This window comes from Rutidosis leptorrhynchoides, chromosome 7, assembly GCF_046630445.1.
Source record: "Rutidosis leptorrhynchoides isolate AG116_Rl617_1_P2 chromosome 7, CSIRO_AGI_Rlap_v1, whole genome shotgun sequence".
Lineage (NCBI taxonomy): Eukaryota > Viridiplantae > Streptophyta > Magnoliopsida > Asterales > Asteraceae > Rutidosis > Rutidosis leptorrhynchoides.
The window spans coordinates 102,789,436-102,861,524 of NC_092339.1; the positions used below are offsets into that span (position 1 = coordinate 102,789,436).

General features: G+C 35.5%; 1 protein-coding gene and 1 long non-coding RNA gene across 2 annotated transcripts; one reads left to right on the forward strand and one right to left on the reverse strand.

Moving 5' to 3' along the window:
* Positions 1-26,219: 26,219 nt before the first annotated feature.
* On the forward strand, positions 26,220-27,458 carry LOC139859482 (uncharacterized mitochondrial protein AtMg00810-like). Its single transcript, XM_071848269.1, has one exon. It carries the CDS (start codon positions 26,220-26,222, stop codon positions 27,456-27,458), a length of 1,239 nt encoding a protein of 412 aa, XP_071704370.1.
* A 6,513-nt stretch (positions 27,459-33,971) lies between these two features.
* LOC139860582 (uncharacterized) lies at positions 33,972-35,790 on the reverse strand. The gene is made up of 4 exons (XR_011763220.1): positions 35,377-35,790; positions 34,848-34,934; positions 34,374-34,448; positions 33,972-34,306 (listed from the first exon to the last, which is right to left on the reverse strand). It is a non-coding gene; the product is annotated as an uncharacterized lncRNA (long non-coding RNA).
* Positions 35,791-72,089: the final 36,299 nt, after the last annotated feature.

Below are 72,089 nucleotides of genomic sequence, written 5' to 3' on the forward strand. Positions count from 1 at the left end.
CCCCGGCAGCGGCGCCAAAAATAACTTGATGTTATGCGATGTGTATATAAAATAGCTTTATATTTTAGCAGGAAATACTATTAAATACGATACAATTTTACACAAGATATTTATTTATTTAGAGAATGGATATACTTAAACCTTGCTACAACACTTATAGGCAGTGCACCTAATCGTACAGTAGTGTAGTTTTTAGTAAGTCCGGTTCGTTCCACGGGGAAAATCTTTAAACAAAGTTTAACGCTATATTAGTTTGCTTTTATAAAAATACAAATATATATATATATATAAGTAATATTATTATTATAAAGGGGGGGTTTTACCGTTTAATGACCGGTTTGTCGATTTTAAAACTTTAGTCGCAGTTAAAACCAAATGTAAAATAATAAATAAATACAAGACTTAATTTAAAGTGTAAAGTAAATAACGATAATGAAATTGCGAATAATAAAAGTGCGATAAAATAAACTTGCGATAATTAAAAAGTACGATAATTAAAAGTGCAATTAAATACAATAACAATAAAAATGCGATAATTAGAAGTGCAATTAAATATAAAATAAAGAAAATTAAATATGAAATAAAAGAATTATGCTTATTTAAACTTCCGTAACCATGATGTTTGACGTGTTGATTTTAGTTTTATGCCCATGGGTTAATTGTCCTTTGTCCTGGATTATTTAATATGTCCGTCTGGTTTTTGTCCATAACAGTCCATCAGTCATAAATATAAAGTGCGAGTGTCCTCGTCAAATTATCCTTATACCCGAAGTTAAATATTCCAACTAATTGGGGACTTAAACTGTAACAAGATTTTAATACTTTGTTTAATAATTACACCAGGATGTCGACTGAGTGTAACCCAAGGTTTTAATATTTTGTTATCAATTATACCAAGTGTCCTTGTACATAATTTCACCCCTGTTTTAATTATTCTAGTGGCTATTAATCCATTCCCATGTCCGGTTAAATGAACGATTATTTGTACATATAAATACCCCGCCCATCGTGTCCGATCGAGTGTATATGGTAATTTATAGGGACGCCCAATTGTAAATCTTTATATTAACATTAACAAACTATCATTTAGTTAAACAAATATAAAGCACATTAATAGCCCATAGTCTAATTTCCACAAGTGTCGTTCTTTTGTCCAAACCCCAATTATGGTACAAAGCCCAATTACCCAATTTTAGTAATTAGCCCAACATCATGATTACTTCGGATTTAAATAAGCATAATAATAACTTAGCTACGAGACATTAAATTAAAAAGGTTGAACATAACTTACAATGATTAAAAAATAGCGTAGCGTTACACGGACAGAATTTCGACTTACACCCTTACAACTTTCGCTAACATACCCTTATTATTAGGATTAAAATTAAAATTAAAATATAAATTATAAATATAAATATTACGTATATAGATAGAGAGATTGATATTTTTTAGATGATAAATTGATCAGAATTCGTTGGGCTTTATAGGGAGTTTCAGTTTTTGGGGCTCCGCGACTCGCGGCCCATTCCTTCTTCAAACTCCGCGAGTCGCGGAGTTTGTAATTACAGCTCACTCCATTTTGGCTCTTTGTTTACCGACGGTTTATTATATAAATATAATATATATATAATTTATATAATTAATTATATATTATATTATATTTATATACATAGTTAACTTGTAATTTTTAGTCCGTTGCGTCGAGCGTTGAGAGTTGACTCTGGTCCCGGTTCCGGATTTTCGAACGTCCTTGCGTACAATTTAATATCTTGTACTTTGCGTTTTGAATCTTGTACTCTTGTAATTTCGAGACGTTTCTTATCAATAATTGGAACCTCTTTGATTGTCTTTTGTACTTTTGAGCTTTTTGGTCGTTTGCGTCTTCAATTCGTCGAATCTGTCTTTTGTCTTCACCTTTTATTATTTAAACGAATATCACTTTTAAATAGAACAATTGCAACTAAAAGCTTGTCTTTCTTGAGGAATAATGCTATGAAATATATGTTCGTTTTTGGCATTATCAACCCGCCCGATAACCCCACCGATAGTTTAAAGATATATTCAAAAATTTTATTACCCTATAACAACCAATCATAAAATCAGTAACACGTTTTCTTTTGGATTCTTGAATTGCAAAAATGTCCAGATTATGAAAACGAATTAATTTTTTAATCCAATTAAATTTTTCTTTTTCAAGTTTCCCGAGCCCACGTACGTTTAACGATATTATCTTCATTTTAAACACATAAATAAAGAGAAAACGAAAGAAGGGTAAAGTTACTTCCCTGACGGAGCCCCGATCCACTCAAGTCCAATGTCGTGGCCAAAATCTTTTAAGCCCAAGCTACAATTCGATAGCGATTGTTCGTTACTAGAAGCAGGATTGTTTGGAGCTCTGATCCTTGAAACCTTACATTCCTTCTCAGAATTAATTGAACCGGTCCTATTGGAACCCCCATTACAGTCGTTTGCTAGATTTTGATCAACATGACCCATGACAGAAACTTTCGGCTCAGCCTGGGCTGGAACACAATTAGTATCAGTTGGAGTTGACATCTTTATTATTCATGGTGTCATTGATCTCGTTGTCACTTTCTTTATCTCGTTTATGTAATTCGTGCGTATATCATGGGGTTGGTTGAAAACCCGGAGGGCAGTCAACATCCACATGTCCCACAGCATTACCTTGAATGTTATCGTTATCACCTGTAGGATTAGGGATAGAAGTGTCCTTTTTTTCAACGTACGACACATATGGTGAGTCAGGTGTGAACTTAGGAATGGGAGGAGGCCCGTCTTGAAGTTCAGGCCCGTGAGAATTGTTGGGCTGGACAGTTGCGATGTTCTCGCCACCTTTGGAACATTATCGAATATTATTTGTTCCAACACAAAATTATCGTTGACAGTAACATTTCCCGAACCTGTAATATTACCGCAAGCCCTCTGGGCCAGCCCTTCAGCAGACATTTGGGCTAATCCAATATCATTCATTTTTTGGTCCACCTCATTTGAATGTTCATTAACAGAATGATTATCGATATTGTTAACAGAGGATGTACCATTCACATGTTCTTTAATAGGACCAACAAATGAGCTTTCAGCCACCCAACATTTTGAATTATTATCACCTGGTTCAACATCATTAGTCTTTAAATTCGGTTTATGACAAAATAAGTCATAAGAGAAGTCTGATTTTGATTCATCATCAAAATTTGCATATTCGACATTACCCGGTAACTCAGACTCCGATATCCCATCACTTCCATCACTTTCCACGTGATTTGGGTTAACATTAACTTCGAAAATCCCATTGGTTTCTTCCATTACATAAGCAAAAAAGATGGAACTATCGGATGTGACACGCACAATGTCATGTACCAAGTGTGCATCTCGTAACTTAACTAATACTTTTGCTACAACAAGATTTTGGTTACCTTTTAAAGAACAATTCGAGAAGTCAATAGGTTCGTCCCACCATTTTGCGATGGCAGTAAATGTATTTTCGTTCCAAAACTGGACAGGAATACCCGTGATTTTTAACCATGTAATTCGACCTTGGTATGAGTGGTTTTCATCCCATTTACGAATGTTGGTCATCCATTTGTGGATACAATGGTGTTTCGCATTAAGAATAGATGAAGCTTGCTCCTCGGACTCAAAGATGAACATAACTTCCATCCCACCAAGATACTTTACCTGAACATTATCCAGATTCTCCATTTCGCATAAAAATAAGATATGTTCAAGATATTCAAGTTTGAGGATGGTACCGATAATAGCTTTATTCAGGATTTCGGTGTCATTATGTTTATCCACAACAGAGATTTCTCTAAATTTACCATTGCAGTCCCAACGATTGAACCACCCGATGCTAGTTAATTCTTTCGTGATATCACTAGAGTATCCGTCCATATTCCCAACCACCTTGTTAAACGGACGCCCATCAGTGAACCCCTTATTCAGAATGGTATGATGATTAGGTAAAGACAATGAAACGGGTTTTGTAGAAGGGGGTTGTATAGGTTTATCATTCGAGGCACAAGCTTTTCGATCAAGGGCCTTATAAGCCTTTAGCCACCCATTACCAAGATTTATGGAGTTTAGTCGTTTAAGCAAGAAGTTAAGGTCGGTAACGTCAATAAATTTACCAAAAGCGAATTTATTACTGTTTCTTAATCTTTTCGTGAAGGGTATGAAGATGTCGTGTACATTCCCATACCCGCTAATGAAGCAACGGAGATCAATCTTGCTCCATGAATATGGGAATTCGAAAACCATAACCGATGTGATAGGCGCTGATGCCGGGACATGTTTTGGGGAGAAAGGTTCGTGAACACGAGAGTTAGATTGTTGGTTCAGTGCAATGTTTTTAGGAAAAGTGGCTGCACTTTTAGGGTTTGTAGGTTTGGTTGCTTGTTTAGGGTTTGTGGTATTAGGGTTTGTAGTATTCTCTGTATGGTTAGGTTTAGGGTTAGCCGATGAGATGGCACCCATTTCTGTTTGTATACCGGATGATGTGTGTTTGGATTACCAAAACGGTGGATCAGGTTTCTTGCAAACGAGTGATTAGTAGAGAGTTTTTTGTTGGCTTTTCGCCTTCTTTCAACCAACACCCACACCTCATCAGCCGAGGGATTAGGAAAAGTCGATGATGGATTGTGATTATTCTGATGGTTATATTGACGGGATGATTGCGCAGGTAGTGGATGAAGACGACGACGGCGGCCAACAGTGGCCGGAGTAAAAGGCGAGGTTGGAATATTAAACGCCATCCGAGCGGCCATGAATTGCTATTTTTTGTTGATTAGAATAAAACACAGATCGATTTTTTTTATTAGATTCCTTAATTCATTGTAGCTTTCGTGGATCTGATCTTGGAAATGCAGTCGTAATCTAAGCCCGTAACTCCTACCTGTTCGTTCCTGTTCTTCAAGCCCTCCCTAAATGTTCTTCGTGATTTTTTTTATTTTTATTTTTTTTATTTTATTTATTTTTTTTTTTTTGATCACTAGAGCAGTTCTATTTTAATAATCCGAATGCAAATTCTACATCTACATCTAAACAAATTGATCATATTCGAATATGTAATACTCCGTAATACATTATGATCAGTATGATAATCAATAATTAACAAATATCCTAGCAGATCTATATGTTATAAGCGAGAATACGACTTCAAATACTAAAAATCAATGAAACGGAAAGTAAAGCCCGAATCAATTGCGTAGAACATAATTCAAGCAGATAAAAAAGAAATAATAGCATTTTAATGTAGTAAGAAGAATACCTCGAGTAATTTGGATGGTATATCAGAGAGAATTGAAAATAGGTTTAACTGGATCGATTACCTAGAGAACGTAAGGAATGAAATCGGTGAAGAGAAGTACAGATCTGGCTACGATGAAACGGATCGAGAGTTGCGATGACGGAATAAGAGCATCATCATTTCTGTATTATGTTTTTGGGTGTGCATTCTTTACTTAGAGGAAGTATATGGGTGGTGTCCAAACTGAAATATGTTTGGTGCTCATCAATGAAGTGCTTTATTTTGTGTGTTTAAAAACTTAAATTAGGCAATAGCAAATGTCCTTGCATTCTGCACTTGCCAATACGTTTTCAAACCCAATTTTATAAAAGTCTTAGATTGATTGTCATCATTTCTTCTCCAAGGTCAAAACAAAAGTGATAACTAGAATAATTATTTATTTATTTCCAACTACCCGTAGTGTTTTTAATTCATGAAAATTTAATTTACAAACACAACTCTGTATTAAGAAAAGGTTTTATCCTGACCTATGCAGTGTTAAGAAAAGCGACACCGAATTATAGCAAACCGCTAGTAATAATTGAAATAACGACAATAATAGGACACCGAGATTTAACGTGGAAAACCCCAAAAGGGTAAAAACCACGGACAAGGAAAGAAACGTTTCACTAATAAGAATAATAGGAATTACACTTCTCTCTAAGTACAAGGATAAACACCAATATTTATATCTCTTGTAATTAGGAGATTAATCTCACAAACTCTCTATTTAATCTTTTAGTACATGGAAGAAAGAAGTATGTAATTTGGGATGCTTGAAATGAAGCTCCCATGCTCTCCTTTTATAGTTGAAGTAAACTGCCATCTACCCATTCATTCATACGTATGAATGTAAATAGCCTACAACAAGAAAAGGTCAAAGTAAATGGTAGGTGATGGTTGGTGACTTATTGCAAAGTCTAATTTTTCTACCACAAATTGTAGGCACCAACCATACTTGAGTTCCCATGTGTTTATTGACTTATTACACATTTCATTATTCAACAATCTCCCACTTGAAGATTTGATTAAAGTGTAATCAATCTTCACACGATAATCCTTCCTTGTCAATGCTGTTGCTTACGTCTCTGCTAGGCCGCATGAGGAACGGCACCAAATAAACTTGTCACGATTGATTGACTTTGTTAGAAAATCAGCCACATTTTTATCAGTATGAATTTTCTGCATATCCACGGTTCCTTCTTCTACTTTCTCACGAACGAAGTGATATTGAACTCGTATATGCTTTGTCTTTGAATGAAATGCCGGATTCCTTGCAAGATGCATGGCACTCTGGTTGTCACAAAATAGAGTGATATTCTTTTGTTTGTGTCCGAGTTCCTCCAACAACATCTTCAACCATGCTGCCTCTTTAGTAGCTTGAGTAGCTGCTACATATTCTGCCTCTGTTGTTGACGTCGCCACAACTGACTGCAGTTTTGAAACCCAGCTTACTATTCCACCACAAAGTGTGAAAACATATGCAGTGGTAGATTTACATTTATCGATATCACCTGCATAATCTGAATCAATGTACCCTTTGACAATAAATTTCGGTTCCCCATAACATAATGCAACATCTAAGGTTCCCTTGATGTATTAAGGATCCTCTTTTACCGCGTTCCAATGCTCTTTACCAGGATTCGCCATGTACCGACTAACTACTCCCACTGCATGTGCAATGTCTGGTCTTGTACATATCATTGCGAACATTAAACTTCCCACTGCTGATGCATACGGTACTCGAGACATCTCCTTCCTCTCGTATTCACTGCTAGGACACATAACGGAGGATAACTTGAGATTAGTAGGAAGTGGGGTTGAAATTGGCTTACTATCTTGCATATTGAAACGCTCCAAGATTTTCCTCAAATAATTCTTTTGAGAAAGCCAAATCTTCTTATTATCTCTGTCTCGGTGAATTTGCATTCCTATAATCTTGTTTGCGGCACCCAAGTCTTTCATTTCAAACTCCTTAGCCAATTGAGCCTTCAACTTATTAATACGATCTTTGTTAGGGCCTGCAACCAACATGCCGTCTACATATAACAGCAAAATGACAAAATCATTGTCCCCAAACCTCTTGAAACATGCACAAGGGTCTGTATAAAGTCTGTTATATTCAAGGCTCATTATGAAAGAATCAAATCTCTTATACCAACATCTCGGCGCCTGTTTGAGACCATACAGAGATTTCTTTAACCTGCAAACCAAGTTCTTTTTTTCTTGTAGTTCAAAACCTTCTGGTTGAAGCATATAAATTTCTTCTTCAAGATTTCCATGAAGAAATGCAGTTTTCACATCTAGCTGCTCTAGATGCAAATCAAATGTAGCACACATCGCTAGAACTACTAGAATTGTTGCAAGTCGAACCACAGGAGAAAATATTTCATTAAAGTCTGTACCTTCTTTCTGAGCATATCCTTTAACCACCAGTCTTGCACGATACCGCTCCATTTGATCATCGCCATTTCGCTTGATCTTATACACCCATTTATTTCCAATAGGTTTTCTACCTTTCGGCAATGGCACAAGTTCCCATGTTTTATTTTTATGAAGAGCTTCAATTTCTTTCTGCATAGCTGTCATCCACTGAGATACATTTGAATGATTTAGTGCCTCGCGAAGAGTTGTTGGCTCTCCTTCTTCTGTTAGAAGACAATATGCAACATTGCTTTCCATAATATAATCTGAGTGCCACCCTGGATGTTTCCTTTCCCGATTAGAAATACGAGTCGCTGGAGCTTCATCAACGACTACTTGATTTTCATCATGCTCTAGTACTGCTTCAGAAGAATCTTTATGAAATTCATTACCCACCTGTATCGGTATAGTTTCTTTTGAAGTGCTAACATTTTCAAGATCTTTGTCTTCTGTAAAGACAACATCTCTGCTGATGACTACTTTGTGGGCAGTGGGGTCCCACAAGCGATACCCCTTAACTCCATCAGCATACCCCAAGAACAAACACTTTCTGGACTTTGGATCCAACTTTGTCATTTCTTGAGAATTGTACATTGCGTACACAGGACTTCCAAATATATGAAGGTTTGAATAATCAACTGGTTTTTCAATCCACATCTCCGTCGGCGATTTCAACTCAATTGCAGTTGACGGTGACTGATTTATCACGTAACAGGCAGTACTGACCGCTTCTGCCCAGAATGATTTCCCCAAGCTTGCAGTTGCCAACATCGCCCTCGTTCTATCTAACAAGGTTCTGTTCATCCGCTTTGCCACTCCGTTTTGTTGAGGAGTGTATGTCGTCGTGAACTGCCTTTTGATACCTTCTTGTTTGCAGAACTTATCAAATTCATCACCAGTGTATTCTCCTCCATTATCAGTCCTTAAACACTTGATCTTTTTACCAGATTCAAGTTCAACCCGTGCTTTGTAAACTTTAAAAACTTCAAACACGTCCGCCTTCCTCTTGATTGGGTACACCCAACATCTCCTAGTGTAATCATCAATAAATGATACAAAATACTTTGCTCCTCCTAGGGATTGAACTGGTGCTTTCCACACATCAGAGTGAACCAATTCTAGAATCAATTTACTTCTAGAATTTGATGTGTTAAACTTCAGGCGATGCTGCTTGCTGATTACACAATGCTCACAGAAAGGTAGCGATACCTTTGTAAGACCAGGAATAAGATTTCTTTCAACAAGAATCTTCATACCTTGCTCAGACATGTGTCCAAGCTTTTGATGCCATGTCATAACAACTTTATCACTTGAACTATTCGAAGCAACAGATGCTTTCGATTCCTGTACCGTTTCGCCTTTCAGAATGTATAAATTAGCACCCACCTTTTCTCCTTTCATAAGTACAACCGCGCCTTTCTTGATTATCATGATCTTCTCATGTATCACCATCTTACAACCAATATCATCCAATTGTAAGTTCTTCTTCAAACCCTCCACGTGTCGCACACCTTGAATAGTACGAACTGTACCATCATGCATCTTCAAAATGATATCTCCAATTCCAATGATCTTTAGTTCATGATCATTGCAACTGTATACAGATCCTCCTGAGATACATTCATATTGTTTGAACCATTCTCTCCTAGGGGTCATGTGAAAAATAGCTCCCGAGTCAAATAACCAGACATCAACAAATGTCTTTCTGACTTCATTTGCTACCACTGCCTCACTAACCAAAGCAGTCCCATCATCTGAAGTGCTTGCAATATTTTCTTGAGGATTAGAGTTGTTTAAACTCCAATAATCCTTCTTCAGATGACCTTTCTTGCCACAATTGTAGCATGTATAGGTCTTCTTCTTTTTAGACTTCGGTTTACCATGATTGTGACTACCACTTGGGCCACGTTCCGTTGATCTCCCTCCTGACACTACCAAGGCCTCCACTTGTCGTGAACCTGCCTATTTGTCCTCCTTATTATTGCGCCGATTTTCTTTTTCTAGAATAGCAGCCGCAAGTTCATCATAGACTAGATACTCCGAGAGAACATTATTGGTTAAGTTAATAATGAGTTGATCATACGAGTCAGGTAGACTCTGAAGTAAAAGTTCAGAACGTTCTTTTGGCTCTATATTGCAACTTAATGAAGCGAGTTGAAAATAGAGTATTCAAAGAATTAATGTGCTCATTAACTGAAGTAGATTCATTCATGCGTAGCGCATAAAGTTTCCTCTTAAGGAATATCTTGTTGTGGAGTGATTTGGTCTCGTACAATTTTACGAGGTGATCCCAAATCTCTTTCGCCGTATTCTTTTCTTCAATGCTAGACAAAACGTCATCTGCTAGTGCCATATGAAGATTTGCGATAGCCTGGCCGTCCATCTCTTCCCATTTTTCATCAGTGACTTCGGCTGAACGTCCACTGATGGCCGCCAAACACTTATCCTTTCTCAGGATAGCTTTCATCTTTAGTTTCCAAAACGAGAAGTTACTCCCGTTGAACTTTTCAATTTCGAATTTCGTAGACATTGCTATAATCACAATCTTCTTTTCGACAATACTATTTTTCTGAGAAATTGTACCCGGGAACTTTTATCGAGTGAAATTAATCTTACTTATTTTCTGATGTGGACGATCCACTCCAGTGGCAACCACAGAGCATACGATAAGTAGATTAATACACACTAGATATTAGAACCTTAGCTCTTGATACCACTTGTTAAGAAAAGAGACACTGAATTATAGCAAACCGCTAGTAATAATTGAAATAACGACAATAATAGGACACCGAGATTTAACGTGGAAAACCCCAAAAGGATAAAAACCACGGGCAAGGAAAGAAACGTTTCACTAATAAGAATAATAGGAATTACACTTCTCTCTAAATACAAGGATAAACACCAATATTTATATCTCTTGTAATTAGGAGATTAATCTCACAAACTCTCTATTTAATCTTTTAGTACATGGAAGAAAGAAGTATGTAATTTGGGATGCTTGAAATGAAGCTCCCATGCTCTCCTTTTACTGTTAAAGTAAAATGCCATCTACCCATTCATTCATACGTATGAATGTAAATAGCCCACAACAAGAAAAGGTCAAAGTAAATGGTAGGTGATGGTTAGTGACTTATTGCAAAGTCTAATTTTTCTACCACAAATTGTAGGCACCAACCATACTTGAGTTCCCATGTGTTTATTGACTTATTACACATTTCATTATTCAACATGCAGCCTGCAGTTATACATTATTGTCCCATTGCATTTTTAAAATTAGGGTTAGAAACGATCCATGTAGAATCATATGACTTATCAAAATCACACAAGCGTTTACAACTTTACATGTTACAGGCTTACAGCTGACACATTCAGGTGGACTTCCATTAGTCAAATCCAAGAAGGTACATTATGCGGATTTTTAATTCTATCTCGTAAGAACGTTACCTAAAACAAATCCAAGTTTTTCTGGCATGTACCTTCGGACATCCTTAACAGTCAACATGTTCAGTGTGTATTCAAAAAATAAATATTCCAAGTATAGCCAGAATTCATTCCTGTAAATCAAAGATGTTCTACTTAGACATAACATACTATACCAAGGATCCAGCATCGATACACGCACAGGAAATTCGAATTCACCAAAATTTCTTCTTCATATAATATATATGCTTGGGTGAAAAACTCGTATGCTACAGATTCGAGATCACAGTCATTGGCAGCTTGTATAAAAAGATTACAATATATTGGTTCAAAAAAAAAATTCTCATACTCTGGTAAGTATCCCACGTAAGACGATGCAAGATCCAGTATGGTTCCTCTTCTTAGATATTCAAGTTAATAAAGATGATATAGGCTACAAACAAATTAACAAAAACCAGAAGAGTGCAATTATTGTTAAACTCAAGCAAGGTTATTGTTAGACTAGATATTTATATGGACCCTCCTTTTTGTATTGGGCTCAGCCCTTTTATCAATTGTAGGGTTATAGTCTTTATATTGCTTTGTGTACTTACATTGGGTGATTATCAAATAATAATACTCTCTACGGTTTAACATGTATCAAGAGCCTACTTCAAAAAAAAAAAAAAAAAAATATTAATCGATACCTGCATCGCATCTTCTTGTTCTGTTCCTTTTCGTTTCAAAATCAGAGTCCAATTGATCCCTGTTTCTATTTCTGATCGATCTCTGTCTCTCCTGATCCCTGCAAATTCAATCAATCGGTTTCATCGAAAAAAAAAGAAAAAGAAATCTTCATCATCAATCGTTGCTACCGTTCTTCAATTCATAATATCAAAAAAAAAAAAAAAAAAAGAGAGAGAGAGAGAAGCCACAAAAACAATCGCAGCTTCTTTCTCAATCATCCTGCAAAATCAAATCGATCTCGACTCCCTGCTGCTCTGATCGATTCGTTTAAAAAACAAAAGAGGAGAAATTAATTGTTGCTGCTGTTTAATCTTGTTTCCCGATTCACGAATCAAAAAAAAAAAAGAGAGAGAATAAAAGAATTCCATCGCCACTTCCTGCTGCGCATCCAAGAAAATCTCGTGTCATCGCTCTACACAAAACAAATTATTGGTATTGGTATCATTTTTCACTTTACATATAATAATAATAATTGTGTTGGTGGTAATCAAATTAAAGGAAACAGATAAGCCGTTCTTTTCATTTTCTTATTTTTGATTTGCGTGCTAAGTGAAATAGGTTTTGTGCACGTGACATCAATTTCTTTTTGAGCAATTTTTATTTTGTCTAAGCAATGAGAAATTATAGAGCAAACAATTATTGGGATTCACAGTTTCAAGCCCAGTTATTGAATATTATTCAGGCCCAACAACAGGCACATGTTTGGCCACAACAGCAACAAGCTTTTCAGGCTTCCATTTCTACTCAACCCAGTTTATTTGGGCCTTATCCTCATGGTACTAATGATCCTGGTTGGAATATGGATACTGGTGCGTCCACGCATCTTACCTCTAGTATTAATACTCTGAGTACTGTTTTTAATAATTGCAAATATCCGTCAGTCGCTGTCGGTGACGGGAACACCATTCCCGTCACCAATACTGGCCATAGCTTGTTACCTAGTCCCCACCGACCTCTTCACTTACATAACGTCCTTGTTACACCTAACATTGTTAAAAATCTAATTTTCATTCGTCAATTTACACGTGATAATCTTGTTTCTGTTGAATTCGATCCCTTTAGCTTTTCTGTTAAAGATTATCTGGCACGCCAGCTTCTTCTCCGATGTGATAGCACCAGAGATTTGTACCCCGTCACACCTCACTCTCAGCATGCTCTTCTCACTAACCCCGTCACATGGCATCAACGTCTCGGTCATCCCGGACATGATGTTCTTCGTAAACTTATTTCTAATAAAGATAATTCGTGTAATAAAACTATGTCTCCTTTGTTTTGTCACGCATGTCAGCTTGGCAAACATGTGCGCCTCCCCTTTTCTGTTTCTAGTTCTAATGCAGCTTTTGATATCATTCATTCTGATTTATGGACTTCACCTGTTGCTAGTATTAGTGGTTTGAAATATTATATTATTTTTCTCGATCATTTTACTCATTATGTTTGTATAACACCCCGCCAAATTACCATCTGAAGGCGTGTTAATCCAGGTCCCACAGTTAACAGTTACGCCCTCTATATGAGACGTTTAAAGCAATTGCATTTAATTTTATTAAAAATTAACTTTCAAAAGCATAAGTCAATAATCCCAAAATAGAAACACTGTTGTGATCGTAACCACAAGCCAACAGTATTTAAACAGTATAAAAGTTTTAAATGCGAAAGTAAATAATGTTCTTTAAAATCAAATGCTGACTCCACGGCCAGTCATGCAGCAAACACAGCGAAAGCATACCTCTTAAGGACCTGAGAATAATAACACGTAAAAACAGGTCAACAAATAATGTTGGTGAATCTACAGGTTTAAAAGTATAACAGTATCTGAAAAACAGTTTTCAGAAAAATAGTTTAATTTCCTTGACCACGAGATTTTACAAGTACAACACAAAGTCGTAAAACGTTTGCATAATATGAGCACCTGAATACTAGCAATCACCCGAGTATAGAAGCCACTATACCCGCCTTACCTCGTAAAATGTTATACACTTGTTCGAATGTATTTAATGTTCAAAGTAAATGCACCACAGTTTTTATAGTGGGTGAGGTTGTCAACCTAACGGATCCGTCCATCTAAATTGTGCTTACACCGATGGTAATAAAAGTATTCAAGCTAGAGGCTTTTTGAACAAACTCAATATGCATATATAGTACTCATGTCAATACAAAAGCATTTGAAAATGTAAATATAACAGCGTGTATTCTCATCCCTGAAAACATGTAAAAAGCGGGACTGTAGACTCACCTTTGAATAAAGCTCGGATTTAAAAGTGGACAATTAACTTGTACGGTTTATAGCCGAGTAATGCAAGCTAAGTATACGTATTAGGTTGGTCAATATATGTATCTTAAATAAGTGTGGTTTCATAGTACACGTTGTCTTATTGCTCGACTCGACGCTGTTCAAAGTAAAAGTCAACTATATCATGTAAGTCAAACAAAGTCAACCGAAGTCAAACCGAAAGTCAAACTTGGTCAATGTGATCAACTAAAGTTAACATCAGTAGGTTCATGTCAAATATTGGTCAACATGTCAAACCTAAGTCAAACAATACGTTTTAGGTCATGAATGATCATTTTCATAAATTCAGTTTATCGTTATGCACAAAGTTCATGAACACGTAGCATACTTAGCACATTATCTCATAGTACAAAATTCAAGTAAACATGACAAACTCCAGATCATAACTATACTTAAAATCGATTCCAAAAAGTCCGGTCAGGGTCTCATACGACAATTAAAAGTCAGGAATCAGAAGGCGTACATTTGGGGTTTGCCAAGTCAGTTTCTGACCGCGCACTGATTTCATTTTGGCTATAACCGGAGTTAAGAACATGCAATTGATACAAAACCAGTGGCCATAGTTCAAGGACAAGTAAAAGAAACACATATCAAAAATCTAGCAAATTTTGTTTAGTCAATTTGTACAATTTATTCGTGCAAATTTAACATTCAGTTTTCAGCTCAAATCAGAATTCACATAAAGTATAGCTCTATTGTGCTTAATGCATAAGGTTTCAGAGATTGACATAAACTAACAATAAGTCACATATCATGTTAAGTTTCATTTTCCAGAAGCATACATGCTCAATCAATAAACACAATCCACATAGTATAAAACAGTGAGCAATTTGCAGATTCGATTCTCATTTAGCTAGTCACATTCGCATGCGATTATCCGAAGATCTAGATACAATTAACATATGATATCTACATGAAAAGTGAAGTACTTTTTGTGTACATTTCAAATATGCAAAGCTTTAATCACAGAAGTTAACACATTTTATCATACAAAGCTATTTTCATGCAAGTGCTGTATAAAATTACTTTTACACTAATTCAAGCATATCTCGGGTTATACATAAGCAAACGACATGATATCCTAGTCTAAAAGTGTTTTTAAATTATCTTTCCAGTGGCATAAGTTTCACATGCCAATTCGTTGTCTAACAATTCCAGATTTCTGATCAAGCAACAAAAACACAACGATAATTCAAATTGACATAACTTAATCATACGGAAACGAAATCAAGCGAATCCAAAGCCTAAACTCAATAGTTTTTCGCAAGGAATCTGATTATAACATAATAATTAACATTTGAAAAACTTAATTTTTCTGATCAAGCAATAACAAATTCGTTTTTAAACCCTAGCGCATCAAACAATCAAAATAACGATAACGATTAACACGTACGCGTATAGACTTGAACAATTGACAACACAACTATGAAACTTTATTAAAAATCAGATTTTAAGAATTAGGGTTCATGTAAATATACCTTTAAATCACAATCAATTGTTTATACCAATGGATAGAGAACGAGGAGATGAACGCGATTCGTGTAGAACACTTTTGCTAATTTTGAAAGATGAAGGTATGGTGGTGATGGTGATGGTCGACGTGAAAGAGAGAGCAGGAGGAGGTGACTGCGTGATTTTTTTGATTAGGGTATTATGCAGTGTTTATCCCTCACAAATTAATTTATATTATTAAACCCTAGTTTTACTAATTAGCACATAAGCCCCTCAAGTAGTAAAAATTAAACATAAAAGGGGTGGGGAGGGGGGTTTCGGCCGAATGGGCACCATGGGGTATTCCTGGGCTCGTGTTTTGCAATTCCGTGTAATCATGGTCCGTTTTAAGTGTCGTTTAGTCGTACCGAAAGCCCGGAACGCTAACCCGATCGTTAAACGCAACCAATCGCTTAATTTGTTAAAAACCCAATAAATTAAATATTTTAAAAAGTTAATAATTAATAAAATTAATTATTAAAATAAACCCGAGCGTTTTGTTGCTCAAAAAGCGGTTATCAAAATCGTATCGTTTTTATCGTATTTCCTTATCCGAAATATTTATTTGAATTAATATCAACCCATATTAATTATTGTAACCCTCCAAAGATCAAGTATGCATTTATTACACATAAACACATAAAAGTTAAATAATCGCCGTAAAATAAACTAACGGAAGGTTAACGGAAGTAACGGAAAAATCAGGGTTGTTGCATTACCCACCTGTTATTGAAAATTTCGTCGCGAAATTTTATTGATCGTCTGCCGAAGTAGTTTCCTCGGGAACAATTGCGGATACTTCAGCCTCATCTGGTCTTCACGCTCCCACATGAACTCTGGTCCTCTTCTCGCGATCCACCGAACTTTAACGATAGGAATTCTACTTTGCTTCAACTGTTTGACCTCACGGCCCAAGATTTCAACAGGTTCCTCAATGAAATGAAGTTTGTCGTCGATTCGTAGTTCCTCTAAAGGAATAATCAAATTATCATCAGCTAGGCACTTCTTTAGATTGGATACATGGAAAACGTCATGAATACCGCTGAGCGCTTGCGGACCAATCTGTAAGCTACCGGTCCAACTTTTTCAGTTATCTCAAACGGTCCAACATACCTAGGACTCAGTTTACCTTGTTTCCCAAATCGTACAACACCCTTCCAAGGTGATACCTTAAGCATAACCTTGTCACCAACTTGAAACTCTATGTCCTTTCGTCTAACATCGACGTAACTCTTTTGAAGACTCCGAGCTGTTCTCAATCGTTCCTGAATCTGTAGGACTTTCTCAGTTGTCTCCTGAATAATCTCAGGACCTGTCAACTGACTATCTCCCAATTCGCTCCAACAAACGGGAGATCTACACTTCCTTACAACGCTTCGAAAGGTGCAGCTTTAATACTCGCATGGTAACTGTTATTGTATGAGAATTCAGCTAGTGGTAAATACTTATCCCATCCATTTCCGAAATCGATGACACACGCTCTCAACATGTCCTCAAAAGTTTGAATAGTTCGTTCACTCTGACCATCTGTCTGGGGGTGGTATGTTGTACTCGTATCTAAACGGGTCCCCATTGCTTTCTGTAATGATTGCCAAAACCTGGAAGTAAATCTGCTGTCGCGGTCGGATATAATATATATAGGCACTCCATGCCTAGAGACGACTTCCTTAATGTAGATCTGAGCCAACTTCTCCATTTTATCAGTTTCTCTTATCGGTAAGAAATGTGCGAACTTAGTGAGACGATCCACGATAACCCAAATAGTATCGTGACCTCCCGCCATGGAAATACCTTCCCACTTCCACTGGGGAATCTCTGGTTGAGTTAATAATCCTGATGGCTTCTGATGTTCAACCTTGACTTTAGCGCAAGTCAAGCACTTCCCGACATAGGTAGCAATGTCAGCTTTCAAATTTGGCCACCAATAGAACGCCTTCAAATCTTGGTACATTTTATCTGATCCCGAATGAATTGAGTATCTTGACTTGTGTGCTTCCTCCAACACTAGTTCTCTCAATCCACCAAACTTTGGTACCCAGATTCGATTAGCAAAGTACCGTGTTCCGTCCTCCTTGATGTCAAACTTCTTATCCATTCATCTGAGAAATTCAACATCGACATTTTCTTGTTTCATGGCTTCTTGTTGTGCTTCTCGGATTTGTGATGTGAGATTCGTACGGACAACTATGTTAAGCGCTTTAACCCTAAGAGGTTTCTCTCGCTCTTTTCTGCTTAAGGCATCCGCCACAACATTCGCCTTGCCGGGATGGTATTGAAGTTCGCAATTATAATCGTTAAGTAGTTCCATCCAACGTCGTTGTCTCATGTTGAGCTGTTTCTGATCGAATATGTGCTGTAAACTCTTATGGTCAGTGAAGATAGTGAACTTGGTTCCAAACAGGTAGTGTCTCCACATTTTAAGTGCAAAGACAACAGCTCCTAACTCAAGGTCGTGCGTAGTGTAGTTCTGCTCGTGAATCTTTAACTGACGCGATCCATAAGCAATAACCTTGTTTCGATGCATAAGCACGCAACCCATTCCTTGACGTGAGGCATCACAATAAACGACAAAATCATCACTTCCCTCGGGTAGAGACAATACTGGTGCAGTTATTAACTTCTCCTTCAACATCTGAAATGCAGTCTCTTGCGGTTCTGACCACTCAAACTTCTTGCCCTTATGAGTCAACGCGGTTAATGGTCGGGCAATCTTAGAGAATCCTTTAATGAATCTCCTGTAGTAACAAGCTAGACCCAAAAATTGCCTAATCTGCGTTGGCGTCTTTGGAGTTTCCCAATTCTTAACTGACTCAATCTTTTCTGGATCGACCTGTATTCCATTGGCCCCTACAGCATGGCCAAGAAATTGTACTTCTGGTAACCAAAAGTCACACTTAGAGAACTTCGCATACAACTGCTCATCTCTAAGCATAGTCAATATCGAACGTAGATGCTGCTCGTGCTCTTCTCTGTTCTTGGAGTACACCAATATATCATCAATAAACACAATGACGAATTTATCTAGGTATGGCTTACACACACGGTTCATGAGGTCCATGAACACTGCTGGTGCGTTCGTCAAACCAAACGACATCACTGTAAGCTCATAATGCCCATAACGTGTTCTAAACGTTGTCTTCGGGACATCAGCTTCTTTGACTCTCAATTGGTGATACCCGGATCTCAAATCAATCTTCGAATAACAACTGAATCCCTGCAGCTGATCAAATAAGTCATCAATCCTCGGTAACGGATACCGATTCTTGATTGTCAACTTGTTCAATTCCCTGTAGTCGATACACAATCTCATCGACCCATCCTTCTTCCTAACAAACAAGACCGGAGCTCCCCAAGGAGAAGAACTCGGTCGGATAAATCCCTTGTCTAACAATTCTTGCAATTGGCTAGACAACTCTTGAAGCTCTGGGGGTGCGAGTCTGTACGGTGCGCGAGCCACCGGTGCCGCTCCTGGCACTAAGTCTATCTGAAACTCAATTTCTCGATGCGGTGGGAGACCAGGTAATTCCTCCGGAAAAACTTCAAGAAATTCCTTAACTATAGGAACGTCTTCGGGTCTCCTTTCTTCTGGTACAATTTGGCTTACATGAGCCATGAACGCAATACATCCCTTTCTCACATACTTCTGAACTTTCAAGCAGTTAATGAGATGTAATTGTGAACCATTCTTCTCACCATAAATCATCATAGATTCACCGTCAGCAATAGGAATACGAATAGCCTTTAGGTCACAAACCACCTTGGCTTTGTTATCAGCTAACCAGTCCATTCCAACCACAAGGTCAAAACTTCCCAGTTTAATAGGTATCACATCAATGCTAAAAGGCTTACCCTCTAACATCAAGGTACAATCACGATAAATCTTATCAGCTCTCATCAAGTTACCATTTTCTAGTTCTATGGAATACACGTTATCTAAGGAAGAAACAGGGTTCTTAACATGGTGACAAATATCCTTAGATATAAAACTTCTATCGGCGCCAGTATCAAACAAAACATAAACATTAAGATGGCTGGGCGAGAACGTACCTTTAACTGAGTTAAGGCCATGGCATATACCACTGGTGTGATGGATGGTTGCAGTACCCTGAGTTGATCCATCCTTCCTCTCTCCCGGGCAGTCCCTCGCGTAATGGCCAGCTTCACCACACTTAAAACACTTATTCTTCTCGGTGTTGACCTTACAATCTAGGGCCATGTGACCTTTCTTTTGACACTTGGTGCAAACCAGCATTTTGCATCCCCCACGATGGTGCCTTCCGCATTTTCCACACAATGGTAGTTTTCCTTTGTAATTCGTATTGGATGAAGATCCTTTCTCGAAGTTACGGGGCATCCCTTGTTTCTCACCTCGGTTCTGTGCGAGACTTCCAATAATATCCTCACACCTTTTTCTTTTCCCATTAATTTCATTTCCTGTAACAGGCATCTCTTTTCCCCCCATTCGGCTAATTTGTTTCATCCTGTTAATCGCCATATTGATGACTCCGAGTATTGTCTTTGGTTGATGGGAAAGGCCAAAACCGAACACCTCCATCGGCAATCCCGACATGTACCTCTCAATTGCTCTATCCGCTGATGGGACTAAATGTGAGCAAAGCAACGATAGCTCCCGGAAACGGTTAGTGTAACTAGCAATGTCAGTTCCAATGACCCTTAAGTTCAGAAGTTCATTTTTCCACCTTATTCGCTCTCGTCTGGGGCAGTATTTCTCAATCGTGCAATCAAAACCTGCGGCTACAAGTGCTTCTGTCACTCGTTGGTTAACGAGTTCTTCAACTTGAGCCTCGAACATTTCTGAAGTAAACATGATCTCCTTCTACACAAACGATACATCGAAGTAAGATCAACGAAAAACAGGGTTATTAAAAATATACTAGCAACGAGAGTTGAAGACTAGTAAATAATAATAGTACGAAAAGATTCGTTAGTAGTGAGAAGTAGTGTAAGTAGTGATAGTAGTGATAGTAGTGTTAGTAGTGTCACTAGTGGTAGTAGTAGTGGTACTAGTGTTATGTAGTGTTAGCAGTGTAGTAGCACTAAGTAGTAACATTAAGGGCAATAGTAGTAGTGTAACGTAACACAAGTATTACTATCATACAAAGTCACTAAATATAGAATAATACCGCATGCAATAGAAGATAATAGTTATTAATAGCATAATCCATCATTAATATAAATAAAATTCGAAAGTGATAAACCAAATCCAACAGTAGTAACCCAAACAATAAACATAATGTGCTAGTAGTCCGGTTTATAACACCCGGTAAGTTTTATATAATCGATTAAAGAAAGTATGGCGGATGAAAAAGGAAAAGAAGCTCATGGTCAACGACCCTTCACTTCCTCTTCTGTCGGGTACGGGAGGCAGGTCCATCATTCCTCGGCCTATTACGTTCCGCCTCCAACGCAGCAACCCTAGCAGTCAAGGCTGATATCAAACTCGCCATCTCAACGAACCTCGCTTCAGCCTCGTACGTATAAGTATTTATACCTGTGACCCTTTCGTCCAACCTATCAAGATCATCGGGGTGCGGATATGTCCTAGCAATATCGCTCAAAGCGTTAACACGATCAACAATATCCCTGTTACGGTTAGTATGAACCAAATCCAATGCATAAAGGTTCACGGGATGGTTAGGTATCTGATGCGGTCAACGACCCTTCACTTCCTCTTCTGTCGGGTACGGGAGGCAGGTCCATCATTCCTCGGCCTATTACGTTCCGCCTCCAACGCAGCAACCCTAGCAGTCAAGGCTGATATCAAACTCGCCATCTCAACGAACCTCGCTTCAGCCTCGTACGTATAAGTATTTATACCTGTGACACTTTCGTCCAACCTATCAAGATCATCGGGGTGCGGATATGTCCTAGCAATATCGCTCAAAGCGTTAACACGATCAACAATATCCCTGTTACGGTTAGTATGAACCAAATCCAATGCATAAAGGTTCACGGGATGGTTAGGTATATGATGCGGAGCAGGTGCTGGTGCTGGAGCATTCACCTCAGCCACACTTGAGTCGCTGCTACTGTTTCCTGAATCCTGTGACATCTAACTCATAGTACAAGAACACATACGAAACAGATTAGTCAAGTAAATAACGTAAGTCACAAAGTACTCATGTAATGACTAAATCCCGGTCGTAGTCTAGACTCATCAAAGTGTCCTAATGACCAAATCAGACACACTAATGCAAGTCCTAGTTTCCCTACGAACCGTTAGCTCTGATACCAACTATAACACCCCGCCAAATTACCATCTGACGGCGTGTTAATCCAGGTCTCACAGTTAACAGTTACGCCCTCTATATGAGACGTTTAAAGCAATCGCATTTAATTTTATTAAAAATTAACTTTCAAAAGCATAAGTCAATAATCACAAAATAGAAACACTTTTGTGATCGTAACCACAAGCCAACAGTATTTAAACAGTATAAAAGTTTTAAATGCGAAAGTAAATAATGTTCTTTAAAATCAAATGCTGACTCCACGGCCAGTCATGCAGCAAACACAGCGGAATCATACCTCTTAAGGACCTGAGAATAACAACACGCAAAACAGGTCAACAAATAATGTTGGTGAATCTACAGGTTTAAAAGTATAACACTATCTGAAAAGCAGTTTTCAGAAAAATAGTTTAATTTCCTTGACCACGAGATTTTACAAGTACAACACAAAGTCGTAAAACGTTTGCATAATATGAGCACCTGAATACTAGCAATGACCCGAGTATAGAAGCCACTATACCCGCCTTCCCTCGTAAAATGTTATACACTTGTTCGAATGTATTTAATGTTCAAAGTAAATGCACCCCAGTTTTTATAGTGGGTGAGGTTGTCAACCTAACGGATCCGTCCATCTAAATTGTGCTTACACCGATGGTATTAAAAGTATTCAAGCTAGAGGCTTTTTGAACAAACTCAATATGCATATATAGTACTCATGTCAATACAAAAGCATTTGAAAATGTAAATATAACAGCGTGTATTCTCATCCCTGAAAACATGTAAAAAGCGGGACTGTAGACTCACCTTTGAATAAAGCTCGGATTGAAAAATGGACAATTAACTTGTACGGTTTATAGCCGAGTAATGCAACCTAAGTATACGTATTAGGTTGGTCAATATATGTATCTTAAATAAGTGTGGTTTCATAGTACACGTTGTCTTATTGCTCGACTCGACGCGGTTCAAAGTGAAAGTCAACTATATGATGTAAGTCAAACAAAGTCAACCGAAGTCAAACCGAAAGTCAAACTTGGTCAATGTGGTCAACTAAAGTTAAAATCAGTAGATTCATGTCAAATATTGGTCAACATGTCAAACCTAAGTCAAACAATACGTTTTAGGTCATGAATGATCATTTTCATAAATTCAGTTTATCGTTATGCACAATGTTCATGAACACGTAGCATACTTAGCACATTATCTCATAGTACAAAATTCAAGTAAACATGAAAAACTCCAGATCATAACTATACTTAAAATCGATTCCAAAAAGTCCGACCAGGGTCTCATACGACAATTAAAAGTCATGAATCAGAAGGCGTACATTTGGGGTTTGCCAAGTCAGTTTCTGACCGCGCACTGATTTCATTTTGGCTATAACCGGAGTTAGAAACATGCAATTGATACAAGACCAGTGGCCATAGTTCAAGGACAAGTAAAAGAAACACATATCAAAAATCTAGCAAATTTTGTTTAGCCAACTTGTACAGTTTATTCGTGCAAGTTGAACATTCAGTTTTCAGCTCAAATCATAATTCACATAAAGTATAGCTTTATTGTGCTTAATGCATAAGGTTTCAGAGATTGACATAAACTAACAATAAGTCACATATCATGTTAAGTTTCATTTTCCAGAAGCATACATGCTCAATCAATAAACACAATACACAGAGAATAAAACAGTGAGCAATTTGCAGATTCGATTCTCATTTAGCTAGTCACATTCGCACGCGATTATCCGAAGATCTAGATACAATTAACCTATGATATCTACATGAAAAGTGAAGTACTTTTTGTGTACATTTCAAATATGCAAAGCTTTAATCACAGAAGTTAACACATTTTATCATACAAGGCTATTTTCATGCAAGTGCTGTATAAAACTACTTTTACACTAATTCAAGCATATCTCGGGTTATACATAAGCAAACGACATGATATCCTAGTCTAAATTAAGTGTTTTTAAATTATCTTTCCATTGGCATAAGTTTCACATGCCAATTCGTTGTCTAACAATTCCAGATTTCTGATCAAGCAACAAAAACACAACGATAATTCAAATTGACATAACTTAATCATACGGAAACGAAATCAAGCGAATCCAAAGCCTAAACTCAATAGTTTTTCGCAAGGAATCTGATTATAACATAATAATTAACATTTGAAAAACTTAATTTTTCTGATCAAGCAAAAATAAATTCGTTTTTAAACCCTAGCGCATCAAACAATCAAAATAACGATAACGATTAACACGTACACGTATAGACTTGAGCAATTGACAACATAACTATGAAACTTTATTAAAAATCAGATTTTAATAATTAGGATTCATGTAAATATACCTTTAAATCACAATCAATTGTTTATACCAATGGATAGAGAACGAGGAGATGAACGTGATTCGTGTAGAACACTTTTGCTAATTTTGAAAGATGAAGGTATGGTGGTGATGGTGATAGTCGACGTGAAAGAGAGAGCAGGAGGAGGTGACTGCGTGATTTTTTTGATTAGGGTATTATGCAGTGTTTATCCCTCACAAATTAATTTATATTAAACCCTAGTTTTACTAATTAGCACATAAGCCCCTCAAGTAGTAAAAGTTAAACATAAAAGGGGTGGGGAGGGGGGTTTCGGCCGAATGGGCCCCATGGGGTATTCCCGGGCTCGTGTTTTGCAATTCCGTGTAATCGTGGTCCGTTTTAAGTGTCGTTTAATCGTACCGAAAGCCCGGAACGCTAACCCGATCGTTAAACGCAACCAATCGCTTAATTTATTAAAAACCCAATAAATTAAATATTTTAAAAAGTTAATAATTAATAAAATTAATTATTAAAATAAACCCGAGCGTTTCGTTGCTCAAAAAGCGGTTATCAAAATCGTATCGTTTTTATCGTATTTCCTTATCCGAAATATTTATTTGAATTAATATCAACCCATATTAATTATTGTAACCCTCCAAAGATCAAGTATGCATTTATTACACATAAACACATAAAAGTTAAATAATCGCCGTTAAATAAACTAACGGAAGTAACGGAAAAATCAGGGTTGTTACAGTTTGGGTATTTTCATTACGTTATAAATCAGATGCGCTTAATACATTTGTTCAATTTCGTTCCTATGTAAAAACTCAATTCAAACAAGAAATCAAAGCTTTTCAATGCGACAATGGTGGTGAATTTGATAATAAAGCGTTTCATCATCTCTTACAATCTAACGGAATGCTATTCCGATTCTCATGCCCTCACACTTCTCAGCAAAACGGGAAATCTGAACGAATGATTCGCACCATTAACAACCTCATTCGCACCCTTCTATTCCAAGCTCATCTTCCGCCTATCTACTGGGTTGAAGCCCTTCATATGGCTGCCTATCTCCTCAATATTCTCCCCTCTTCCGCCATAAATCATGATATACCACATACTCGCCTCTACAAACAAAAACTAAACTACTCCACTCTCCGCGTCTTTGGTTGTCTCTGCTACCTGCACCTCCACACCACAAATAAACTTGAACCTCGCTCTACCCCCTGCATCTTTCTTGGCTACCCATCGAACCACCGAGGCTACCGCTGTCTCGATCTTACTACCAACAAAATCATCCTATCCCGCCATGTTACGTTTGATGAAACCTCATTTCCTTTCGGCTCCATGACTCCTACTCAACCACCTTCTTACGATTTCTTGGACCCTCCACCTAATATTTTCTCTCGTACTCTTCACCTCTCTGAACCCATTATCACTACTCCCTCTCACTCGCTTCCGGAGACACAGTCTCCTCCTTCTGAGGCTACTACCGCTACTTCGGAGACTCAGCCTCCTCCTGTTGAGGCTACCGCCACTAACCCCAAGCCCACTAATACACTTTCGGAGACACAGCCTCCTCCCATTGAGGCTACCACCACTACCACATCTCAGTCTACTGACCCTATGATCACCCGCACTCGCGTTGGTACCACTAAGCCCGTTCAACGACTTAATCTTCATACCTCTGCCATCTCTTCCATTCCTCGCACTTACTCAGACACACTTCGTGACCCTAATTGGAAACAAGCTATGACTGACGAATTTAATGCTTTAATTAAAAATAGTACTTGGACACTTGTGCCTCGCCCATCGGACACGAACGTAGTTCGCTCCATGTGGCTCTTCAAGCACAAGTTTAATGCAGATGGTAATTTGAGCAGGTATAAGGCTTGACTCGTAGCTAACGGTCGCAGCCAGCAGATTGGCATTGATTGTGATGAGACTTTCAGTCCGGTTGTTAAACCGGCTACGATACGGACTGTTCTCAGCCTGGCAGTTTCTCGACAATGGCATGTTCATCAGCTGAATGTCAAGAACGCCTTTCTTTACGGCCGTTATCTGAGACTGTCTATATGCACCAGCCTCCAGGTTTTCGGGATCCTAGATACCCTGATCATGTATGTCTTTTGCAGAAATCTTTGTATGGCCTCAAACAAGCACCTCAAGCTTGGTTTCAGCGATTTGCAGGGTATGCTCAGCGGATTGGCTTTCATCATAGCCGTTGTGACACATCTTTATTTATCTATCGCCATGGCTCCGACACCGCTTACTTGCTCCTCTATGTTGATGACATTATCTTGACTGCATCTTCCACAAGTTTGCTTCAGCAGATTATCGCCTCTCTGCACAGAGAATTTGACATGACTGATTTAGGGCCACTGAACTATTTTTTGGGTATCTCCGCCACTCGCACCACCACTGGATTATTTTTGTCTCAAAAACAGTACGCCACAGAGATTCTTGAGCGTGCTGATATGACCATATGTCACCCATGTAGGACCCCGGTCGAACCAGGGGCTAAACTCACTACTCACGGTCCTCCCGTGAAGGACCCGACTTTATACCACAGCCTTGCAGGTGCATTACAGTATCTGACCTTCACTCGGCCTGACATCACTTATGCTGTTCAACAGATTTGTCTCTTCATGCACGATCCACGAGAGCAACACCTTCACACTCTCAAGCGGATCTTACGATATATTCAGGGTACTACAGATCTTGATTTACAGTTGTACGCATCATCACCCACCACTTTGGTTGCCTACTCTGATGCTGATTGGGCTGGCTGCCCCACCACCAGACGCTCTACATATGGTTATTGTGTGTTCCTTGGAAACAACTTGCTATCATGGTCGTCTAAACGACAACTCACACCTTCTCGATCTAGTGTTGAGGCCGAGTACCGTGGTGTGGCCAACACCGTTGCAGAGACATGCTGGATACGTAACCTTCTTCGTGAGCTGCATTGTCCTCTTACTTCAGCTACACTCGTCTACTGTGACAACGTCAGCTCCGTCTATCTCTCATCCAATCCAGTTCAACATCAGCGAACCAAACACATCGAGATTGACATTCACTTCGTTAGAGATTTGGTTGCTCAGGGACATGTCCGTGTTCTACATGTGCCTTCGAGATATCAGTTTGCGGGCATCTTCACTAAAGGTCTCCCGTATGCATTGTTTGATGACTTCCGATCCAGTTTGAGCGTCCGCAGCACTCCCGCTCCAACTGCGGGGGGATGTTAGACTAGATATTTATATGGACCCTTGTTAGCCCATGTCCCTTTTGTATTGGGCTCAGCCCTCTTATCAATTGTAGGGTTATAGTCTTTATATTGCTTTGTGTACTTACATTGGGTGATTATCAAATAATAATACTCTCTACCGTTTAACAGTTATGATAAGAACATAATGCTTCCTTCTTTATTTCTTCATCAATTACATAAGGGTGAAGGGCAATTTTGACCCAATTACTTTTGCACATGTTCGTCCAGGATATGTTGGATCATTGATGGGCTGGGTAAATGGAGAAAATTTCCCATGTTCAGGTTAAACCAGAAAGGGAGAGTATTTTTCATGTTCAGACTAACCAGGTCATTCCGTGACCATTTCTATGACCACCCCAAGATGTAGTGCTAGTTAGATGTGAACCCGAATCATGTGATGGTTTCATCTCTGATAGGCCAAATTGAGATTGTAGTGTATTTATTAATTTATTTTAAGAGACACTACTATGTATGTCGGTATTTTTACCAACTAATTATTAGATGGGCTAGAATTTTCATTTACACTAGAACAAGGCGAGACAATAAAGTCAACTTTTGACCGACTTTTCCCAACTTTGACCTGACTATTAGTGTTGACCGACTAATTACACGTTTTTGGGCGAAACATGACGACATAGTCACCCTTGACATTGTCATGGATGATGCGACTAAATCCCGATATATTGGTTAATCCAGAAACTGTGACATTGTCCAGATTCAAGTTATTTTGACAAATTCATATATTACGTAAATAGAATTAATCCATGTACTATTCCTCTACAATTAAGAGAAAAAAAAGATTTAACAATTTCTAAATAACTACAATAATTAAAATTAAATATTACTACGTATTTACTATGCATAATCATACCTAATACTAGCAAATCAGAGAATACTATTGACTTGTCTATTTTCGAGTATTTTTGCACATATTGTCGTAAAGTTTGACCGTAATCTTCGAATGCAAATAACCAATTATTTTGGTCTCTAACATATTCGGCTCCAAAATATTTCATGTTGGAACGGTTTTTCTATATAATATGTTTTGGAATAACACTTTGTATCCTCCCTTTCTATGAGTATTACGGGTGTTTCATCATATTTTTCCCTAAACACCTTTTTTATCCAAGATACTCAAATTTGTTATTATTTCTCCATTCACCGTAATCTTCTTTTGAAAATCAGTGTAAACACATGTTTCTCCATCATAATATATAATATTCAAATTACTCATAATCGTAAACATCTCCTCCATAGACCAAACTTGAAGTACGTTCTATCGGAGAGATTTGTTACGTTGTGAACTTGTAAAACTAGCTTCGTATATCTTGAATTCAATATTAAACTTTTCTTCATCAATCCTGTAACCCTCCATCGTTATTCTCAAAAGGTTATGTTGGTCTATGGTTGATACATTATTAGATACATCAATATTCCTTGTTTTAAAATTTATGTACCAAACCCTTAAGTTTATGTTTGAGGTTATCGGGATTGATTGCAAGCTGAAAGAGTAAGTTGTCAACATTACAAAGTTAAATAAGAGTAAAAAAGGCAATGAAATGTATGATTTTATTAATAATGTGAAAAACTTTAACAATTAACATGCGCTTGATTATATCTTTAAAACACGAGAGGCAACGTAACCAAAACATTTATTCAAATATAAGAAGTTAAACAACCAACCTCTAAAGCCTAAAACAAGCAAAACAGAGCAAATGTAATGGGACTCAATGAGTAGTACAATACCATTCGAACAAAAATTTTATGTATCAATCTCATTCGTATTATAAGGGTTGCAATTCCATTTTGCTAGTCAAGATGAAGACAGAGAAACATATGTTTATCTTTCGAAACAGAGAAACGTGTATTTCTTCCATATCTTTGAAAGGCTGATGTTTCACTGTTAATGCTTCTTGATGCACATATGTTTCTCTGTTGTTCGTCTTAACTAGCAAGATGTAAGGCACCTTTACAGTAGGGATGTAAATGGTATTTAAAATTTATGTTCGAATGGTATTGTACTACTCATCGAGTCCCATTAAAATTTGCTCTATTTTGCTTGTTTTAGGATTTGGAGGTTGGTTGTTTAGGTTCTTGTGTTTGAATGAATGTTTTGATCAAGTAAGTTCTCGTGTTTTAAAGTTGTAATTAAGTGCATAAAATACTTAAAGTTTTTATATTACTAATAAAATCATACATTTCATTGCATTTTTTACTCTTATTTAACTTTGTATTGTTGACAACTTCTTTCAGCTTGTAATTCAATCTCACTTACCTCAAATAGAAATTTAAGAGTGTGGCGTACGTAAAATTTAAAACAAGGAACATTGAGGTACCTAATAATGCATCAACCATAGACCCACCTAACCTTTTAAAAATAACGACGGATGATTACATGATTGATGGAGAAAAAGTTTAATATTGAATTCAAGATATACAAACTAGTTTTATCAGTTCACAAAGTAATGAATTTCTCCGATGCAATGTATTTCAAGCTTGGTCTATGGAGGAGGTGTTTACGATTATGAGTGATTTGATTGTTATAAAATATGATGGAGTAACATGTGTCGACACTAATTTTCAAAGGAAGATTACAGTGAATAGAGAAAGAATAACAAATTTGAGTATCTTTGACAAGGAAAAAAGGTGTTAAGGAAAAGTTTGATGAAACACCCGCAATAATCATAGAAAGGAAGAATACAAAATGTTATTCCAAAGCGTATCATATAGTATGAAAAAATTCTTCCAACAGATACATCATGAAATATTTGGGAACCGAATATGTTCTAAGCCGAAATAATTGGTTATTTACATTAGAATATTGTGGTCAAACTTTACGACAATATGTGCAAAAATACTCAAAATTAGATAAGTCAATAGTATTCCCTGGTTTGCTAATATTATTCTGGTATGATTATGCATAGTAAGTCATTAAATATTTAATATTTATTAATTATTATAGTTATTTAAAAACTGTTAAAAAAAATTCTTTTAATTGCAACCTAATTGTAGATCGATTAATCTATTTGCATAAGATAGGAATTTATCACAATAAACTGAATTCGAACAATGTCATGGTCTGGACTACCCAAAATATCGGGATTCAGTCGCATCATCCATGTCAATGTCAAGGTCGTGCAACATCCAATGTAAGGCAAGTAGATTCTTTCTAATGTTCAATACCTCCTTTAACCGATTTGTCGAATATGTTAACATTTTGTTTGTTTATTTTATTAGGGAACAACAAGAGAAATTTAGCAAGGTTATTAGAGTGCTCCAAACCGTCCGCCCTCATCCTCCTCCCACCCTGGGCGCCGTTGGCACCAGGACCGCCCAGGAACCGCCCAGGTTGTTTCGTCCAGCTGGTTTTCTTTTTTTAGCATAATTGAGGGCGGTAGGAAACGGGTATTTTGACCCGTTGAGAGCCACCAACGGCTATATCTCCACTCCCAACGGCTCTAACGGCTATTTTCCCCTTTTTATTTATGTTTTTTTTTTCTTTCTTTTTTTTACTCTATTTATACTCCACATTTCAACCCCATTTTTCACACAACTATCTCATATTACTTCTCCATTTCTAATATTTTTTCTCACATCTATCACCAAAAAAAATGAGTTCCAAAAAAACACCAAACAAAGGAAAATCGAAACAACGTCCGGTAGTTCAAGATACAAATTCGGTTAGTCGAGATATGATGCAAATGCTACTCGATAATTCGCAACAAACTACCGGGTTTTCTCGTTTTGCAAATACTAATGCATTTGCAGGTATGTTCGGAAACGTCCATCAACAACAATCTCAAAATGTTCCACTCTACCATAACCAACAATCTCAAAATGTTCCACTCTTCCCGAACCAACTATCTCAAAATGTTCCAATTTACCCGAACCAACTCTCTCAAAACGTTCAAATCTACTCGAACCAACAACAAACGAAACAAACACTTTATTATCCTAGTCTCCGTGACGAATCGTCCGACGAAGAAGTTCCCGAAACACCACTCCAAAATGAACCCGAATCCGAACCCGAGCTCGAACCCGAACCCGAACCCGAAAGTGATCCGAAAGGAAAAGGAAAAGGAAAAGTGGTAGAAAAGAAAGTGAGGTGTCCGAAGACCGCGTGGACCGACTTGGAGACAAAAATTTTAGCCGAGCGTTTTGTATATGTTTCCGAACACCCGAGTGTCGGAAACGACCAAAGTCATACTTCATTTTGGAGAGAAGTTCGAAGACAATACAATTCGATTGTCCCGGTGAAAAGACGTCCGGATCAAATAAGTGGAAAATGGTCGAAAATGCAAAGGGATGTCAAGATATGGATCGGAATTTACAACAAATACGAGAGAATGTGGGAAAGTGGTTGTAATAATGACGACATTATGTCCGCGGCACGAATGGCTTTCAAAGCGCAAACAAAGGGACGACACTTTGCGTTTGAGGATGCGTGGCGAGTGTTAAGGAATTGCCCGAAGTTTTTAGAAGGCGAAAGTATTTCGAGTAGCAACAAACGAAAAGAACCCGATCATATACCCATTAATGATCAAACCGAGGGAAGTTCCAACCCGAACAAAAGCATGCACCCCGACCCAACTCAAATGGAAAATTTGTTAAAGGATACCGACCCAATCCGACGTCCACCAAGTCGAGCAAAAAGTCAAAGGGACTCGTACTCATCCGATGCCGCGAGCCGTATGTCCTCCGAAGAAGCTCGCTTTAAAATTGCTCAATCGGTCCAAGCTTCACAAGATGTGGCGAATCAAACCATGAAAAAGCTACAAGATGATAGCAACATGCGGACTATGTTTAAAGGGTTGAAGCTTCTTTCCAAACCGGTGTCACGAGATTTGCCTCCCGATGAATACGAAATGCTAATGCTTGCTCGAGACAAAATTAAGAAAAAATATGCGAAGAAATTGCAAAACATGAACGACGACGACGAGTAGTAGTTTGATTATTTAGCTTTCTAGTATTTTTTTTTAATTGTCGTAATCTTTTAATTTTAAATTGTCATAATGTTTTAAATTTTAATTATTGTGTTTTTTTTAATTTTAATGAAATGGTAGTTTTATGTTTTTTATTTTTAATTTATCATATAAATATTAATAATTATTTGATAATATAAAATAATTCAAAAATAAAATAAAAAAATGGAAGGAGGAGTGTCTTTGTTAGGAGTGTTTAGTCCTGAGTTTAGTCCTGGGAAGGAAGTGAGATGGAGGTGCTGATGTGGCGCTGAATGATTGGTTAGTCCTGGAAGACATTGTGTCATGGTTAGGAACACTCTTACTATTTTGTTTTACTACTACTACTGGTCACGAATTTCGAGATGAGGACAACTGTGGATTATGACTTAAAAAATATCATTGATATATTACCTAAGAGGCTATAAGCAGTGAAATCCTTAATAGGATAATTGCTACTCCCAAAGACGTACACACACATCTACGGTGTATACTTTTATTATGAAATGTTTCTTACAACATAATTCTTATTATTTTTATATACTTATATATCCATATAATATAATATATTCTTTGTTTTGGAAGATGTGTACTCAATAATATAATTTCATTGAGAAAGACTCTCAATTAGGTTGTTGAACATGTTGGCAATGAGATAGCACACGTACTCTCAACTTCAATACAACATTGAGTGAAAGTTTAATTAGTAATATAGATTACCAAAATGCGATAGAACAATGTTACCGGATATCTGATGTATAACTAACGATTGGACTGGCAGTTTTCTGCAATAAGTTCTTGACCACATGGAATCACACAGAGGTTTCGATAAACAGTCGGCTTGTCATCTTCTACGATTATTAAGAAATTTTATTAATCATAACAATGGTCACTATGAATCAACTAAAGAGGGAAATACCTACCAATATTTGATTCACATAGTCCAGCCTGTCCGGATGGACATGAAGCGTAAATGTCAGAAGAGATGAACACAACCTTACAGCTCCAAAAACAAGCATATCGGGTTCCGCTTCTCTCACATGCATTAAAAAATTAGTTCAAAACTGTTGAACAGAATTCCAAAACCACCACCATGTATACAAGACATAAGTTCCTATATTACTGGTGACCTGCCTAGCATTGAAATTCAATAAGCAATTAACAGGGCCGGATATTGACCAGTGCAACCCGTGCGGCCGCACATGGCCCAACATCTATAAGGGGCCCTAAAAAATATCCTAACATTACATATATAGGCTCATTTTTATATATTTTGGTCCATTTGTTAATTAAAAATAGAAAAATCGGAAAATAAGATACATAACAATATCGAATACTTCGTAGTTCAATATTATGCTCCAATACTCCACGTTCATGCTCCAATACTTAGATGTCGAAGCTTAGTATTATGTTATATAAGAAAAAATTTTGTATACAAAAGGCCCACTTTTATTTTTCGTACAGGGCCCATAAAATTAATGAGACGGCACTGGCAATTAACATGATCTGATGGACATATGAGGTTAACATATGAGGTTAACATGATCTCTAAGATTGTAAAAATCAAATTATAGTGAAAAGAACAAGTCAAGTTGCATTGACCCCCTGAAAGGATTGTACTAAACAACATGGGAGAGACTGTAACTCATATAATTCTTATTATACACGGAAATATATCTACGTCTCAAAAATCTATGAACGACAAGGCAACGAGAGAGCGTAATTTTATTAAAAACAAACAATAAACTATCCAAAGAACACAAATAATGGTGACCCTTCAACAAGTTTCATTAAATGGGTTCTTTACCTGAACGATGGCATTGTTCAGTTATGCAAAAACTTCTACTTTGACAAAATCTAGTAAGACCTGCAGCAAAACTACTATCAGGGCTAATGAAATTGAACTTCTTCATATGTAGCAAAAGTTCACGCACCTCAATGCTTAGTGCATCATAATTAGATAATCTTTCCATTAAACCAGAAAGGAGTGTCTTAATGTCAACTGAGGGCTGAAAAAGGTAAAAATAGAAACTTAATAACAAAATGCTACATATAACAAAAGCCACAATAATCTTGGCAATTAACCAAGACATAAAAGAATTCTCTAGAAAGGGATATTTAAATGGTAAAGATTTCGGAATCATTTAAGTCTAACAAAGAAAGCGCAACCAGGATAATATTTATAATGAACTTTTATGAAGGATAGATTTCCACTTTGCCAATCACTTTAATGACATGTCAAATGACTATAATAAAAGTAATTCTAAGTACTGAAATTTGGAGGGTTACACAACATGCAAATTGTTGGGAGAATCTTGAGTTCATAACAAGATACATAACCTATACATTTATACATAGATTCTCAAACTAAAGAATGTCATTTATACACACATATGAACACATAATACCTGCACCGGGATTCTAGGAAGAACGTCTCTATAGAGCTCTAAGTTTAAGCCATCAATCTGACCAAGAACATGGAGATTCTTTCCAACCTAACAAAAGATGATGACCTAAAGAATGTCATTATGGAATGTTACAAAATAATACAATGCAACTTAATAAATTTATTCAACTTCAAATAACATATTGATCATTGTCATAACAAAGCCTTAACTGAATTAATTCTATATTATTAAAGAATAATAACTACGAAGTGGATTAAATGTGTACTCTTAAGATAAAGTTCTAATGAGCCTTTATTTCTGATTTCCGTACCACTTGTACAGAAGATTTAAATATGTGCTATTTAACATTTAACAATTTTTAAGAATATGAATTCATACATTAAAACGGACGAAGACAAAACCACCGGACTGACCACCACTATTTAGGCACGCTACATATTCCCACTTTTCAGATCCGGTGGTTTGACCACCAGATCCGGTGGTTTGACAACCAGATCAGGTGGTTGCGAACATAAATTGTAATACTTACCGGAAAATACGATGGACGCCGAAATTCGAGCTTGCTTCCATACGAGCACCAAGCGCAGATCCATTAGATCGGACTTTTGGCGATTTTGATGAAATTTTGGAAGACGGAAACCCTAAATTGAAACCTAGGGTTTTAGGAGCAACCTGAAAGACGCCGATGATGATGAGGTGGCAGGTGCCAAGGTTGAGAAGGATGCTGTTGTGGCCGTCGCTACCATTGTAGACCCGAAAATGTGAATGTAACGACAGAGCAAAAGGTAAGAGCTCCGGGAGTGGCTGCCTTTTTCATCGTTTCCAGCCGGAACTTCGGAAAACCGACGTCGAACCACTCCCCTTCGAAGTTTGCTCCGGCGTTGCTCTTCGGGCGTCAGGCAGAGAACGTCATCTTCAGTGTTTTTCTTTTGTTTTTCTTTTCGTTTTTGGTTCTCTTTATACATTTCTATCTTTTCTTTTCCATATAATTACGAAGTGGATTAAAGAGTGAAGATGATAAAATGGAAGAGTGAAGAAGATGAAGTTGGTAGGTAAGGAAAAGAGAAGATGATAAAAAGACCTGTTTGAAGCCACAGGTCATGTAAGTTCAGTTTTGTTGTTGCAATGTAGATGAAAAATAAACTTATTTTTTATATTTCAATTCGTACGCAAAAGTTTTGATAGAAATAGAAATTTGATATGGTGGTGGTACACGCATGCCTGCAATAGCACGTGAAGGGAGTCAGAATTTACTTGAATGAATTTTAATTATTTAATAAATGAAGGAAGTCACTTTGTTATTTATTATTTATTTACTCCGTATTATTTTTTGTTATAAAAGTAATAATTGGATGATAATTTTATTATTATTATAGATATTGCATAGTATATTTTTTGAGTATAAATAGGTGTGTTGAGTTAGAGTTTATTGTATGTATTTTTTTGGTTAACAAAAACACTCTCTCTCTCTAGATTCCAAATGCCACCAAACTCTCATTGTACATTTTTCTATAAATAAAAACCAATTACTCATACCTTTTGTTCAACCTTTGTTTTCTCCGTTTTACAGTATCTCTATCTCTATATACCTTCTACAGTCAAGAACCACTAAAGGTAGTTATAAGCCTACTGAATTATAACACGTTATCAGCACGATTATCTCAACATTTATACTAAATATGGTTGGCTCTGCCACCTAACTAATATATGGTCGGTTATACCACCTAAATGATATATGGTCGACACTGTCGCCTAATTTACATTTATGTTATCTAACATTTATTTATGTATACTAACATTTACATTTATGTTATCTAACATTTATTTATGTATACTAACATTTACAGTTATGTTCACTAACATTTATATTTATGTTATTTAAGTTATATATGGTCGGTTATACCGCCTGAATTATATTTCTGTAATCTAACTTTCATTAACTTCACTAACATTTATATTTATGTTATTTAAGTTATATATGGTCGGTTATACCGCCTGAATTATATTTTCTGTAATCCGACTCTTATTAACTTCACTAACATTTATATTTATGTTAATAAGACCTCATGATTGTACGCAACACGTCATTTGACAACACGGTACTTTATGTACGCAACACGTCATTTGACAACACGGTACCATGGGTCGAGATTAATTCCGATCAATACGAATACGATGGGGTCTTTATATGTTATCTAACATTTATGATTACTTATACAATTAATCATTATTTATTTCATGCATACTAATGTTTATTTTTAAAAGTAAATCTTAAAAGTTAAAATAAGAAAAAATAGTTTGTATTTTTATTAAAAGTAAATCTTAAAAGTTAAAATAAGAAAAAGTAGTTTGTATTTTTATTAAAAGTAAATCTTAAAAGTTAAAATAAGAAAAGTAGTTTGTATTTTTATTAAAAGTAAATCTTAAAAGTTAAAATAAGAAAAAATAGTTTGTATTTTTATTAAAAGTAAATCTTAAAAGTTAAAATAAGAAAAAGTAGTTTGTATTTTTTATTAAAAGTAAATCTTAAAAGTTAAAATAAGAAAAGTAGTTTGTATTTTTATTAAAAGTAAATCTTAAAAGTTAAAATAAGAAAAAGTAGTTTGTATTTTTATTAAAATTAAATCTTAAAAGTTAAAATAAGAAAAAGTAGTTTGTATTTTTATTAAAAGTAAATCTTAAAAGTTAAAATAAGAAAAAAAAATCTTGTCCTTTATATTACTCATACGCGTTTTGATATAGTGACTTTATTCGTTAACGTCAACTAACGACGTTACAACGGTCATATATATATAACGGTTGTTAACGTCAACTGACGACGTTACAACAACTATATTTTTCAAATATAAAATAAACATCTCCGTTTTCACATTTTCACAAATCAATCTTCATTTTTCAGATTACTACTCTCAAAAAGTTTTTGTAAAAATGATTCACACAAGGATGATTTTTCCTATTGTATTGGTCATATTAACTATCATCATTGTTGCTAATATACCACCGGGTGAACCTATATTCTATCCTGCCCTTGTGGTTTTATTATTTGTAATCATACCATTATTCTGTTGTTTGCTGCTTATGAATTTAAAATGATTCTAATTTCATTTTATTATTTGTCTATGAATAGAAGTTGATTATGATTATGATTTATGTTATTCATCTTTATGATAATAGAAAATGTCGAATTTGAAAAGGCTTAAATTTGCTCATTTAGAACAAGTGGGAACAACTACTTAACATGGGTTATGAATGTAGAAAAACATCTCGAATCAAACTGTAATTTAGAAACCCTGAATGAAAATAACAATTATTCCGAACAAGAGAAAGCAATAGTAAGTATTTTTCTTAGCAAACATATTAACGAGTCCTTAGAATCTACATATTATATGATCGAAAATCCAAGTGTATTATGGAAAATACTCAAAGATAGATACGATATTAATTATCAAAAAATAAAATAAAAAAATAAAAAAAATAAAAAATAAAAAATAAAAAATAAAAAATAAAAAATAAAAAATAATAACAGTGATCCATGAAAGAATAAAATTAAAGATATTAGTAGACGCTCTTATAAGAATTCCGGAGATTCTTATTAATGATCTGGTAACGTGGATCACCAGTCTAGTATTTCTTGAATACATGAACATCTTGTTTAGCTCTACAAATAAGTCCCAAAAGAAAAGAAAACGAGAGTGAATCTGTTGACAAATCTTGATTAAATTAACCCTGAGCTACCTTGAGACTTGAATGGTTTGAATTTTCTAAGATGCCTAGTTTTTTTTATGTATCATTCATAAATAAATGGTTTTAGACCATAACGCATATGTTTTATTAAGTGTTATCTTTTATGTACTTCAGATTATAACTTGTTTGCAGGTAATATAATTTGATTATCTTGCTGAAATATAACTCATTATTTGCATATCTTATTTGAAGTTTTAGTACGAATCCTGCAGAAATACAACATCAATTAAATGGTAAAGACCTATGTATTGCAGATAGTAGTAACATACACACTATGATCAAATCTAAGAAATATTTCATTGATTTAAATCAAATGAAGGAATTATAAATACTATATCAGCTCTTGCAAACTTGATATAAGAAACGAAAAAGGCAAAATTTCATATTACCAAATGGTACGAATTTTTTGGTAAACAATGTCTTGTTTTCTCCCAAATCAAAGAGAAATTTGTTAAGTTTCTCTGATATATATCATAATGGATATGATTATCAGTCAATGATAATCGAAAATGAGAAATATCTATGTAGCACCGAAAAGCGCATAGGATTAAAAGCGCATATGATAAAAAGCGCATATGATGAAAAGCGCAGCGCATATGATTAAAAGCGCATATGATAAAAAGCGCATATGATGAAAAGCGCATCGCATATAATTAAAAGCGCATATAATGAAAAGTGCATATGACGAAAAGCGCAGCACATATGATTAAAAGCGCATATGGTGAAAATGATATATGATGAAAAGCACATATGGTGATTAATGAAAATCACATATGGTGATTAATGAAAAGCACAAATAGTGATTAATGAAAAGCACATATAGTGATTAACGAAAAACACATATGGTGATTAATGAAAATCACATATGGCGATTAATGAAAAGCACATTGAGAAATAATCACCAATGTTTCTTGAAAGAATTCAAGGGTATATATATGGACCAATTCATCCATCATGTGGACCATTTTTCTAATAGACGCATCTAACGCATGGTCTCATGTTTGTGTGTTATCAAGCCATAATATGGCATTTGCAAAGTTTCTTGCACAAATTATTAAATTAAGAACACATTATTCTGATTACACCATTAAAAGGATGAGACTTGATAATGCTGGTGAGTTAACATCTCAAGCTTTTAATGATTATTATATGTCTACAAGGATTGTTGTTGAACATCCAGTTGCTCATGTGCATACACAAAATTGGTTTAGCTGAATCAATAGATAAACGCTTACAGCTAATAACTAGACAATTAGAAATGAGTACAAAACTCTCAATATTTATATGGGGACATGTAAATTTACATGATGTGACATTAATTCGCATTAAATCAAGTGCAAGTTATAAATATTCTCCATTACCAACTTAATTTTGGTGGAGACCAAATATTTTCCATCTTAGAACATTTGATTGTGCAGTGTATTTTTAATTGAACAACCACAACAAATGGTTCCTCAAAGAAGGATTGAAATATATGTTAGATATGAAACATCTTCAATCATAAGATATATTGAACCCATGACGGGTGATGTTTTTACAGCAAGTTTTGTCAATTGTCACTTTAATGAAACATTGTTCCCTATATTAGGGGGAGAAATGAAATATAAATAAAATGATGTTTCATGGTGTGAACATCAATTAAGGAATATTGATCATCGCACAAAAGAATGCGAAAAGAAAGTTCAAATATAATGCATATGCAAGAACTTGCAAATTAATTACTTTATGCATTTAAAGATACAAAAAATAAGTGACTAAATCATATATACCAGCAGTAAATGCTTCAGCTAGAATTGAAATTACAAAAGCTGGCAATAATGTCACTCATGAGTCTTTGCTACGGCAGAAACGTGGGAGACCAATTGGTTCCAAAGATAAAAATCCTCGAAAAAAAATTAGCTGATAATGAGGTAAAAGAAAGTGTTCAACAAGAACCACAAATCAATACTCCTTCTGCAGAGGATATTGATAAATGTAAATACATAAATTGCAATAAATTATGCAATATTATGAAACTGAAATGAAATGAAAAATCTTGATGAGATATTTTCATATAATGTTACAATGACATCATGAATAAAGATGATGATCTGGAACCAAAATCTGTCATTGAATATCAAAATAGACATGATTGAGCTCAACAGAAAGGAGCAATACGAGCTGAATTAGAATCACTCAATAAAAGAAAAGTTTTCGAATCAATCGTTATCACTTTTAAAGATGTGAAACGTATGGGATATAAATGAATTTTTATCCGAAAAAGAAATGTGCAAATGAAGATACAAGGCAAAACTAGACTTGTAACTCAAGGTTTCCCACAAAGACCAGAAATGAATTATGAGGAAAACTTATCCTTATGTAATGGATACAATTACTTATTAGATACTTAATCAACCTGGTAGTTACTTAAATGCATCTCATGGATGTTGTTACTACTTATCTATATGGATCACTTGATAGTGATATATATGAATATACCTGAAGGGTTTAAGGTATCAGAAACATCTAACGCAAAACCTAAAGAAATGTATTCCATTGAATCACAAAGATTTTTATATGGGTTGATACAATAGTATAACGGATTAAGTGATTACTTGATAAGAAAAGTGTATACATATAAACTTATTTGCACATGTGTTTTAATTATGAAAACAATGACCAGATATATATCGTAGTTATTTATGTCAATGGTCTTAATATCATAGGTACCAAAAAAAAAAAAAAAAAAAAAAAAAAAAAAAAAAAGATCCATGAAGCCATTCAACTTCTAAAGAAAGAATTTGAAATGAAAGATCTCGGAAAAACCAAGTATTGCCTTGGTTTACAAATTGAACATATTCCTAATGGTTTACTTGTACATCAAACAACATATACTGAAAAGATTTTAAAACGTTTTAATATGGACAAGGCAAAACCATTAAGTACTCCTATGGTTGTTAGATCACTTAATGTTGACACTGATCCATTTCTTCCCTGTGAAGATCATGAAGATATCCTAGGACCAGAAGTACCATATCTTAGTGCAATTGGAGCTCTTATGTATATTGCAAATTGTACAAGATCTGACATTTCTTTTGCAGTTAATTTGTTGGCAAGGTTCAGCTCAGCTCCTACCAAAAGACACTGGAATGGGATCAAACACATATTTCGATACCTTCGAGGAACTACTGATTTAGGATTATTTTATTCTAACGAATCGAAACAAGATTTGGTTGGTTATGCAGATGCAGGTTATTTATCTGATCCACATAAAGCTAAATCTCAAAATGGATATGTATTCCTAAATGGAGGTACCGCAATATCATGGCGTTCTCAAAAACAAACACTTGTTGCAACATCATCAAATCATGCCGAAGTAATTGCATTACATGAAGCCAGTCGGGAATGTTTTTGGTTGGATCAATGACACAACTCATTACTGATTCTTGTGGACTAGAACGCAATAAAAGTTCAACAACTATCTATGAAGATAATGTAGCTTGCATAACACAGATGAAAGAAGGGTATATCAAAAGTGACCAAACAAAACACATACCCCCTAGATTCTTCTCATACACTCAAAATCTCATTAAGGACAACCAGATTGAAATGAGATATGTTCAGTCCAGCAAAAACTCTGCTGACCTTTTCACCAAAGCACTTCCAACTGCTATTTTCAGAACACACGTTCATAATATTGGCATGAGGCATGTTCAGAAGATGTAACAACTCAGGCGTTGCCTACTTGAGGGGGAGTCAACTCTATGCTGCACTCTTTTTCCCTTAGCTAAAGTTTTATCCCAAAGGGTTTTCTTTAACAAGGTTTTTAACGAGGCAGTACTAGTTATTCACTAATAAAATTATCATCCAAGGGGGAGTGTTATAAAAGTAATAATTGGATGATAATTTTATTATTATTATAGATATTGCATAGTATATTTTTTGAGTATAAATAGGTGTGTTGAGTTAGAGTTTATTGTATGTATTTTTTTGGTTAACAAAAACACTCTCTCTCTAGATTCCAAATGCCACCAAACTCTCATTGTACATTTTTCTATAAATAAAAACCAATTACTCATACCTTTTGTTCAACCTTTGTTTTCTCCGTTTTACAATATCTCTATCTCTATATACCTTCTACAGTCAAGAACCACTAAAGGTAGTTATAAGCCTACTGAATTATAACATTTTTTTAATAAAGAAACAAGAACTTTATAGCAAATCTTAACTTCGGAAAAAGATAAGATAACGAAAATACAAAAGAATATTGTGAAACCATGATACGAGACTCGAAGACAAAAAACAAAAACCTTCCAAAAAAAAAAACTCGACCTAAAGTTAACTAAAACCGAGCCTCGTCATGATCATAAGTCATAACTAACAAACTAAACATACGAACATAAAAATCAACTCAAACAAAAAACCCTCTACATAAAACACTACAAGACCAAAAAACAATCAAACGCTGATGTTATTGTCAACACCACCATCCCCTTTAACTTTGAACGAAAAGGTTGACTCTATTCCTATCCCGTCACCAGTTGATGGAGAATTCAAACCACCATTCATAAATTCATCTTAAAGACCCGTTTAGCCTAACACACGTCCCGACCTCGAATCCATGTAAGCCCACTTACAATTCCTGACATTTTGAGAGTCTTTGAGACTTTCTTGAACCGCAACCCCGTCCTCATCTTCATCAATACTATCCTGTCAGCATAACGCTTTCTCCTTCTCGCCCTTTTTTTGCACCTTACCTTTTAACTTGATCCCACCCTTAGTTCCTCATTGGTTTGTTCTTAAATGTATTAGATCCACTTTGATGAAAAAGAAAAAATAGAAAAATAAAGTGTTGGATTATTTTTCTTTATATATTCGTCTCGTTCATTTGTACTTGATCATTAAATACTTTAGTCGGAGATTTGGTTTTGGTTATTGCTTTCATTCCTTTAGTCATCAAGAATTTTGTACACAATGCTTGAGTTTTAAGAACACTTAGTTTGCTCGTAATGTCACATGTTAACCTAGATGTTCAATTTTGGTGTTGTTTATCTTTTGGCAATTGCTACGGTTACGTGTTACACATAATTGTAAGTCACAACCAAGCTTGTGCACTTGTTCTGGGATAGAACTTGATGTTATTGGTTAAGATCCCCATATGAACACTATATTTGAAAGAAAACGATTAGAATTAGAGCACTAGAGTCGTGACATTGGGCTCAGTGTTAAGCTTAACACTGAGATTTAACACTGAGTTCAGAATAGGGGAAATCGTCAGTGTTAAATTCAATTTTATTTATAAATTTTAAATTAAATTATTTATTTTAATGAGTATTTATTTTATCTAATATATAATAAACATTTAAAAACATAAATAAATAAAAACTAAAAGTCCATTACATTAATTTAAAAACAATACAATAAAAAACTAAATTAGAACTTATTGAAAAAAAAAACACAACTAGAATATCTGTCGTCTACTCCGATTCGGTGCCTTCGTCGTCTTTCGCACCCGATCCAGATTGTAAATACCTATGAGTCTCACGTCGAATTTGCTCCTTAAGGTCATAAATTAGTTCCATGTCGGCATCGGTGGGAGCAATATTTAAAATCCTTAAACGCATTTCAATATGCTTATCTTGATAATACTTCTTTTTAAGGTGTGACGTTTGTTCAAAGCTTTCCTTGACCGATACACATAGAGACTCACGAGATGAATGAGATGAAGGGTTAGAATCGGACGACTTTTTCCTTGATTTTCTTGGCTTTCCTTTTGGACGCTTCAATTGACCGGGACCATCATTCGGATTTTCATCAACACTTGCAACATCTTCGTTCAAATTAATTGGCTCACCACTATTTTCAATAACTACGGTCTCACGTCGTTTGTTTCTCGTACCGATAACAACGGGATCGGGATTTAGCCACTTTGACTTGTCCTTCAAAAAATTCCACGCTTGATAACTACAAAACTTCTTTCCCATGTTCTCGTCGATATATTGTTGATCACACCGCATACAAAAATCAATGTCGTTACCCCCGCTTCGCCAATCTTTCTTCAAACGACTAACAATCCAATTGTACTTTTTACATTCGCCATTCATTTTCGTCCACTTAGACGACAACGCATCCTTAGATCGAGTACATGGCGAATTTCGTGAGTTGTAGTCGTCCATAACCAAAAACTAAAACGACGCTCCGACAAAATTATCTAACGAATTATAACATAAATATAATATAAATATAATATATATAATATATATGTATATGTTTACAGTATATGTATATGTACATAAATATAAAATTTAAATATAATATATATGTATATGTTTACAGTATATATGTACATAAATATATAATATATATTTATTAAATATCATAAAAATAGTGTATATGCATAAGTATCAAATAAATATATACCGGTTTGATCGTTTCCTTTGATTGAATCTTATGAAGTATGAGCTCAAGCCTTCACCAAACGTAACTCATCTTGCTCGGTCCACAGGTTCATCACGACTCCACTACGTCTTGCACTCTTTTTTTTGGTCGGTTTTTCCTCAACCATCTTTCCTTTTCCTTTATCTCGACCACGTTGAGACGTTGGTGTTGAGACTTTGTCTTGAACCGATTGCGTGTTTGATTCGCTAAGTTGTTGACTAGTTTTCCAAGCCAAAAATTGTTCCATTTCTTCGGGACTCATCAATGGAGTTTGTGGGACTTGAGTTTGTGGGATTTGTGTTTGATGAGCATAAGGATTTTGAAACGTGTTTGGTATGTTTCTAAAGGGGGTAAACGGATTCCATTGACTCGAGTATGGGTTTGAGGGATCGTGTAAATTGTTGGATGGTTTGGATGGTTTGGATGGTTTGAGGGATAGTTCGGATTGCCTTGGTTGGAATAGTTTGGATTAACTTGGTTAGGGAAGTTGGAATTACCTTGATTGCTAGACATTTTTTTGATTTAATGGTAATTTTGAAGTATAGAATATAGAGAAAAAGAGTGAAAGAGGTGTGAAAAAATGATGATAAATGTAGAGTGTATATAGGAGATAAAATAAATTATTTTAACAAAAAACAGAAAATGACCGTTTGCAACGGATCATTTGTCCCAACGGCTCAATTTTTCAACGTTAGCTAGGCAACGGTGGTGCCCAACGGTGGTGTTTAACGCCAATTTAACGGCAGGTGGGTGTCGGGATCCCACCGTCCCCATCGTTAAATTTGTTTAACACCGAAAAAATCACGCGACTCCTGGTGCTCTTATAAGCTTGTGCACTTGTCTTGAACCTATGAAATTATCATTACAATCGTGCATCGTTCAAGTTCTTCTTTTCCTGTGAAGTTGTGATGTGGTCCATCAGTTGGTGGCTGCCTCCTAAGGGGATGTCAGAGGTTCGACCCCTGTTGGCTACATATTAACCCACAATTTCATCACTGCCATGAAGTACCACAAATGCCACCTTCCCACATCGCGTTGGGGGTAGGGGGGGGGGGGGTTTCCGTTTATCACTACTAGAAAAAAGAGGACAGGCGACGAAGGTTTTTGCAGCGCACTGATCTCGCCGCAAATGAGCCACTAAACGACAAAAAAAATCAGATCTTTGACCAGCTGGATTGGGCATACACGCAATCTCGGCGATGCGTTGCCGCTAATAAATTTACCATATTTTCTTTTTCTTTTTTCTTCGCTGGCAAATTCTGATCAAAGATTGAATTGTGGGGCCGGATGCAATTGCGGCGATGGGTCGCCGCTAATAGATAGACGTAATAGTTTTTGGCGCTTAATTTTCCCTCCAAACTACTTCCCGCTAGTTTTTGGTGCGTCGTGGTAAGGGTGCGCCGCAAATAGTGCGCCGCAAATAGTCTAAGACAGATTCTATAAAAGAAACCTTGAGTTGGCATTCTAACCGCATTTCACTTTATTTAGTGTTGGAAGATGAGTAAAGTTGTTTTAATTTCCGTCAACTAACTAAACTGTTAAGTTTAGTGTTAATCGTATCGTTGTTATTTTAGTGGTAATCGTATCGTTTTTATTTTAGTGTTAATCGTATCATTTTTATTTTAGTGTTAATTGTATTGTTTTTATTTTAGTATTAATTGTATCGTTTTTATTTTAGTATTAATTATATCGTTTTTATTTTGGTGTTAATTGCATCGTTTTTATTATATTATTAATTGTATCGTTTTTTTGTATTAATTGTATCGTTTTTATTAGTTATGTACAACTCTAATTGTCATTTAAATTACAGTTCAATTTAATCCATAATTAATAGTGAATAAAATATAATTTAATCCATAATTATTATTATTATTATTATTATTATTATTATTATTATTATTATTATTATTATTATTATTATTATAAAAGATTATTTTTTTAACATCACTTTTATTAAAACACCAAACACGGTTACATTTTTTTTAAACTAAACACAAACATGGCTAAACACAAACATAGCTAAACACAAACATAGCTAAAAACAAATACATTACTCGTATTGAAACACACTAATAACGACGACGAGGATGACTACGAGCATCCGATTTAGTTGGCGAACTTTCAAAACCTGAGCTCGATGATGCCGATGTTTCAGAAACGAAGGACCGGTTGATAGGTAACGTGGTTATCGGACGTCGTCCCCCCAGACCTTCAACCGCACCAATACTAGTAAATACACAGTTCAGAAATGCTCCGTACGGAAGATGAGGTCTTGTTTCTGCATAACGAAGTTGATTCATTCGGGAAGCGACCAACTACCATCAAGAATTCCCGCACAAATGTTTCTCGCCCAAATCTTTCTCGCCCTAATTTAACGGTGTTTGGTGGTGGTGGTTAGTGGTGGTGATAGTTGGTGGTGGTGGGTGGTGGTGGTGATGGGTGGTGGTGGAGGTGGTGGGTGGTGTGTGGTCGTGATAGGTGGTGGTGGTGGTTTGTGGTGTTGGTGTTGGTGGTGGTTGGAGGTGGTGGTGGTTGGTGGTGGTGGTGGGTGGTGATGGTGGTAGGTGGTGATGGTGGTGTGTGGTGGTGATGGTGGTGATGGTGGTGTGTGATGGTGATGGGTGGTGGTGGTGGTTGGTGGGGTTGGTTTTGGTGTTGGTGTTGGTGGTGGTTGGAGGTGGTCAGGTGAGGTGGTTGGTGGTGGTGGTGGTTGGTGGTGGTGGTGGTGGTGGGTGGTGTTGTTTGTTGGTGGTGGTGCGTGGTGGTGGTCAGTGGTGGTGGTGGTGTTGGTGTTGGTGGTGGTTGGAGGTGGTTAGGTGAGGTGGTTGGTGGTGGGTGGTGGTGGTGGTGGGTGGTGGTGGTGGTTAGTGGTGGTGATGGGTGGTGGTGGTGGTTGGTGGTGTTGGTGTTGGTGGTGGTTGGAGGTGGTTAGGTGAGGTGGTTGGTGGTGGTGGTGGGTGGTGGTTGGTGGTAGTAAGTTTATTCTTAATTAAATCAATTAAATATTTAATTAAATAAATAAAATATTATTAATTAACAAATAATAGCATTAATAATTTTTGGTTAATTAAACATTTTATAAAAAAAACAAATTTAACAAAATCGACGGCTATTTGCGGCGTGGATCGCCGCAATTGAGGTAACATCTAAATTTTTTGTCAAAAGTCGAATTTCCCTCAAAGAAAATTCAGTGCACCGCCAAAAAACCAATTGCGGCGTAGCTTTAGCAATTGCGGCGAGCATCGCCTCAAATACCACCTGAGAGAAATAAAACTTTCTGCTTCTTTTCACTTCCCCATTTCACTCCATCTCAACCACCAAACTCACTCCGGCGATTTTCGGTCGATTCCACTCAATTCCGGTCGATTCCACCGTTAATCTTCAACAATCCTTCATCAATGTTAGTAATCTACTCATATTTTCTTAATTTTCCTTGTTTTTTCTTGTTTTGAAGCATTAATCTTTAATTTTCGGATTTATGCAATTTTGTTGTTAAATATGCTAGAATTGCTTCTTTAAACTTGTTTTTCTTGTTAGATTACACTACAATTTCGATTTATGTTGTTAGGGTTCATGATTTTAGTTAGATGGTTGTTAGTTAATGTTCATAATTAGGGGTTTTTAGAAAAATATTGTTATTGTTGATAATTTTCTTAGATGATTGTTACTTTGATAGTGTTAGTTTTGATTTTTGTTAGTTAAGTTATTGTTAGTGTTCATAATTAGTAGTTAGTAATTTGTAATTTAGGTTAACAACATGATAATTAGAAACTTATAAGTTAGTTGCTTGTTAGTTAGTAACTTAATTTAGTTAGATATTTGTACGTTAGTAACTTAATTTATTTAGTAACTTAATAAAGTTTGTATGTTACTTTGTTAAATTAATGTTTATGTTAGTTTAGTAAGTTAATGTTTATGTTTATTTTAGTTTTGTAAGTTATTGTTTATGTTACTTTAGTTGTAACTTTAATGATAAATTGTTTATGTATTGTGTATACTTTGTATGATGTTAGTTTAGGTATGTTAATTATTCCCCGTCTTAAACCGTAGGTCACCCGTCCGGAATTAATTTAGAACTTAATTCCGGATTGTCCCCGTTTTGGGACTGCTTTTTGAATGTGTTGTCTCATTTAATATATATATATATATATATATATATATATATATATATATATAAAATTTCTACACCTTAATTTTGTATGCAATAATATGCTTATTTATTTTACTTGGTTCCTTTGTATGTATATGCGTACACTTGTATTTTTTATTTTTTTTACAGATGGCTGATGTCGCTTCTAACCATGGTGGTGGAAACGATCCACCCAAGCGTAATGATCCATGGGAGCCATCAAAGGCTCATTATTTGGGTAAGTTCAAAATTAATTTTATATTCTAAATTTTATAATTATTTATTTATATCTTACTTTATTTATTTTTATTTTTTAATTTGTAGGTTCAACAGGTCGCGGGAAAACCCGCAACATAAAGCTAAAGAGACACGTTAGGAAGTTTGGTCAATTACCGATTAAATTTGAGGAGAAGGATTTGGCGACGTATTTTCCCGTTGGTGACTTCTCTCGGACCTTTAGTTCCGTTTTGAGGACTACTTTAAATGGAGTACCACTTTATTATCCTACTTGGTCCGATGTTCCTGAAAGTTTTAAGCTCACAATAATCCCGGAACTTGAGGTTAAATACGTTTAAATTTATAATTGTATACGTACAATCACACACACGCACACACACACACACACATATAGTCACTAGCTCGTTAATTTGTATAATAAACACATATCATTTTATGTAAGTAATTCTTGTATTTTAACTATGAAGAATGATATGGTGCGGATGCGTAATGAGCAAGTTGAGAGACAAAATCCAATGAGTGAACGGGAAATCATGCGGGATGTCTTAGGTCGTCGGTATGGATGGGAACGTGGTGTTGGTCCAACTCTTTCACGAAGGTCGGTTGATTCATGTACTTCGACCCAATCAAGTCAAAGAATGTTTACGGATGATGAGTATAATCGGAGGTGGGCCGCGGACAAGGCAAGGTTAAAGTTGGAAGTGGCGAATGAAGTCAAGAAAGATGTGACAAAAAGTAATAAAAGAAACTTGCGCGATTTCTTCATGAAAAACTTGGGTTTTTCCCGTGGCGGAAAGGGAAAAGAAAAGGTTCCCGCGGAATTGGAAAGTAGTGAGGAGGAGGAGGAGGAGGAGCCACCAAGCGGTTCGGATCATGACATGGAAATGTAATCAAAACAATTTGTTAACGTTTAAATTGTAGGATGTTATGTAATCAAAACTTATATTCGTAGGATGTTATGTGTAGTGACCCGAACTTTTCCATGTTTATATATATTAATTGAGATTGATATTTACATGATTAAATGTTTCCAACATGTTAAGCAATCAAACTTGTTAAGACTTGATTAATTGAAATAGGTTTCATATAGACAATTGACCACCCAAGTTGACCGGTGATTCACGAACGTTAAAACTTGTAAAAACTATATGATGACATATATATGGTTATATATATAGTTAACATGATATTATGATATGTAAACATATCATTAAGTATATTAACAATGAACTACATATGTAAAAACAAGACTACTAACTTAATGATTTTGAAACGAGACATATATGTAACGATTATCGTTGTAACGACATTTAATGTATATATATCATATTAAGAGATATTCGTACATCATAATATCATGATAATATAATAATTTAAAATCTCTTTTGATATTATAAACATTGGGTTAACAACATTTAACAAGATCATTAACCTAAAGGTTTCAAAACAACATTTACATGTAACGACTAACGATGACTTAACGACTCAGTTAAAATGTATATACATGTAGTGTTTTAATATGTATTCATACACTTTTGAAAGACTTCAAGACACTTATCAAAATACTTCTACTTAACAAAAATGCTTACAATTACATCCTCGTTCAGTTTCATCAACAATTCTACTCGTATGCACCCGTATTCATACTCGTACAATACACAGCTTTTAGATGTATGTACTATTGGTATATACACTCCAATGATCAGCTCTTAGCAGCCCATGTGAGTCACCTAACACATGTGGGAACCATCATTTGGCAACTAGCATGAAATATCTCATAAAATTACAAAAATATGAGTAATCATTCATGACTTATTTACATGAAAACAAAATTACATATCCTTTATATCTAATCCATACACCAACGACCAAAAACACCTAAAAACACTTTCATTCTTCAATTTTCTTCATCTAATTGATCTCTCTCAAGTTCTATCTTCAAGTTCTAAGTGTTCTTCATAAATTTCAAAAGTTCTAGTTTCATAAAATCAAGAATACTTTCAAGATTGCTAGCTCACTTCCAATCTTGTAAGGTGATCATCCAACCTCAAGAAATCTTTGTTTCTTACAGTAGGTTATCATTCTAATACAAGGTAATAATCATATTCAAACTTTGGTTCAATTTCTATAACTATAAAAATCTTATTTCAAGTGATGATCTTACTTGAACTTGTTTTCGTGTCATGATTTTGCTTCAAGAACTTTGAGCCATCCAAGGATCCATTGAAGCTAGATCCATTTTTCTCTTTTCCAGTAGGTTCATCCAAGGAACTTAAGGTAGTAATGATGTTCATAACATCATTCGATTCATACATATAAAGCTATCTTATTCGAAGGTTTAAACTTGTAATCACTAGAACATAGTTTAGTTAATTCTAAACTTGTTCGCAAACAAAAGTTAATCCTTCTAACTTGACTTTTAAAATCAACTAAACACATGTTCTATATCTATATGATATGCTAACTTAATGATTTAAAACCTGGAAACACGAAAAACACCGTAAAACCGGATTTACGCCGTCGTAGTAACACCGCGGGCTGTTTTGGGTTAGTTAATTAAAAACTATGATAAACTTTGATTTAAAAGTTGTTATTCTGAGAAAATGATTTTTATTATGAACATGAAACTATATCCAAAAATTATGGTTAAACTCAAAGTGGAAGTATGTTTTCTAAAATGGTCATCTAGACGTCGTTCTTTCGACTGAAATGACTACCTTTACAAAAACGACTTGTAACTTATTTTTCCGACTATAAACCTATACTTTTTCTGTTTAGATTCATAAAATAGAGTTCAATATGAAACCATAGCAATTTGATTCACTCAAAACGGATTTAAAATGAAGAAGTTATGGGTAAAACAAGATTGGATAATTTTTCTCATTTTAGCTACGTGAAAATTGGTAACAAATCTATTCCAACCATAACTTAATCAACTTGTATTGTATATTATGTAATCTTGAGATACCATAGACACGTATACAATGTTTCAACCTATCATGTCGACACATCTATATATATTTCGGAACAACCATAGACACTCTATATGTGAATGTTGGAGTTAGCTATACAGGGTTGAGGTTGATTCCAAAATATATATAGTTTGAGTTGTGATCAATACTGAGATACGTATACACTGGGTCGTGGATTGATTCAAGATAATATTTATCGATTTATTTCTGTACATCTAACTGTGGACAACTAGTTGTAGGTTACTAACAAGGACAGCTGACTTAATAAACTTAAAACATCAAAATATATTAAAAGTGTTGTAAATATATTTTGAACATACTTTGATATATATGTATATATTGTTATAGGTTCGTGAATCAACCAGTGGCCAAGTCTTACTTCCCGACGAAGTAAAAATCTGTGAAAGTGAGTTATAGTCCCACTTTTAAAATCTAATATTTTTGGGATGAGAATACATGCAGGTTTTATAAATGATTTACAAAATAGACACAAGTACGTGAAACTACATTCTATGGTTGAATTATCAAAATCGGATATGCCCCTTTTTATTAAAGTCTGGTAATCTAAGAATTAGGGAACAGACACCTTAATTGACGCGAATCCTAAAGATAGATCTATTGGGCCTAACAAACCCCATCCAAAGTACCGGATGCTTTAGTACTTCGAAATTTATATCATATCCGAAGGGTGTCCCGGAATGATGGGGATATTCTTATATATGCATCTTGTTATTGTCGGTTACCAGGTGTTCACCATATGAATGATTTTTATCTCTATGTATGGGATGTGTATTGAAATATGAAATCTTGTGGTCTATTATTATGATTTGATATATATAGGTTAAACCTATAACTCACCAACATTTTTGTTGACGTTTTAAGCATGTTTATTCTCAGGTGATTATTAAGAGCTTCCGTTGTCGCATACTTAAATAAGGACGAGATTTGGAGTCCATGCTTGTATGATATTGTGTAAAAACTGCATTCAAGAAACTTATTTTGTTGTAACATATTTGTATTGTAAACCATTATGTAATGGTCGTGTGTAAACAGAATATTTTAGATTATCATTATTTGATAATCTACTTAAAGCTTTTTAAACCTTTATTGATGAAATAAAGGTTATGGTTTGTTTTAAAATGAATGCAGTCTTTGAAAAACGTCTCATATAGAGGTCAAAACCTCGCAACGAAATCAATTAATATGGAACGTTTTTAATCAATAAGAACGGGACATTTCAGTTGGTATCCGAGCGTTGGTCTTAGAGAACCAGAAAATTGCATTAGTGTGTCTTATCGAGTTTGTTAGGATGCATTAGTGAGTCTGGACTTCGACCGTGTTTTCTTTAAAAATGATTGCTTAACATTTTTGTTGGAAACTATATATTTTTAACATATGAATATTATGTGATATATTAATCTCTTAACGTGTTTGATATTATGTGATAGATGTCTACCTCTAGAACAAGTCCCATTGACTCACCTAATAATAATGAAGAGTCAAATGTAAATTGGAATGATTCGTGGACTGATTCACAAGTTCCCGAAGAGGAACCGGAAGAAGAGTCGGAACCGGAAGAAGAATCGGAACCGGAAGAAGAAATAGAACCGGTGGGGGAAATAATAAAACGGTTAAGTAAAAGAAAATCCTCAACCAACCGACCAAGGTTAATTATGGTCAATGGTGTTTCCGCCAAGGAAGCAAAATATTGGGAGGATTACCAATTCTCCGATGAATCGGATTCCGACGAGAATTCCGATGATGTTATAGAAATTACCCCAACTGAATTTAAAAAGGCAAAAGAAAATAATAAGGGAAAGGGCATAAAAAATAGAGAAATCTAATTCCAACCCCGATGAACTTTATATGTATCGTCAACCCCCGAAGTCCTTAAGTTGTAACAATGACCCGGGAACCTCTAAACCACCAGGTTTTTCTAAACCAATGTGGACAACGACGGCTCGTATTAGGAGAACATCATATATCCCTAGAAACTTGGCAAAACGAACCAAAACCCAACAAGAAGAAACGAGCGAGTCGGAATAAGATAGTTGTATTCGTGTGGTGTAATATATGTAATATAGTGTGCTTATGCTTTATGATATATGTAAAAATTGCTTGTATTAATAAGTATTTTTTTTATGAATCTAACTCTTGTCTATTTTACAGTTTAAAAAACACAAAATGGATAGACAACCCAATATTTTAAGAGACCTACCCGGAGACATGATTGATGAAATCTTGTCTAGAGTCGGCCAGAATTCTTCGGCACAACTATTTAAGGCGAGATCAGTTTGTAAGACATTCGAAGAACGTTCCAAGAATGTCTTGGTTTATAAGAGACTTTCGTTTGAAAGATGGGGGATATCACATTGGGAAACCCATAAGTTACGATGTGTTTACTTTGACGCATATATTGCGGGGAACCCAAATGCTATTTTACGCAACGGGTTAAGAAATTATTTTGACTCAATATATCCGAATATTGGACTTCGTGATTTAGAAAAAGCGGCTAACATGCAACATAAAGAAGCATGTTATGCTTACGGATTAGTAATGTTCGCTTCTCACCAAAGTGAGAACAAGAACATCGGGCTACAACTATTAAACAAAACGTTTCCACAAGTGACGGAGTCGGTAATTGGGGTAAGAAATGAGGTTTTTAGATTATTACGGGACTGTTGGACATTACGTAACCCTCGTCCCTTTGATGATGTTACAACACGCTGTCTTATCAACGGCCATAACGGTTATGTTGCACAAGACCAAGGATGGGAAGTAGTCCTAGTAAAACCAGAATGCATGACTTGTTTCTGGACGTATGAATTACGTGTCTTTATTGCCTTTGCTGAACGACTTGTGTACTAGCTAGAATTATCTTCACAACTATCTTGTATCAAAGTTATTGTGTGCTATATTTCATGCTTTATGTAAAATAAGCGGTATTGTAAGTTTGTAAAATATTGTATAAAAGCTTGAACGCGAAATATTATTACAATCAGTTTTTCATATAGAATTGTAGTAGTTGAATTGTATATTAGCTACTAAGTATGAACTTAACGGGTAGGTACTACCCGAATTTAAACTTATAAAACGCTAATATGAAGAAAAAGCTTTTATAAATGAGTTCATATTATGCTACGAAATACTATTAACTACTCTTAACATTCTGTATGATTAACTTGTTCCATTTGACTATTTTGAAGGAAATGGCACCGACTACTCGACACACCGTGAATATGAATGAAGAGGAATTCCGTACTTTTCTAGCTTCAAACATAGCCGCAGTACAGGCTGCGCTACATACCAACAATAACCTTGGATCTAGCAGTACAGGAAATCGTGTAGGATGCACCTACAAAGAATTCACTGCCTGCAAACCTTTGGAATTTGATGGAACCGAAGGACCGATCGGATTGAAACGGTGGACCGAGAAGGTCGAATCGGTGTTTGCCATAAGTAAGTGTACTGAAGAGGACAAAGTGAAGTACGCTACGCATACCTTCACAGGTTCTGCGTTAACATGGTGGAATACCTATCTAGAGCAAGTGGGACAAGATGATGCGTACGCACTACCTTGGTCAGCATTCAAGCACTTGATGAACGAGAAGTACCGTCCCAGAACTGAGGTCAATAAGCTCAAGACAGAACTTAGAGGGTTACGAACCCAAGGATTTGATATTACCACATACGAAAGACGATTCACAGAATTGTGCCTATTGTGTCCGGGAGCATTCGAAGATGAGGAAGAGAAGATTGACGCGTTTGTGAAAGGATTACCAGAAAGAATCCAAGAAGATATAAGTTCACACGAGCCCGCCTCCATACAACAGGCATGTAGAATGGCTCACAAACTCGTGAACCAAATTGAAGAAAGAATTAAAGAACAGACTGCTGAAGAGGCCAATGTGAAGCAAGTCAAAAGAAAGTGGGAGGAAAACGGTGATAAGAATCACCAATACAACAACAACAACAATTACAACAATAATCGCAACAATTATCCCAACAATCGCAACATCAATCGCAACTACAACAAACGGCCCAACAACAACAACAACAACAACAGAAACTACAACAATCATCCCAACAACAATAATAACCGCAACAACAACAACAATCAGAAGCAGCTATGCCAAAGGTGTGAAAAGAATCACTCGGGGTTCTGCACCAAATTTTGCAACAAGTGTAAAAGAAATGGTCATAGCGCGGCGAAGTGTGAGGTCTACGGACCAGGGGTTAATAGAACGAAAGGAACAAATGGTGTCGGAACGAGTAATGGTGGAGCAAGTAGTGTCGGAGCAAGTTATGCCAATGTAGTTTGTTATAAATGTGGAAAACCAGGCCACATTATTAGAAATTGCCCGAACCAGGAGAACACGAATGGACAAGGCCGTGGAAGAGTTTTCAATATTAATGCGGCAGAGGCACAGGAAGACCCGGAGCTTGTTACGGGTACGTTTCTTATTGACAATAAATCTGCTTACGTTTTATTTGATTCGGGTGCGGATAGAAGCTATATGAGTAGAGATTTTTGTGCTAAATTAAGTTGTCCATTGACGCCTTTGGATAGTAAATTTTTACTCGAATTAGCAAATGGTAAATTAATTTCAGCAGATAATATATGTCGGAATCGAGAAATTAAACTGGTTAGCGAAACATTTAAGATTGATTTGATACCAGTAGAGTTAGGGAGTTTTGATGTGATAATCGGTATGGACTGGTTGAAAGAAGTGAAAGCGGAGATCGTTTGTTACAAAAATGCAATTCGCATTATACGAGAAAGAGGAAAACCCTTAATGGTGTACGGAGAAAAGGGCAACACGAAGCTACATCTTATTAGTAATTTGAAGGCACAAAAACTAATAAGAAAAGGTTGCTATGCTGTTCTAGCACACGTCGAGAAAGTACAAACTGAAGAAAAGAGCATCAATGATGTTCCCGTCGCAAAAGAATTTCCTGATGTATTTCCGAAAGAATTACCGGGATTACCCCCACATCGATCCGTTGAATTTCAAATAGATCTTGTACCAGGAGCTGCACCAATAGCTCGTGCTCCTTACAGACTCGCACCCAGCGAGATGAAAGAACTACAAAGCCAATTACAAGAACTTTTAGAGCGTGGTTTCATTCGACCAAGCACATCACCGTGGGGAGCTCCTGTTTTGTTTGTCAAGAAGAAAGATGGTACATTCAGGTTGTGTATCGACTACCGAGAGTTGAACAAACTTACCATCAAGAACCGCTACCCACTACCGAGAATCGATGACTTATTTGATCAACTACAAGGCTCGTCTGTTTATTCAAAGATTGACTTACGTTCCAGGTATCATCAAATGCGGGTGAAAGAAGATGATATTCCAAAGACTGCTTTCAGAACACGTTACGGTCATTACGAGTTTATGGTCATGCCGTTTGGTTTAACTAATGCACCAGCTGTGTTCATGGACCTTATGAACCGAGTGTGTGGACCATACCTTGACAAGTTTGTCATTGTTTTCATTGATGACATACTTATTTACTCAAAGAATGACCAAGAACACGGTGAACATTTGAGAAAGGTGTTAGAAGTATTGAGGAAGGAAGAATTGTACGCTAAGTTTTCAAAGTGTGCATTTTGGTTGGAAGAAGTTCAATTCCTCGGTCACATAGTGAACAAAGAAGGTATTAAGGTGGATCCGGCAAAGATAGAAACTGTTGAAAAGTGGGAAACCCCGAAAACTCCGAAACACATACGCCAGTTTTTAGGACTAGCTGGTTACTACAGAAGGTTCATCCAAGACTTTTCCAGAATAGCAAAACCCTTGACTGCATTAACGCATAAAGGGAAGAAATTTGAATGGAATGATGAACAAGAGAAAGCGTTTCAGTTATTGAAGAAAAAGCTAACTACGGCACCTATATTGTCATTGCCTGAAGGGAATGATGATTTTGTGATTTATTGTGATGCATCAAAGTAAGGTCTAGGTTGTGTATTAATGCAACGAACAAAGGTGATTGCTTATGCGTCTAGACAATTGAAGATTCACGAACAAAATTATACGACGCATGATTTGGAATTAGGCGCGGTTGTTTTTGCATTAAAGACTTGGAGGCACTACTTATATGGGGTCAAAAGTATTATATATACCGACCACAAAAGTCTTCAACACATATTTAATCAGAAACAACTGAATATGAGGCAGCGTAGGTGGATTGAATTATTGAATGATTACGACTTTGAGATTCGTTACCACCCGGGGAAGGCAAATGTGGTAGCCGATGCCTTGAGCAGGAAGGACAGAGAACCCATTCGAGTAAAATCTATGAATATAATGATTCATAATAACCTTACTACTCAAATAAAGGAGGCGCAACAAGGAGTTTTAAAAGAGGGAAATTTAAAGGATGAAATACCCAAAGGATCGGAGAAGCATCTTAATATTCGGGAAGACGGAACCCGGTATAGGGCTGAAAGGATTTGGGTACCAAAATTTGGAGATATGAGAGAAATGGTACTTAGAGAAGCTCATAAAACCAGATACTCAATACATCCTGGAACGGGGAAGATGTACAAGGATCTCAAGAAACATTTTTGGTGGCCGGGTATGAAAGCCGATGTTGCTAAATACGTAGGAGAATGTTTGACGTGTTCTAAAGTCAAAGCTGAGCATCAGAAACCATCAGGTCTACTTCAACAACCCGAAATCCCAGAATGGAAATGGGAAAACATTACCATGGATTTCATCACTAAATTGCCAAGGACTGCAAGTGGTTTTGATACTATTTGGGTAATAGTTGATCGTCTCACCAAATCAGCACACTTCCTGCCAATAAGAGAAGATGACAAGATGGAGAAGTTAGCACGACTGTATTTGAAGGAAGTCATCTCCAGACATGGAATACCAATCTCTATTATCTCTGATAGGGATGGCAGATTTATTTCAAGATTCTGGCAGACATTACAGCAAGCATTAGGAACTCGTCTAGACATGAGTACTGCCTATCATCCACAAACTGATGGGCAGAGTGAAAGAACGATACAAACGCTTGAAGACATGCTACGAGCATGTGTTATTGATTTCGGAAACAGTTGGGATCGACATCTACCGTTAGCAGAATTTTCCTACAACAACAGCTACCATTCAAGCATTGAGATGGCGCCGTTTGAAGCACTTTATGGTAGAAAGTGCAGGTCTCCGATTTGTTGGAGTGAAGTGGGGGATAGACAGATTACGGGTCCGGAGATTATACAAGAAACTACCGAGAAGATCATCCAAATTCAACAACGGTTGAAAACCGCCCAAAGTCGACAAAAGAGCTACGCTGACATTAAAAGAAAAGATATAGAATTTGAAATTGGAGAGATGGTCATGCTTAAATTTGCACCTTGGAAAGGCGTTGTTCGATTTGGTAAACGAGGGAAATTAAATCCAAGGTATATTGGACCATTCAAGATTATTGATCGTGTCGGACCAGTAGCTTACCGACTTGAGTTACCTCAACAACTCGCGGCTGTACATAACACTTTCCACGTCTCGAATTTGAAGAAATGTTTTGCTAAAGAAGATCTCACTATTCCGTTAGATGAAATCCAAATCAACGAAAAACTTCAATTCATCGAAGAACCCGTCGAAATAATGGATCGTGAGGTTAAAAGACTTAAGCAAAACAAGATACCAATTGTTAAGGTTCGATGGAATGCTCGTAGAGGACCCGAGTTCACCTGGGAGCGTGAAGATCAGATGAAGAAGAAATACCCGCATCTATTTCCAGAAGATTCGTCAACACCTTCAACAGCTTAAAATTTCGGGACGAAATTTATTTAACGGGTAGGTACTGTAGTGACCCGAACTTTTCCATGTTTATATATATTAATTGAGATTGATATTTACATGATTAAATGTTTCCAACATGTTAAGCAATCAAACTTGTTAAGACTTGATTAATTGAAATAGGTTTCATATAGACAATTGACCACCCAAGTTGACCGGTGATTCACGAACGTTAAAACTTGTAAAAACTATATGATGACATATATATGGTTATATATATAGTTAACATGATATTATGATATGTAAACATATCATTAAGTATATTAACAATGAACTACATATGTAAAAACAAGACTACTAACTTAATGATTTTGAAACGAGACATATATGTAACGATTATCGTTGTAACGACATTTAATGTATATATATCATATTAAGAGATATTCGTACATCATAATATCATGATAATATAATAATTTAAAATCTCTTTTGATATTATAAACATTGGGTTAACAACATTTAGCAAGATCGTTAACCTAAAGGTTTCAAAACAACATTTACATGTAACGACTAACGATGACTTAACGACTCAGTTAAAATGTATATACATGTAGTGTTTTAATATGTATTCATACACTTTTGAAAGACTTCAAGACACTTATCAAAATACTTCTACTTAACAAAAATGCTTACAATTACATCCTCGTTCAGTTTCATCAACAATTCTACTCGTATGCACCCGTATTCATACTCGTACAATACACAGCTTTTAGATGTATGTACTATTGGTATATACACTCCAATGATCAGATCTTAGCAGCCCATGTGAGTCACCTAACACATGTGGGAACCATCATTTGGCAACTAGCATGAAATATCTCATAAAATTACAAAAATATGAGTAATCATTCATGACTTATTTACATGAAAACAAAATTACATATCCTTTATATCTAATCCATACACCAACGACCAAAAACACCTACAAACACTTTCATTCTTCAATTTTCTTCATCTAATTGATCTCTCTCAAGTTCTATCTTCAAGTTCTAAGTGTTCTTCATAAATTTCAAAAGTTCTAGTTTCATAAAATCAAGAATACTTTCAAGATTGCTAGCTCACTTCCAATCTTGTAAGGTGATCATCCAACCTCAAGAAATCTTTGTTTCTTACAGTAGGTTATCATTCTAATACAAGGTAATAATCATATTCAAACTTTAGTTCAATTTCTATAACTATAAAAATCTTATTTCAAGTGATGATCTTACTTGAACTTGTTTTCGTGTCATGATTTTGCTTCAAGAACTTTGAGCCATCCAAGGATCCATTGAAGCTAGATCCATTTTTCTCTTTTCCAGTAGGTTCATCCAAGGAACTTAAGGTAGTAATGATGTTCATAACATCATTCGATTCATACATATAAAGCTATCTTATTCGAAGGTTTAAACTTGTAATCACTAGAACATAGTTTAGTTAATTCTAAACTTGTTCGCAAACAAAAGTTAATCCTTCTAACTTGACTTTTAAAATCAACTAAACACATGTTCTATATCTATATGATATGCTAACTTAATGATTTAAAACCCGGAAACACGAAAAACACCGTAAAACCGGATTTACGCCGTCGTAGTAACACCGCGGGCTGTTTTGGGTTAGTTAATTAAAAACTATGATAAACTTTGATTTAAAAGTTGTTATTCTGAGAAAATGATTTTTATTATGAACATGAAACTATATCCAAAAATTATGGTTAAACTCAAAGTGGAAGTATGTTTTCTAAAATGGTCATCTAGACGTCGTTCTTTCGACTGAAATGACTACCTTTACAAAAACGACTTGTAACTTATTTTTCCGACTATAAACCTATACTTTTTCTGTTTAGATTCATAAAATAGAGTTCAATATGAAACCATAGCAATTTGATTCACTCAAAACGGATTTAAAATGAAGAAGTTATGGGTAAAACAAGATTGGATAATTTTTCTCATTTTAGCTACGTGAAAATTGGTAACAAATCTATTCCAACCATAACTTAATCAACTTGTATTGTATATTATGTAATCTTGAGATACCATAGACACGTATACAATGTTTCAACCTATCATGTCGACACATCTATATATATTTCGGAACAACCATAGACACTCTATATGTGAATGTTGGAGTTAGCTATACAGGGTTGAGGTTGATTCCAAAATATATATAGTTTGAGTTGTGATCAATACTGAGATACGTATACACTGGGTCGTGGATTGATTCAAGATAATATTTATCGATTTATTTCTGTACATCTAACTGTGGACAACTAGTTGTAGGTTACTAACGAGGACAGCTGACTTAATAAACTTAAAACATCAAAATATATTAAAAGTGTTGTAAATATATTTTGAACATACTTTGATATATATGTATATATTGTTATAGGTTCGTGAATCAACCAGTGGCCAAGTCTTACTTCCCGACGAAGTAAAAATCTGTGAAAGTGAGTTATAGTCCCACTTTTAAAATCTAATATTTTTGGGATGAGAATACATGCAGGTTTTATAAATGATTTACAAAATAGACACAAGTACGTGAAACTACATTCTATGGTTGAATTATCAAAATCGGATATGCCCCTTTTTATTAAAGTCTGGTAATCTAAGAATTAGGGAACAGACACCTTAATTGACGCGAATCCTAAAGATAGATCTATTGGGCCTAACAAACCCCATCCAAAGTACCGGATGCTTTAGTACTTCGAAATTTATATCATATCTGAAGGGTGTCCCGGAATGATGGGGATATTCTTATATATGCATCTTGTTATTGTCGGTTACCAGGTGTTCACCATATGAATGATTTTTATCTCTATGTATGGGATGTGTATTGAAATATGAAATCTTGTGGTCTATTATTATGATTTGATATATATAGGTTAAACCTATAACTCACCAACATTTTTGTTGACGTTTTAAGCATGTTTATTCTCAGGTGATTATTAAGAGCTTCCGTTGTCGCATACTTAAATAAGGACGAGATTTGGAGTCCATGCTTGTATGATATTGTGTAAAAACTGCATTCAAGAAACTTATTTTGTTGTAACATATTTGTATTGTAAACCATTATGTAATGGTCGTGTGTAAACAGAATATTTTAGATTATCATTATTTGATAATCTACTTAAAGCTTTTTAAACCTTTATTGATGAAATAAAGGTTATGGTTTGTTTTAAAATGAATGCAGTCTTTGAAAAACGTCTCATATAGAGGTCAAAACCTCGCAACGAAATCAATTAATATGGAACGTTTTTAATCAATAAGAACGGGACATTTCATTATGTAATAACTTAAATTCGTAGGATGTTATTTATCGTTTAATCGTACGTATTTTTAGTTGTTAATGTGATGTTATTGTTGTTATGTATGCTGGGAAATTGGTTAAAAGCAGGTTGCGAAGAAAAGTCTTGGGAAACTGCAAAACAGAAAATTCCATTTCCGCTACTGGAGTATTTGCGGTGACCCCATCGCCGCAATTGCTGGTAAATTCACCATAACAAAATTGATTATTTGCGACGTAAGGTCGCCGCAATTGATTCAGCCATAAAACGACGTGGTGGGACCCACCAACATCTCGCCGCAGAAGGTTCGCCGCAATTGCATTTTCGTTTCTCTTTTTTAATTTTCGTTAAATCAAGGTGGGTCCCACAATAATGCGTCGTAACTAACCGTCGCAAATACTTTTTACGGCGAACCATAGGAGTCGTTCCTTTTGCGACGAGAAATCGCCGCAAAAGACCTATTGCGGCGATCCGAACGACTTTTTGCGGCGACCTTCGTCGCCTCAAATGAGCCTGTTTCCTGTAGTGTATGCCCTGTATGGAATTTGGTGTGGGTTCTCCTGGACACGGAGTTGGAGGCGGGTATAGCAACTGCGGGAGATAATCGCGCGAATGATTAAGTCCCTTGGGTGATCCCATAAAAAAAAAGTTCTTCTTTTCCTATTTATTTTCTTCTTCTTTTTCTCTCTTTTTTTTTCTCAATTTCTGTCCCTTATTTTTCTTATAAGATGTATTTCATACCATTCTTCCTTAAGAACTTTTATTATCTGAATGAATTTTAATCTTTAAGGTTCTTTATTTCCTAATATAATAATGATAGTTTCAACGCTTTGTAACTATAGTACCCGTAGTAGCAAGTTGTAGGCTCTCTAAAATTGGTGACTATGTGCGTCATCACATTCTGAACTTTTGCCAATATGTCGTCAAACCCAAACTTTCGGGAAGTCTTTAAGATTAATTGTTGTCATTTCTCCCTCAGGTCAAAACAAAAGTGATAACTTAGGATAATTATTGATTTATTTCAGACTATCGCGTAGTTTTAATTCATAAAATATTTATTTACAAACACAACTCTGTATTGGGTAAAGGGTCTTTCCTGACCTCTACAGCCTGCATGCATACATTATTGTTCCACTACATTTTTTAAAATTAGGGTCAGAAACAATCTGTTGTGATTAAGAGGGGATCGACTGGACATTGATACACACAAATTTGAGAGAAAATACCTCTATTACTCACAAGAATAGATTATACGAGTATTACAAAACTCAAATAAAAAAAAACTCTCAAACTAACACACTAGGAATTCTCACCACTCTCTAAGGATGTATTCACTCTCGGTTAGGATTACACATTTAACTCACACATACTAACTATGTGCGATTACACTTTTCTGAATGCATTACAATGAAGGTTTCCACCTCTATTTATAGGAAAGATTTGAGGAGGTGGAAAAGTGTGAACGCTAGATGGTGTGAACGCAGAAAAGGGTGGCTAGCCGTAATCATTTCCAATTTGAATACTTCAATATGAGTTGTCAAACAAGTGGCTGGCCGTAATTGTTTCCAACTTTTCTTCTTCCATGTCCATAGTCAAAATTGGCAACTTTGAATATCTAGTATCTTCTAGATTGCGGCTAGAATGGAGACATCTAACGGCATCTAGAAGATACTAGATTACTGCTGGAACTTATCAATTCTCCCCCTCTAGCCGTATACAGGGAAACCACATCTCGGTTATGTCTCTGCATATCATTAGCTTCTCTCGAGTCACCACCTTTGTCAACATATCCGCATGATTCTCCTTTGTATGGATCTTCACTAGTCTCAGCAGTTGTCGATCAATTACCTCGCGTATCCAATGACAGCGAATATCAATATGTTTTGTACGGGAATGGTACATGGAGTTCTTGCTCAAATCTAGAGCACTATGACTGTCACAATATACCTTGTGCTCCTTTTGCTTTATTCCAAATTCTTGGAGATAACGCTTTAACCACAACATTTCTTTTCCAGCTTCTACGGCAGCAATATACTCTGCTTCAGTTATGGATAATGCAACACACTTCTGTAGTCTTGACGGCCATGAAACAGCTCCCCCCTACAAAAGTGTAAATGAATCCTGAAGTAGATTTTCTACTATCAGGATCTCCAGCCATATCTGCATCTGTATAGCCTTCCAAGATTGGATCAGCTCCCCCGTAACAAAGACAAATCTTCGTTGTACCTTTAAGATATCTGAGAATCCATTTTACCGCATTCCAATGCTCTTTCCCAGGGTTTGAGAGAAAACGACTCACCGTTCCCACTGCGTGAGCAATATCGGGTCTTGTACACACCATCGCATACATCAAACTTCCAACAGCCGAAGAATATGGTACTGACGACATATCTCCAATCTCTTCCTTGGATGAGGGACAAGAACTCTTACTTAACTTGAAATGATTGGCTAATGGAATGCTAACAGGTTTGACATTGTTCATATTGAACCGTGAAAGCACTCGTTCAATATACTTGTAATAACCCGACTTTTTTTGTTAGCTTTTCGTTGAAAACTTAACAACCATTACTTAAAATTTACAATTGTGTATGCATTTTTTTTTTAAAATATACTATTATTAATATTGGTTAGTTTTTTTTTTTTTTGAAAACACTACGGTTAGTGGAAACGAGAGAAATATATTTTAAGACAACAAAACGTATGATTATTAATTTTAATAATTATTATGTTATATAATAATTGAGTTTTAAAAATCATTTTTATTAATTAGGATATTCTTAAACTAAACCCGAGAAAATTAGTTTAAACATTCATGTTTTCAGTATCTAATTTAAAAATATAATAAATAAGTATTTTATGAAACACATCAACTAAGTATAACGTCAAGATTCTAAAAGGTTTTGAACAATATATAAATTTATTTTTTTAATACAAAATAAATCAATTAAGTAAATCATATTAAGGTAAAATACATTGGGTTTTAGATAACAGATAAGAATTTAATAGAACCCGTGACTATACAGTTAATAATCGTGACATCTATAATTATAATTACAAATAGATATAATACCAGTGTTTACCAAATTATTACACCCGTGATATCTTATAACTACCCGTGACTACTACAGTTTAAACCCGTGACTTTCCTTTTCTACTTATATTTCTGATCTAGATTCATTTCACCAAACACACACACATACGTATCTATCTTATTCTCTTCTTAAGAACATCCATTACTATTCATCATCATCATCATCATCAATCTTTCATCCTCAAGAACACCTTCAAGAAATCGCTTGATCATAAAATTGTTTATATATTCAGATTCCTCTCTAAGAGCTCTAGACATACATACCAACAATTTCTTGATTAGGGTAAGTTTTAAAAACTCTAATTTTTGGGTTTTCATTTTTTATTACATATTAGGGGAAATATAGTGTCTAGTGCTCAAGTCCTTGAATGTTTACAAATGAATTTGTGTTTAATTGATCATTTGAGTAGTTTTAATGAAATCACATTTTTATATTTCATGCTACTGATATGAAAGACATATTTTCTGTAAATTATATGTATCAAGATGAAATCCTCTCGAAAAATTAATAACTTTAGGCTCAAGAATCATTTGATTTCGTTTTGTGATGCTTCCGACATGATTAATTGTAGTTTCAATTTGTTATTGCATGAAATCCGAAATTTTTGAGATGTATGCTTTGTGATTGAGATTGTGAACTGATAACCAAATGATAGGTTATTAAAAACTACACATTTTAGGCTTAAGAATCACTCGAATCGGGTATGGGATGCTTGCGTTATGTTAATTGCATTATTATGTTTCATGTTTGCTGTGAGAGCTGTTATAGCAGCACCAAAATGTTATTTTACAAAAATTGACTACATGGTTTTCTTAGATAATTTAATCAACTGATAGGTTATTAAAAATTACACATTTTAGGCTTAAGAATCATCGAATTTCGTTAAGAATTGCTCTCGTTATGCTTATTTGAGGTTTTGACTTGTTTATGCTTAAATCCGAATTTTCTGGGAAAAAAACTTTATGATTTGGAATGTGATTTGTTTACCATCTGTTAGATAATTAAAAATCACTCAAGTTAGGCTAGGATATCATGTAAAATGGATACGTATTGCTCATGTTATGTTTGCTCGAATATTGGTTACCCGTATTGGCTTAAAATGGTTTCGCATGCATTAGATTTGATCTAACATGAAGTAATTGTTTTAATGCTTGAGCTTCTGATAAGTTATTAGATGAATTACTCTCGAAAATTAGTTAAATTTTCATTTGGATATTGCGTAAATTGGGCGAACGGGTCGAAAGTTAGGATTAAAATAAGGTACCCTTCGGGATTGGCTGAAAAAGTACGTTTTGACATGATTAACGAAGAGTAATTAAAAACCTGGGCTGATAGGATTGTAGATATCGAAAAGCTATTGAATTTAGACTCAAGAATCGGGTCATTTTGATTTTTCTTGAACTCTATACACTCGTTCAAAGTTTTGTACATTTTTATTATAGTGCTGTTAAAAACTGATTTGACCAACGTGTGCGTTTGCGGTTGCTGGGGCTGTTTCGGGATAGAACAGGTCATGGGAAAAATTTTGCAGGTTCTTCACTTAAAAACGCCGCATCTTCCATTGGCGGTGACTGATTTGGAGTTGCGATGATTTTTCTAAAAATCACAGAAGTTGCTGCTGTAAATACGATTTTAAACGTGTATTTTTGCAAATGTTCCGGGTTATAAAAATAATGACCAATGCTAGAGACTTGAGACTTTTTGTACGAACTTAATACCCTTTTATTAACTATTTCATATAGTGTGGGGTGTTCTAAAGTGATAATTTTGTATAAGTATAAATCATGTAATTTAAACCGTCCGTTTGGACACTTGACCTATTTAAGCCAAAAAGTATCGAAATGAGTAACGGGCAACTTGGACACGTCCGATATATCAATTTAAGTAAGTTTGAAGATTGTAATGTTTTAAAAATGAGTTTTGGCATGTTTTGGTAAAAATGGGTATTTATGACCCATTTAGGTCATACGCGTCTACTTTGACCCATATGCGAAATTTTGAGAAACAAAGGTATGTAACACGTCTATAATATCATTTTGGACTTGTGACATGATTTTTACATGCTCAAGTATTATGGTTTAGAATTAGTACTATTTTAGTGAAAGTGTCAAAATGACTCTCGGGCTCACTTTGTAGGCTCGTAAATTGTAAATGATTAAGTTATGGTGAAAACTATGAATTGAGTCAGAAAGTAGATATGAGAAGCTTCAAAATGATATAAGATATGTATGATTTTGTCGAGTCTAAACTGGTTTAAAACGAGCATGAAAACAGGATGTTGGGGCTGACTTTTAGTTTTGGTTAACTGTCAAAAATGACTCTTGGGTCTATTTTGCGGACTCGTAAGTTGAAATCAGTTAAGTATGGATAAAAACTATTAATTGGTATTGAAAGTATTTACGACAAGCTTTAAAACGATATATTATATGTATGATTTTGTTGAGTCTAAACAAGTTTAAAACAAGCGACAAAATGGACAGTCGTTGCTGATTTTGACACAACAGCATTTTAACAGCATTTTATGTTTCGGGAGACTGTTTTCGCGAGGTCATAACTTTAAAACTGTAACTCCGTTTTGTCAAATAAACTGTCTATAGAAAGGTGGGATGACACACTTTCCAATGGTCATGACCTAAGGTATTATATCGAATTTGGTGGGACCCAGAATGAGCTGCAATATACTAAAAAATACATATATGTAAATAATATAAATTTTTCTAAGTAAAAATGAATAACTTAAGTTTGACCTATGTTTGACTATTTGACCAACTTGTGTAATTTTATGCGGTTGTTGACTTGTGTTAACCATGTTGACTGTGTTTGACTTGCGTTTGACTTACATTTGACTTACTTTGACTTGCGTTGACTTTTGCTAAATTTATGAGTCGGACTTGAGCAATAGGACTATACTTACCCTATGGACCGACCTCGCTTATTAGACACTTATTGACCAACATATGTTCTCTAGGTTTAGGTCTACGGTTACTTGCATTCCGATTTTCGGTCACATCTCTGTGATTTATTTCTGAAGTTGTCAGGTGAGTTTCATATGCTCCCTTTTTAATTGCTTTTGCAATCTATATTTTTAGGCTGAGAATAAATGCACTTTATTTTAAACGCAATGGATACAAGTACATACTAAATTCTACACTGAGTTTGAACCGAAAATCCCTTAGCTTTGGTAACTAGTAACTGCCGGTTATAAGAACTGGTGGGCGCGAATAGTTGTATATAGATCCATAGGGCTTGACATCCCCGTCTGTTCCAGGTATAGAAACCCTAGCCTGAACTATAAAACAAACGTATGCTATTTGAGGTTAGTACACGTTGGATTGAGTGTATTGTACATATTGGTTGCATGTATGTTAAAACAGGGGTACTTATTATAACGTTAAAGCTTAGTTACCAGGGTGCTCAATTTCGTAGAATATTTTGATAAATATTTCTGGATGAAACAACTGAAATCTTGTGATCCACCTTTATAAATATATTATGCGCAATATTAAAACTATGAACTCACCAACCTTTGTGTTGACACTTTTAGCATGTTTATTCTCCGGTCCCTAGAAGTCTTCCGCTGTTTGCTTATACGTTATACAAGCTATGTGCATGGAGTCATACATGCTTTATTAGAGAAAACTTTGCATTCACAAAATCATCACCATGTATCTTATTTTGACTGCATTGTCAATGGATGTATTATTGTAAACTATTATTTACGGTGATTGTCTATATGTAGAAATCATTAGATGTCGAAAACCTTGGATTTAGATATTCATTTACGTGTGTCTTTTCAAAAGAATGCAATGTTTACAAAATGTATCATATAGAGGTCAATACCTAGCAATGAAACCAGTGAATAACGTACTGCGTCAATAGCTATTTTGACGGGTCGTTACAGGTGGTATCAGAGCATTGGTTGTAGGGAATTAGGTGCATTAGTGTGTCTGACCTGAACTGTTTGGATACATTAGTGGTCTAGTCTACAACCGTGTCATTACACTTATATGTGATTATGTGCATATTCTGACATTAATATAATATTATTATTACTATCGGTGAGAAAGTATTTCTCCTTTTGATTACAAGTCTTTTCCTTCTCAAGCGAGTTCTTTTTCAACACCCCGGTTATTGAAAAACCAGGAAGCGTTATTCAGGACTTTCAAAATTCCCGACATTCCTACGTGAGTTATTACTTATATATTTTTATAGATATCATTTGTGTTATATTATGTGCTTATGTGCTTCGATTCAGAAACTCCTGATATCTCGAATTGTAAATCGGAAGAAGTCTTATCCGACTCAGGAAGATTCTCAATAGTTCCAAAGACATTCTTACATCGTTACCCTTTCAATATTATTAATTAAAATAAATATTATATTCTCGTACTATTTTTAGTACACCCCTTTTTGAAATCATTTTGATTTATAAATTCTGAAAAACGACACTTGTTTTATATCCATAAATATTTTAGAGTAATGTTGGAATGGAAGCATGAGTTAGTGTAATATAATGATGCCTAATCAACGTGGTTATATTACGGTAAGTCATGCTGAAGTTCTAATGGAATGTGATGGTGGTAATGCTTGATCAACCTTATCTTCACCACGTACCATGTTACATGACTCCTTTATTTTCTCTGCTGACACCTAAATATAATGAGACTCTATAGGTGACATCATTTGAATCACACGTAATTTCCTTCAAATCTTTGTCATATCACACTTGCACTCCGAGCAGTTTATTCAAAGGTATTCGTATCAAAGGACTATGACCTCGTTTTACCTAACTTTCATACTTAACTACAAGATACTCGATCTTTCTACGTCAAGACGAACATTTCTATCCTCACTTGTTTCCTAAACGCCGTTTAATCACACCAACCAAAATTTCAGGACGAAATTTTCTTTAAGGGGTAGGTAATATAATAACCCGACTTTTTTCGTTAGCTTTTCGTTGAAAACTTAACAACTATTACTTAAAATTTACAATTGTGTATGTATTTTTTTTTAAATATACTATTATTAATATTGGTTAGATTTTTTTTTTTTGAAAACACTACGGTTAGTGGAAACGAGAGAAATATATTTTAAGACAACAAAACGTATGATTATTAATTTTAATAATTATTATGTTATATAATAATTGAGTTTTAATAATTATTTTTATTAATTAGGATATTCTTAAACTAAACCCGAGAAAATTAGTTTAAACATTCATGTTTTCAGTATCTTATTTAAAAATATAATAAATAAGTATTTTATGAAACACATCAACTAAGTATAACATCAAGATTCTAAAAGGTTTTGAACAATATATAAATTTATTTTTTTAATACAAAATAAATCAATTAAGTAAATCATATTAAGGTAAAATACATTGGGTTTTAGATAACAGATAAGAATTTAATAGAACCCGTGACTATACAGTTAATAATCGTGACATCTATAATTATAATTGCAAATAGATATAATACCCGTGTTTACCAAATTATTACACCCGTGATATCTTATAACTACCTGTGACTACTACAGTTTAAACCCGTGACTTCCCTTTTCTACTTATATTTCTGATCTAGAT

Excerpts from the sequence above, each read along its gene's own strand:
- LOC139859482 (XM_071848269.1), top strand. The coding sequence starts at position 26,220 with ATGGCATGTTCATCAGCTGAATGTCAAGAACGCCTTTCTTTACGGCCG.